Source organism: Mauremys reevesii, unplaced genomic scaffold, assembly GCF_016161935.1.
Source record: "Mauremys reevesii isolate NIE-2019 unplaced genomic scaffold, ASM1616193v1 Contig150, whole genome shotgun sequence".
Lineage (NCBI taxonomy): Eukaryota > Metazoa > Chordata > Testudines > Geoemydidae > Mauremys > Mauremys reevesii.
This window is the reverse complement of record NW_024100772.1, coordinates 37,004-109,092: the sequence shown is the minus strand read 5'-3', so window position 1 is coordinate 109,092 and position 72,089 is coordinate 37,004. Positions and strand designations below refer to the sequence as shown.

Sequence of the window (72,089 nt, the reverse complement as noted above, 5' to 3'; positions counted from 1 at the left end):
ACATTCATAATCTTTGAATACAAAAATGATACATGCATGTGCGAATAGGATTAATACATTCAGTAGATCATAACCTTTATGGAGATATGTTACATGGCATATGTATGGCAGAAAAAACACATTCTAAGCATAGTTCCATAAAACACATTCTAAGCATTATTTCCATAAAGCCTTATGGGAGGTACTGTCAAAAGCACGTATAGGAGGTACTGTCACAGCATCGTTAAGCTGTTGAAGGGAGATTTCTTCAGAAAACAAACAGTGTAAGAACCCAACGGTTGAGTCAAAGTGGTCTCATTGTCCACCTCGAGGTGGACAGGAGAACTTCACACTGAATGGGATGCCTAACAAAGTTTTGAGGTTGGATTCAACGTGTCCATCAACGGTTGAGTCAAAGGTCTCCTTGGAACTGTCATTGAGGTAGCGCTTTCTCCACACAAGTCTAAAGGTGCTCGGGTTAAAACAAAGTCCAAGTTCTGATGGAGGTGGTAAAGGAGTCCACGCTTCCTCTCAGTAGCCTTTCCACAATTTCTAAAACACGTGTCCTTGGTCAGAGATGGCCTCTCTGCCTGGAGCTGGGACTTATGGGGTAATGGTGCTGCTCTCTGATTGGCAGAGGGCGTGGGAGGAGTTCTTAGAGGGGGTCACGACCCACTTCCAACAGGTCACCCCACCCCAGAACTCACTCTGATTGGTCAAATCTCCTCTGAGGGAGGTCCTATCAGGGTGAACCCCATCCTGATTGGTAGAGGGAAGTAGGAGGAGTTCTTAGAGGGTCACATGACCCACATCCAGATGGGTCACCCACCCCAGAACTTGCCTTGATTGGTCAAATCTCCTCTCGTGGTCCCCAGCGGCTGAAACCCTTCCTGAGTGGTAGAGGATGGTCACGTGACACACCTTGCTTCCCGGTCAGTGGCATCTTGACCCTGGGATTAATACCCCGGAGCGGGACTTCTGGTGACAGGTGAGTGGGGTTGAAGGCAGGTGAGCTGCAGCGGGTTCGCACGTGGTTCAAGATTTAACCCGTTGTTAAATTTTAGCAGCCATTTTAGAACCGCTTGTTAAGGGCTGCTAAATTTAACAAAAGTTCCCGCCACTCCTCTCCTGCTCCGCCCCTTCTCCTCCCTCCCCTGCTTCCCGCGAATCAGATGTTCGCGGGAAGCCTGAACAAGCAGCATGGAGGCAGCCAGCAGGTAAGCTGGGGCGCGGAGGGGAGGAGGTGCGGCTGGCTCAGCAGCTCCCGGTCCCAGACCGCCCTCCAGCCCAGCGCCCGGCCCGAGTCGGGCCCCGTGGCTGCCGCCGAGCGGCCGGGCCCCGGTGCCGCCCGGGAGTGGGCCAGCGGCCGGGCCCAGTGCCGGCCCGGCCCGGGAGTCGGGCCGAGCGGCTCGGCGAGTCGGGCCCCGTGCCGCCCGGCCCGGGAGTCGGGCCGAGCGGCTCGGCGAAGTCGGGCCTCGGTGCCGCCCTGCCCAGGAGTCGGGCCGAGCAGCTCGGCGAGTCGGGCCTCGTGCCGCCCGCCCGGGAAGTCGGGCCGAGCGGCTCGGGTCGGGCCCCGTGCCGCCCGCCCGGGAGTCGGGCTGAGCGCCAGGCCCCAGCCCCGTGCCGCCCGGCCCGGGAGTCGGGCCGAGCGGCCCGGGAGTCGGTCGTGGTCCTGGCAGAGTGGACCCGGTCCCCAGGCAGTGTGGTAAGGGGCAGGGAGGGGGTGGGTTGTGGGGGTGGATAGGGGTCAGGGCAGTCAGAGGGCAGGGAACAGGGGATTGAATGGGGCAAGGGTCCCGGGGAGCAGTCAGGAAAGAGCAGGGTTGGATGAGGTGGTGGGGGCACTCAGGGACAGAGAGAAGGGGTAGTTGTATGGGGTAGGGGTTCTGGGGGGCCATTGAGAATGAGAGGAGGGGTTGGGTGGGGCGGCAAGGGGCAGTCAGGGGACAGGGAAGGGGGGGATGGGTCAGGGGTCTTGGAGTGTGTGTGTTAAGGAACATGAGGGGTTGGATGGGGCACGACCCCCCCCCCCCACGGAGGGGGGGGAAGGAGGGAACCCGTTGTTAAAAATTTGGCAGCTCATCACTGGTTCAAGGGGCAGAGTTTAAGGGGTCAAGGGGTGCGGTTAGGGTTTGTTTCATGGTATACTACTTATACTACTCAGGTTTACTGTACCATACAGTTTTTGTCTTGTTCATTTTGATCAGGTAGTATTTGTGTGCTCAAGGAACATCTGCCTTGGTGTGTGTTGAGATTCTCCATCAAGTTCTCAGCAACAGCTTGTGTGTTTTGCTTCTTCATGCAAAGAGGAGATCTTGAACTAGATTCCATGGGTTCAATAGCTGTTTCTGCTTGGCACTGCTGAGTATCATCTACCTGCAACACAAAGAAAAAAATTCTCATGCTTTAGTGGTATTGGAGAACCTTGTTAATTACCAGCAGGAAGTGAAAGACCCATTCCAAGCGACTGAATAATATGAATTAGCAGACACACGCTAAAAGCAAGAATCTTCAATGTTTATAGTTATCACTCTGAAAATACAACAGCGCTATGCAGAATGCTTTACAGCAACTACCTACTCCTCACCATGTTCAAGATAGAATGGGCATTATCATCCATGCTTTACAAATCACAAGTCACATAATTTAACAAGGTATAGGCAAAGCTAAGGAGTAGTACACAGGAGTTCCTTGTCTAGTCTCTTCTTGCTCAATCACTAATCTGCAGAACTGTATTTTGAGATATGTAATTTAAGTTTAATTACTGATATTTCATAATGAATTTGTAAATGTCCTATAGTTTATTCTGTAAATATGATAGCACTTGAAAAAGTTGTTTAGTCCTGAAGCATTTACATTGGCCTGCAGAGGATATCCTGTCCAGACGTATTATGAAATATTCAGGAGAATGTCATGTCATTCTAAATATTTAACATAACCTTCACAATATGTTTGTTGTGATGGTCAACACTAGCTTTGTAAAACTGTTGAAAAATTTCACAATGTGTACACCTTTGGGGTTCTCTCAAATTCCAGTCCCCACTGCTATTACAATCGTCCTTGTCTCTGCACTCCCTGCACTCCCCACCAAATTCTGACATGATTTTAGCATCAGTTAGCTAAAACTTCAGTAGTTATATATGTGTGCTTCATGACAATTGAAATCCTGAATGCCAAAGCTTCTGATAGTCTAGGTAATTGGCCCCAATTCTCATCCCATTTACACTGATGTGGGTCCTGTGTGAGAGGTGAGCATCAGGGCTTATCCTTCTAGTGCCAGCAAAACAGAATTGTTACCAACATATATTACTGGCAAAGCTAATAGGACCATTTATTATTAAGGGTACCTGACTCCTCCCATTACAAGAAGACCCTGTTTTCTGCTGCTTCTAACTTTACAAACTTTAATTGCTTGGGCTGAAATTTTCAGGGGTGGGGGACAGAGTGGAACCAACCTGATCTCCTTCTTTGAGATGGTAACAGATATTTTAGACAAAGGAAACGCAGTGGATCTAATTTACCTCGATTTCAGTAAGGCACTTGATACGGTTCCACCGGGGAAGTTATTCGTTAAATTGGAAAAGATGGGGATCAAGATGAAAATTGAAAGGTGGATAAGGAACTGGTTAAAGGGGAGACTACAACAGGTCATACTGAAAGGTGAACTGTCAGGCTGGAAGGAGGTTACTAGTGGAGTTCCTCAGGGATCGGTTTTGGGACCAATCTTATTTAATCTTTTTATTACTGACTTTGGAACAAAAGTGGGAATGTGCTAATAAAGCTGGGAGGTATTGCTAACACAGAGAAGGACCAGGATATCACACAGGAAGATCTGGATATCACACAGGAAGATCTGGATGACCCTGTAAACTGGAGTAATAGAAATAGGATGAAATTTAACCGTGAAAAGTGCAAGGTCATGCATTTAGGGATTAAGAACAAGAATTTTGGTTATAAATTGGGGACGCATCATTTGGAAGTAACAGAGGAGGAGAAGGACCTTGAAGTATTGGTTGATCACAAGATGACTATGAGCTGCCAATGTGATATGGCCATGAAAAAAGCTAATGCGGTTTTAGGATGCATCAGGTGAGATATTTCCAGTAAAGATAAGGAGGGTTAGTACCGTTATACAAGGCACTGGTGAGACCTCATCTGGAATATTTTGTGCAGTTCTGGTCTCCCATGTTTAAGAAGGATGAATTCAAACTAGAACAGGTACAGAGAAAGGCTACTAGGATGATCCAAGAAATGGAAAACCTGTCTTATGTAAGGAGACTCAAAGAGCTTGGCTTGTTTAGCCTAATCAAAAGAAGGCTGAGGGGAGATCTGATTGCTCTTTATAAATATATCAGAAGGATAAATATCAGGGAGGGAGAGGAATTATTTAAGCTTCGTACCAATGTGGACACAAGAACAAATGGATATAAACTGGACACTAGGACGTTTAGAGTTGAAATTAGACGAAGGTTTCTAACCATTAGAGGAGTGAAATTCTGGAACAGCCTTCCAAGGGGAGTAGCGGGGGCAAAAGACATATCTGGCTTCAAGACTAAGCTTGATAAGTTTATGGAGGGAACGGTATGATGGGATAGCCTAATTTTGGCAATTAATTTGGCAATTGATCTTTGATTATTAGCAGGTAAATATGCCCAGTGGTCTGTGATGTGATGTTAGATGGGGTGGGATTTGAGTTACTACAGAGAATTCTTTCCTGGGTGTCTGGCTGGTGAGTCTGGCCCACATGCTCAGGGTTTAACTGATTGCCATATTTGGGGTCGGGAAGGATTTTTCCTCCAGGGCAGATTGGCAGAGGCCCTGGAGGTTTTTCACCTTCCTCTGCAGCATGGGGCACGGGTCACTTGCTGGAGGATTCTCTCACCTGGAGGTCTTTAAACCACGATATGAGGACTTCAGTAACTCAGACACAGGTTAGGGGTTTGTTACAGGAGTGGGTGGGTGACATTCTGTGGTCTGCGTTGTGCAGGAGGTCAGGCTAGACGATCAGAATGGCCCCTTCTGACCTTAAAGTCTATGAGTCTAAGAGAACTGGGGCTGGCTGAGCAGGAGATTGGGCCAACAAGCCTTAATTCCACCATATACGAATTTTTGAGTGCTTTGCGTGTAATCCATATATGCATTCGCACACCCCCCCTGCTCTAGGCATCCAGGCCTTTCAAGAAATAATCAAATATTTGGGATGAGCATTAAAGTGGGAAGATTGACCTCATTCCCATTTACCAAGTTAATGAGCACTTGGCATGAGATCACAGATTTGATCATACCAACAATTTTAAGTTTACCATTATGCCCAGATCTTTGTTATGTGCCAAGCTTTATTCATTTTATTTACATTGATGACCTTGTCTTCACTATATTCATGGCAGATATAAAGGAGGCATGAATAACACGGCATATCTTCAAACTCACTTGGAGAGATAAATACATTATGTGGATTTCCCAGGCCCTGCACATTCAGATACATTTTGACGATCAGTTACCTTTGGTGATTTGCTGCCACCAGCTGTCGGTTTAGAGATCTTGGCAAAATTAGCTGACCTGCCTTTTTGTAAACGTTGGCCATATGGTGACAAATTTTGGCTTTGAGCAGCAAGATGGGGACTGGTCTTTAGGTTTAGCGCTGTTCTGCGCAAAACAGTGGGGTTGTTTTTCCCAGTAGGAATATCAGCAAAGCCTGAAAAATAAATAGCTGCCATTAACCACAGTTGATTAAATTACTTTATTGTTCCAATCAATCTGATCTTGCTCAATTCAAGATGGAGATGACAACTGGTAATAATTTAAGAAAGTAAAATGGCATTTACTCACTTTATAACAGAATGGGGGAATTATTAGGACTATCTTGTGTTCCTTGAATATAATATAATAAGGCAAGGGTGTGGATCTGTGCAACAGCAATTCTACTAAAATGACAAAAAGAGTTTTCCCCAAGCAAATGTTCTCTTTTTCCTTTAAAGGGACACCATTAACTGGAAAATCATTTCCATCTGAAAACGATGTCTCTTCTATTGTTCTACATAGAGCCGGCCAGAGGGAGACAATTTTGTTTTATGACCCTTTCAAGCTTTCAGAATTTGTTTTTATTCTAGATTGGAATGAAAACATAAGCCTTTCAAATTCTTTCATAAAATGAAATTGAATCAAAAACATCAGGCTTTCAATTTGGGGTCTCCTCCTGCTCAGCAAAAACTTTGTCCGAATCAATACATCTCCGTAATACATTTCGGTTTTGACAATGCAGCACATTTCAATGAAAAACATTTAGTTAAAAATGTTTAAGCAAAATTTCCTTCCTATCAACCAGAAGAAAAAGGTGTTTTATAATGGGAATGGCTGGGCCTAGAATCCTCTCTTGCAACCTATATGAGGGCTGGATTTGGCCAATGATGTCCAAGTGTTTACAATGCTTCCAAGTCACACCTATGACAACACGATTATTTAGATAAGCGCAGCGCGCACACACTCCCACAATGTGGACCATTCTCCTCTAAAGAAGTAACAATTACCTTTTCTGACCACCTCTGGGAGTCCGTCTGGCTCATACTCTGGCTCGTTGTCCTGGGTCAGTGAATGTAGGTAGATGGCAACCTCATCAGCACCTGACCAAGGGAAAGAGTCGTTACCTGTACAAATAACTTTAAGGAGACTCTGGAAAGATGTGTTTAGAATGCAATGATCTCAATCATTCATTTGTTAATTAAGTACATAAGACGTGTGCTTGTGCAACCACAGTCAACTATAGCAGAGCTTCAGAAACTATACTGATTTATGAGGATCTGGCCCCTCATCTGAATCAAATGTAATAATGGAGGTTTTGAAAACATGTGTTCTAAATAAATGCATTAAGGTTAGAAACAGGATCATGATTAAGGCTATGTTTTAGTCGTGGGTATTTTTAGTAAAAGTCATGGACAGGTCACGGGCAATAAACAAAAAGTCAGGGCCCCGTGACCCCTCCATGACTTTTACTAAAAATACCTGGGACTAAATCTTACCGCCTGGGAGAGGGGATGCTCCTGAAGACTGCTGGGGAGTGGAGAGAGAGCAGGGCAATGCTGGTGCTGGGGGGGAAGGGGTGGCTCAGGGCCCCACCACCACGAGTCCCAGACTGCTGCTCCAGGGACCGTGCCTGGGGCTGACTGAGCAACGGCCAGCGCGGCTGGCTCCTGGGCTTCCCCAGCTGCTGAGATCCTGGGATCAGCTGCACCAGCACTGCAAAATTCACAGAGGTCACAGAAACCGTGACTTCCAGGAATGATTTGCAGCCTTACAATCATTCTAGTATAGCATTTCCTTCTTCAACTACCCCATACTTGGCTTGTGCTCCTTTAATAGAGCATTATGGTCAGCAATTTGTTTCGGCAACATTTCTTTTTCCTTCCCCAGCTGCTTACAGGATTGCATCCATGTCTTCAGTTTACTGTCAGCGAATCCATTTTGCTTCTTCAGTTGAACTAAAGTCTTCAGATTGTCTAGCTATAAAATAAAAAAAAAATTTAGTTGCTAATAGGAAAATTCATTCTTCTGTCTAAGCATTATACTCTCACTAATGGCATCTCACCTGCCATTAAAAGTTCAGTGCAACTAAAAATCCAAACAAAAGTTATAATATGAATTTGTACAGTAGAGTTCACTTAGTAATTCTAGCAGCTTCTAATTCCAACAGAGAAACATTAAAGTCATGTTTATTGGAAAGTTACGTGTGTGTAGATTTCCTTGATAGAGAAATCATAATCTAAATATAATATTCAAAATAACCAAATGACAGAACCCGGCCGAAAAGCATGTGGTCCAGGCATGTTTGTCCACCTTATGTGCATTGGGGTGCCAAAATAAATGGATGGTAGATATCTGGCAGCCTTATAAAACGCACTTCAGGATAATGTAAATATCAAGCACAGTGCTCCATCAGCTGGGCATGGAGTGAGTACTGTAACTCAATGCCTGCTTGCCACAATACCGGCTCCACACTGTGCTACATGAGTGCTTTTTGATGTGTTTATTTCTGAAGCGAGAGCATAGAACTACAGTCCCTCATTCACCATAAATGGAAGTAGAAAAAGATTGCAGACTAGAAAATGCAGAGGGAATTGATAAGAAAAAATTCACCTAGATGGACAGGTTTAAAAACTTTTCCCCTTCTGCTTGGCAGTAAACACCCAACCTATGCGTGTTACAAATAAAACTTCATATAGTCATTACCAGAATTTCTCTTTGCAGTGGCACATGGAATTGTTCACATGCCTATCTAAATTATTAGCAAGAATAGTGCTGTCATAAGAAGAATCACTTCATTAATAATTTAAATGGAAATTCTGCATACATCAGAACTGATGTGCTCTCCCAAGTCGAGTGTGACATAATGAGGTAGTAGAAGCAGTTTAAAGATAATAGGGGCATGTCTGCCCTGGGAAGTTTCAGAAGATATTAATTAATGTGTTCATTAACACGATGTTACAACATGCAGTGTAGACACTGCCCTGTTATGTTTAATATCACATCAGTCAGTTACGGTCAACCTTAGGGGCAGAGTGAAAAGACATGTTTAAACACGGTCTCATTTTGAAGTAGAGACCCTGGCAAGTAAGGTATTGTTTCCTTTGCACCATAAGTGAAACTTTACCAGAACAATGAATGAAAGTTCCTGATTGAATTCTGCCTGGATACCAAAATGTATCAGTCAGGCTAAAAAAGTGTTTTTAATTTATAAGGAGGTGGGGGCGCACTTAGAGGCTTGCTATGTGAAAGGGGTCAACAGGACAAAAGTTTGAGAATCACTGGGCTAAAGGATAATCTCTGCTGAACTACACTTTCCTTTTTATATCCAGGCTGTCAAACTGTACGCAGCTCAGGTACAGAAGAAATAGGGGCCCATGCGTCAAGAGATCTGTTTTTTCTGCTGGTATAGTGGAGATTCCTTAGCTATCAATCAATCATGTCCAAAAATTCCCAGAACTTCTGGCTAGTGAAGAACTAGAAGGATGATTTCAGCTCTTTCCTCTTCCCTTTATGCGAATTGTCTTGTAAAGCAGCGGATTCTTCTCGACATCTGACATTATTTCCATGGCCTCTGAGAGAAGTTCTGACCTCTGGTTACTCACTTATGTTGAAAGGGATATAAACATTCATACTTCAGAGCACAAGCCAACCTCTAACAGGAGATAGGAAGAAATTTCCCTTGTGGGTTAGTTATTCCATAACTGCCCTCTACAGGTTTCTTGAAGCTTCCTCTGAAGCAACTGATACTGGCCACCGTCAGATGACATACAGGAGACTCAATGGACCACTAGTTTGAACCCATCTGTCCATTCCTATGTTTTTGTTCCAACACTACTGAATTCTGTAAAAGTAAACTAAAAGGAAGTGTACCCTGACATACTGAAAAACGGTACAGCACAAGGTGTGCGGTTCAGAAAGCTGGACGCTCTTTTTTCTGAGTGACCCACCATAACCCTGGGGGCATCTTGTCTTCCAGGTATGCTCTTCACCAAGTGAGGTGTGTTCCTGTAGCAATCATACAAGGGCCAAAGTGAAAACTGGGTTGGCTTAAAGTATGTTCCTTGTACTTACCTGCCCCAAAAGAGACATTTGGACAGGATCTGAGAATGACGTGTCCACAAATGGAATTTCTGGAGACACATTGAGAAATCCCACTCAGAGGACATTACCAATGCATGGCATCAGCAAACCTGGTCACTGGGGAAAACTAGCTCGGGGGTGACTGCTGCCAGGATACAACTGATGAGATGAAGTTTTGGGTCTTTGTAAATCTTTACCATAGTGGTAAATTTAGAGTCCAGGCCATGCCGATTTTAACCTGGTTGAACAATGTCCTGCACTGGATTCAGAATATTCTGATTTTGAACTCCAGGGGCGTTGGAATCCTTTCTAGCAGCTGGCAAGTTGGGAATGGATCTGTTTCGCTGGTCAGGGCACAAACCGTGATGTTGTCTGTAAATGGACAGGGTTGTGTAACTTGAGACCTCAGCCTTGCTGTGATACTACCAGCCATTTAAACCTCTCAACACAGAGGATAGGTCAAAACGAAGAGTCTTGTATAGGAATTGTAAACTCTTCACACACAAATGCTCATTTTGTCTTTGTGATGCTGAAGATTTAATTGTTTGGGAAGAAAAGATTTAGGTCATCTATGTGAGCTTCTGCTTCATACTCTCCTCTGCATGCTAAAATAAATTTGTTAGTCTTTAAGGTGACACAAGTACTCCTGTTCTATTTGCGGATACAGACTAACACGGCTGCTACTCTGAAACCATTCCCTTCATGAATACCTTTGGTGTTGGCAGTGACCAATGGATTACTATGCCGGCTTTGACAAGGAGGGTTCAGGCTTCTGTTGTCTCAGCTACTAATTTCACTGGTTCCCCAAATAGCCTTGCACTTATGAAAGTGGATGCACGGGGTATGGATGATTTTTTTCACGTTCATGAGTGTAAACAGTTTCCTTGTAGCCAGAGAGTAAGAATGCTTTGCTACAAATCACATCAAGATAGAGAAAAAATTGCCATGAAAGAATATCTTACACAACACCTCAAGGATTTGACAAGAATGTAACCCAGAGAACTCTCACACTCAAATTGAGGATCATACCCTAGAGACGATGGCCCACTTGCTTGCCACCAACTAGATTTTCCTTACTAAGTCTAAGAAATGGCCACAGTTGGAGTTTTGAAATTTGCTGTAGTGTCCTCACTCTTTTGGTCAATGGAATCTTTTGGAAGGAACTCCTTCTGGAGGCATGGCCATGTCTCTCTCTGGTAGGACTACTGCTGCACTTAGGTTCCCCAAACTTACACATTTTCCTTATCTTTTTATATAACATTTTAGTTTAACATCTAGATTTAACCGGAAATGAATGGAATTCTTATGTGCCTCTCTTCTGGGCACACACTGGCTAAAGTGCTCTTTAATCCTTCAATGCTGAGCAAGCCTATGGAGAGGGAGAGGAGACTCCAAACTCCTTTCCTTGGTAAAGCCTGAGTCCTTGACCTGATAGACAGGGACAATTCCCACTCCATTGTGACCTAAAATTTGGGTCCCCTTCCCTGCTTGAAAGAGGGTCCCAGGCTGAAAACAGAGATGAACAAACTACATTACCCTGCCACCTGAGAATGGGCTTCACAGAAGTAACACATCTCTCTGCACACCCAGATATACTCGGGGAGGGGGAGAGAAGGGAGGCAGTGAGTCTGATACAGAGCACTCCAGGAGACCCGTATATAGGAGAAAACCACAGCAAACACATCCTAAGGGTACGTCTAGACTACCCGCCTATCGGGCGTAGCGATCGATTTATCGGGATTGATATATCGCGTTCATCTAGACACGATATATCGATCCCTGAACGCGCTCCCCATCAATTACAGAAATCCACTGGAGAGAGCGGCGGTAGCGGAGTCGACGGGGGAGCCGTGGACATCGATCCCGTGCCGTGAGGACAGAAGGTAAATAGATCTAAGATACTTCGACTTCAGCTATGCTATTCACGTAGCTGAAGTTGCGTATCTTAGATCGACACTCTCCCCCACAGTGTAGACCAGCCCTAAGGGTGGGAAGGCAAGAGAAAAGATTTAAAGACTGATGTTTATACAACCTACTCATTAATTGTACGTATTACTTCCTTACAAAGGGGACAATTCCTTTTGCCTTTTTGGGACCCAGCGCATACGGAGTTTCCAAGTATTATTCCTGAGCAGACTATGTTGGGTTCTCATCTCCTTGAGAATCCTCATGCTCCTGATCAAGCCTTCTCACAATGGAGCCAGGGCTTCAAATGGGTGTGTTTATGGACACATGCATGGCACTAGTGCGCTGGTCCAACAAAGCCCCGTCCCCTCACAGAGCAAGGGTTGGTGGCTTGGAGCAGCAAGACATAGGTAACCCTCTAAGCCCCCTAAAAAGCTGCCCCCTGAACTACTTGGGCTTAGCTTGATCTTGCAGGGCTTTCCTAGCACTGCAATAGTGGTCAAAGGGAGTTACTGAGAGGTGCCGTGTTTGCGGATCCAGAGAACTTACTTGAGGAAAGGGAAAGAGGAGCAAGAAGTTGAAATGAAATCAATATGGCAGAAAAATGAACAATAATTAATTAGAAAACAAAGTTGTTGGGAGAAACTGAACCGCCAACTTGTTCTGCTGGTGGACACACTTTCTGGTGGCCTGAGGTGAAGGGTGGAGCTTAGTCCTGGGGCCTTCAGCAGCAACACTGGTCCACCTCCCAGTTCTACAGGGGAGAGGAATCACCTCTTTGTTACCAATGAGGAGAAAACCTGGGCCACAGAACAGACAAAACGTGCACATTTTATCATGTTTTCAGGTGTCCCGCTAAAGACCTCCTGTATCTTTGATAGCCAGAAGTTGATAAGATAACAGATTTAATCACATTTCCATGCTACTAATGGAGAAGTTATAGTAAATGTTATATTAGAATAGAGAATAGATATTAAAAAGGACAGAATTTAATATTTGGGCTCTTAAAAGCTAAATGCCTTATTAACTGTCAGCAAAGGATATTGATATTGCTCTTATCCGGCATTGATAACAGAGACTGAAAATAACATGGCTTTGTGAGTTTCCGTATTGTACCATTTCAACCAAGATATAGGACAAATCATTTTAAATAGTTTCCATTTTCCTGTCATGAACTAAGTAACGTGCTACTGATTCATTCTTTCTTTTTATTACCTTGCTCAGTTGCTCATTTTCTTGAAGCGAGTTGTTAAGTTGCTCTTGAAGTTTCTTTTGCTCTGCCTTGATGTTTACTATTTCCTTTTTTAAACAAGCCAACTCGGCTGCAGATAGATTTTGGAGATGAGCGATCTCAGCTTGTTTAAGTTGCAACTCTGACTGCACTTTCTCAAGTTCCTCAGTCAAATCTTGATTTTTCCCCTCTAAATCCCAAATCTCAGCTTCTTTCTTTTCTAATTGTATTTCCTGAGACAAACTCTTCTCTATAGTAATAAAAAAAATAAGTGCTTAATTTGTGAAAGCAAACTATGTCAAATATGCAATATTAGCTTTTATGGATAACACTAAAAATGGCAATATTGCCAATTTTCTATCCCTGAAGGTTGGAACAGCCCTGCAGAGGGCTGTGGCTGGGGAAAGCAGCAAGCCTGGGCTGATTGGGGAGGCAGCTACAGCTGGGCCAGTCCCCAATCAGGCCACAGCTGGCCCTTATAAAAGGGCTGTGAGCCAGGCACTCAGTCAGTCTCCCTCTAGCTCTGAAGGGAGAGGGACCTGGCTGCTGGGGTACTAGAGTGAAGCAGGGCTAGGGAAAGGCCTGGAGAGCTCCAGACTGGCAACTCCCCAGGCCGCAGGGCCTTGTCCAAGTCCCACAGAGGTACTGAATTGCAGGGAAAGGCAGCAGGTCCAAATCCCCCAGCCAATGATGAGTGGCCATTACAGACTGCAGTCAGCCTCAGTGAAAGGGGGCTAGATGGTACTGGCAGTAGCCACTGAGACAAGGTGGAGAATAGGGGGTGGGGATTCCCTGGGGTGGGGAGACCCAGATAGTGGATTTCTGCTGGGAGCAGGAGCCTGACGGGGAGGGCACCGGGGTCTGGGAGGGACATGGGGGCCAGTGAGGAGAGGGATAGTGACCAGCAGAGGATGCTCCAGCTAGAAATGAGCTCAGTCCCTGGATGACCAGAAGGAGGCACTGCAGGGGTGAGAGGATAGTCAGAGACTTGTTAGAGAGGAAGAACTGTCCGGGGGTTAAGGGTGACAGCCTAGGACTCTGAGCACCCACATTCAGTTATGTTTCAATTAAGACGAGGTATTGTTGGTTGCAGTGCACAGCTTCAGCACAAACATCTTCTGACTTATTTTTTGTTCATAATTATTCCCTTCAGAAAATGGAGATAATGCTACCATTTGACACCTTAAGAACCACAGCTAGAAGATAGCGAAAGCAAGAAAATGGACTTAGAAGGCGTTACATTTTATTAGCTAGCCGAAAGTGCTGCCACTTGCCAAGAATAAGATCAAAACACAAAGCACTTATTTGGATGGCCTCATGGATTGAGAGTGCAAAATACTGATTAAAATGGGAGCAGGACTGGGTCCATACATTTAATTTTGAAATCTCATTAAGTAAGGTTAGACTTCTACAGGGATAAGTGGGAGCAGTCTCCTTCTTTACAATGGCTATTTAGCAGAATTACCTGTTCTCTTAAACCTCAATCTGCAAATTGCATTTTCCCAACCAAATAGACAAATGTAGGGAAAAGTCAAATTAGGGCTCGGCAGGTAACATTTCACCACGTTTAAGCTTGATGGCGTCCATACACAAGCTAAAAGGATAATAGTTTGAGGTATATTTGTTTGTTTGGGATTTTAAAACACAGGAGCACATTGTAGTATTTAATATGCTGACCATATAGTTCTCTTTGGGACATATTTATTCCTCATTTTAAATTGCTTTAAAACCATATAATTTTATGAGTTAGTACTATATATTTGTATAAAGAAGTTCCATCTCAGTTTGGAAAGAGAATTGCGTGTATTAACTGAAAGTTAATTTAACTATATCACACAATGGGAACTTTTTTTTCTTGGGTATTCTTCAAATCACCATTGATAATGAGGTTTAAAGAACCTCCACACTGAAGTAATAGTTTATAACAGGATTTAAATAGGTAGAAATGTGTATCTCACTTTTCATCTCTTCCGCATAATTCTGGGTCTCCTTCAGAAACTGTTTAGCTGTTTTCAGTTCTTCTTGCAGCTGATGGATTTCTTGAGATTTTTGATCAGACTGGCAGCGAAGAAGGTTTTTTTCCTCCATTTCCTACAACAAAACATTAGTTACAAAACAGTTGATTAAGTCAATAAACTGAGAGTAGTGTGATGTGGAATACTACCCATCTGAGTCCCATGAAGACTCTGGAAACATATACATGAGTTAGGAACACAAACGGCACTCTTGGCAGTCCTCAGAGGGCAGACAATCCTTTTGGGACGTCTCCCAGCTGGCACAGATCACAGCAGTACTTAGGTGGCTCAGGATATGGAACCAGGGAGCTGCAACCAGTTCTCTGGTGCCTGCCTATAGCAGATCTTGACACAGGATAGAATTCAGCCCACAAAAACAGGGCGTCAGTGAAGTTAAGTGACTTGCCCAAAGCCACAGAGGGGAGTCAGTATCAGAACACAGGAGAACTTTCCAGTTCTAGCTCCTGTTCTCAGACCACCCATCTCTCAGTGTGGATGAGTCAAATATATGAAGTTGCTCTTGGGAGCAAGATAGCATTAGATGTAAAGTATTATTAGTCAGTAATACCTGGGGGCTCGGGATAGTACATTTTCTAAGCATCTTTTTTTCCAAATACGTTAAGAAAAGTTAAAATACCCCATACAACTATGTCCTACCTGGGAACTGAAATAAAAGTTATTTCTAAGAAACTAACTCCTTCCACCCATCTGTTCCTGCATTGCTGGGTAAAAGATGGCATGGCACTGGTGGGACTCTACTGGAAGCAAGCCATCATTTCTTCATCTACTTACTACGAGCAGATGGGCACCAGTGTGCAGAAGCCAAATTCAAGAAAAGGGAGGGTCTGGATGGAAAACAAATTAAAACCTTGCCGACACAGCAAGTCTCTATTTTCAGCTATTTAAACAAGTCACCCAAAGAACATAACTAAAACCGTTGATGCTTCTAGTTATTTTCCTTTTGTCTCACAACCTTCTAGTCCAAACTGTCCAACTGCTATACCGTAACAAACACACACACACACACACACACACACAAACACACACACTCTATCAATCATTCTAAAAGACACAGGTGTCAAGCGACAACATTTTCAGACAATGCTGATGTATGACAAATGTTTCAAAGCTGTATGAATTCTCAGCTTCCTGTGTTCAAAATATCAACAAAATTCAAGGGGTTTAAATGGCTGAAACGCCCAGTCCTCTTGCTGTGACTCAGCACAAGTGGCTCTGATTAAGAAGCATTCAACAAAAAGCTGGAACCAATAACCTAACATAGCTGCAAAAAAAAATCCCATGCTCTGATGCAGGACGTTCACAAAACTATTTACAAGAAATGCATTCTCCTACCTTAATCTGGTAAGGCTACATCCCATCATTTGTATTTACAATTTGGCCTCAATCGCATAGGCCATCATTAACTCTTGCTTGAATCATCGCAATCCAATGTATTTAGACTTGAATGCTTCTGCCCTGCAAAATCTGCAAGAGTTACAGAACACAGCAGCACACCTCCTCAGTAATACAGGTTCACTTGAGTACATCAGTCCTATGTTTCACTCACTCCGCTCATTCCCCAACAGAACACTGAATCAAATCTCGGTCTTTATTTTCAAAGCTGTAAAGGAAATGGGCCCAATATACCATTTTACTCTCTCAGACTTCAGTAGCTGTGTTCCTCAGGAACAACTGTCTACACATCAGAAGTAAAACTAGCAGATGCAGCAGACAGGGCTTTTTCAGGAGCTGGCCCAATACTATGAAATTCACTCCTGCAAAAACTTAGAATGACAACTAACATCACCATTTTTCGTATTTACACTCCCCGCGCCCGCTCCCACCCTCCACACTTTGCCCTCTGGGACAGTGGTTTTCAACCTCTTTTCCATTTGCAGACCCTAGAAAATTTCAAATGGAGGTGCAGACCTCTTTGGAAATCTTAGATATAGTCTGTGGACCCCCACAGGCCACGGCTTGAAAACCACTGTTCCGTTGTAATGACAACCTTCGAGAACCCCTTAGACAGTCTGCAAACTCCCAGAGGTCTGTGCACCACAGGTTGAAAACTGCTCTGGGGGATATGGGAGAAATAGAAACCTCAAATAACAGATGCTAGTCACTTAATTATTCTTAACTCTGGAAAGCACTCAGATACAACAGCAATTGGCACAATAGAAGAACTTAAAAAAACCTAGTCGCTGATGTTGCTTCTACGACTATTTTGAGTTCTCTTCCCTTTCATTTTCCTTCTAATGCCAAATTAAAGGAAAAATCTTTTAATCTACAATCAAGGTTTTTTAAAAATCAAAAGTTACAGCCAGATGCTTTTTGTGTAAATTGGAATAACTTTACTGATTTCAATGGAGCTATGCTGATATATGCCAGAGCAGGATCTGGCTTCATAGTTAGAATTTTGTTGATAATGCTAGTCTATAGTCCTTGAAAAAGTTATAATGTACAAATCATTTGGGGGATTTTCTCTTGCTTTAAATTGATTGTGTGACCAAAAAAGTACCCACTCCTCCATGAAATCTTAGAATTAGGCAAAACACACTTATACTTAGGAAGCAGCTACTGATTCTAGAAGTTCCAAATTAATTCAGATATTTAATATATTCTATTTTTTAGCACTAAACAAAGAGTCTCTTGAACCATACTACATAATTAGATTAAACAAATAATTCCATATGAACTGTAACCCTATCTGTAGTATGCTGGTGCAAAATCATTTTTTTAAACTCTGACCATACAACCAATTTTTGGCCTTGGGTCAGTCCACATGGAATCAATTGCAAAAACTGCAAGATCGGGGCCTTATCTTGTATCACAGCTATAGGTCTTGTGACAGGGTCGGGCCAGAGGGCTACAGGAGAGTGATCCTATTGGGATGCAGGAAGTGGGGAGCCCACTGCTAAAAGATCCCCCCAGCCTTAAAGGGGGGATCAACAAGACCTGGAAACCAAGTGGTTTCAGGGGACAACTAATGAAATAACAGGGACAGACATGCTGTCAAAGGCTCAAACGAAGGGAACCAGATGGGGACACCGAGCAGAGAACCCCGGACAGCGCCCACTGCTCCTCGAAGGCATGAAGGGAGTCAGTGGACGCCTCCCAGAGGATTTCTGCCCGGTTGCGTGAATGGATGGAGGACCGGAAAGAGGCCCCACAGTTACAGGAGACTCCATCGGCCAACCTCCTCTCCCTGGTTTTATGGATGGCCATTTTAGCCAGGGCCAGGAGGAGGTTGATCAGGAGGTCCCGTGACTTTGTGAGGCCACCGATAGGCAGTGCATAAATAAGGAAATGAGGGGGAAAGTGCAGCCAGAAATGCAACAGGATATCTGTGAGGAGCCAGAATAGAGGCTGCAGCTTGGCGTACTCCAGGTAAACGTGCACCAGAGTCTCCCTCACGCAGCAGAAAGGGCAGGTGTCCAGGATGGGGGTGAACTGCACCAATTACACGCTCGTGCTCAGACCCCTGTGAAGAAGCGACCAACTGACATCCCCGGCGGGCCTTGGGAGCAGGGTGGAGTATAGGCTGGCCCACCGGGGCTCCTCACCCTCTAGAGGTGGCAGGAGGTCCCTCCACTTTGTGTCAGGGTGGGATGCAAAGGTGAGGAAGTGCAGAGTGTGGAGCACGAGCGCGTATGGATGTTTCCTTGGCGTGGTCTGGAAATGAACCGGCTTTAAGTCGTGCAGATGGCTTATGCTGAAGGGGCACGGAGGCCGGTTGGGTCCATGGGGCAGGGGCCCGCTACAGGAGAATGAGAGAAGGCAAATATATTAGCCCCCGATTAAGCAGGTCCCTTTTCCCTGGGTAAGATAACAGGGGCAGTTCCAGAAAAATCAGGAATTTGCTGGAACCAATGAAGGCAGGCAGGCTAATTAGGACACCTGGTTTAAAAAGGACCTCACTTCAGTCAGTGAAGGGTGCGCAAAGTGCTGAGAGTGAGAGGGCCTGCGGCTGGAGAACTGAGGAGTACAAACGCTATCTGGCATCACGAGGAAGGTCCTGTAGTGAGGATAAAGAAGATGTTGGGAGGAGGCTATGGGGAAGTAGCCCAGGGAGTCGTAGCTGTCACACAGGTGTTACACGTAACACTGTAGACAGCTGCGATCCACAGGGCCCTGGGCTGAAACCCAGAGTAGAGGGAGGGCCTGGGTTCCCCTCATTCCCCTCCCTCCTAATGGATATAAGAGGAGTTGACTTGGACTGTGGGTCCCACCAGAGGCGAAGATCCCTGGCCTGTCTCCGTGGCCCACTAGGTGGGTCAGCAGAGACTGTGGGGATTGTTCTCCTTCCTTTTCCCCATGCTGGCAAGTGATGTGGTTAGCTGAGTGAATGGCAGGTTTGAGCCATAAAACTGGCCAAACTGAGGGCTGCCCTGAATATCTGAGGTGAGCAAATCCGCCAATAAGTGCAGGACCCACCAAGGCAGAGGAGGAACTTTGTCACAGTCTTTTAAGATGCTCCAAAAAAGGACAGCCAGAATAAGACAGTATCGAAACACAACTTCTGGTGGAAATACACTATTCTCCAACATAGAGCTTGCAGAGTTCCCCTGGGAGTAGGTAAGGCATAAATGGCACCAGTTCTTACTGATTTCCAGTTTAAATTATTAATTATTCCAGTTCCTTTGACTGGTTTGCTAGTAAAGCCTGTTCTGCTCTGCACAGCTTCTGTGTTAAGCTCACTGGTGTCCTTTTCCAAACAGTGTTTCACTGCTATTGCCTATGAGGAAAACACATCACATTTTATTTGTAGTTATTAAAAATTCCTGATGTCCCTTTAAATGATGAGCTCCAGAGATACCTTAGAAAACAAAGCCAAAAGAATAAGCTACGTTCTGCTTCCTCCTACAGAAAGAGAAGTTTGGAGTAACTGTTGACTTCTGTGTTGTATAACTAAGAGCAGAATTTGGCCCTAAACCTTGAAACTCAGCATGATGGCTTTAAAAAAGTGCAATTAAAAAAAGCCCAAATATCTGAAAAATCCATCCTCCTTTCACTGTCCAGTCCTGGGTTCTAGATTCTGTATCATACCAAAAACAGTACAGGTTAAGGTAACACAAATCTTTAACTCAAGACTGGGCAAGGTTATGAACAATATTTTCAGGCACATTTTCAAGTATATAGTTGTAATGTATAAATATATTCATAATTTAAGCAATAGTCATAGTACAGTCTGGTAATCATTGGGAATCCTAACCAGTGCTTTCTTTTAAGCTCAATCATAAGGGCAGCAGATTTAACACTTGCTCTCCATTTTTTTTAACATAACATATTTTGTCAAAGCGAGCACCTATTGGGCTTAGAAGATGCTTCCCCATTCCCACTCAGTCCTCAGCTGCTCATTTGAGAGGTAACATTTAGGTGTTGGACTGATGATCAGCTATCACCAAATATGCCATTGAACAGCCAACAAACAGAAAGGATCAATACCAAACTAGACTCAATTCGGTACAATCCAAATACCAAGAGATTGACAAATTACTCTACCTTTTCCACTTACTATATACTCAAGGAATAGGTTACATGTTGTGAAAAACCAGTATTTGTACATCTTAATTCCCCATATTTATGGACCAACAAAGACATTCAGCTTGCACCTCTGTCTCCATAACCACATTCTTCAGGGGCAAGGGAAATTAGTGTCGTGCTATCCTCTATCTTAAATTTATCACCTGACTTTATATCGCAAGGATAGGCAACTTATGGCGTGCGTGCCACAGACAGACGGCACACGAGCTGATTTTCAGTGGCACTCACACTGCCTGGGTCCTGGCCACTGGTCCAGAGGCCTCTGCGGTTTAATTTAATTTTAAATGAAGCTTCTTAAACATTTTAAAACCTTTTTACTTTACATACACCAATAGTTTAGTTATATATTATAGACTTATAGAAAGAGACCTTCTAAAAACATTAAATTGTATTACTGGCACGCGAAACCTTAAATTAGAGTGAATAAATGAAGACTCGGCACACCACTTCTGAAAGGTTGCCGAGCCCTGTTATGTCGCTATCTAAACCAGGAAGTTAACAAGATCATAACTGTACCACCACCAAATTCTAACTGGTTTTCAACCTTTTTAACCTGTTTTATATCAGTCATAATAGCTCCATAGTACTCCAAATTAAAAAGGAAGTAAAAAATGAGAATGAAATAACCTAGTTCCATTCTAGAAAGGAGTAGGCTTTTCTGGATAAAAACCTATAGATGTCCAAGTTTGAGTATGAATCGAGTGTTTCAAGAGTAAACCTGGAAAGAAGAGTATGTGTAGAGAAAATACTAACCACCTCTGTAGAAAAGGTTTGATTAATGTGCTCACACAGCTAGGATGACACATAGCTATGCCAGACAGCTATCGTGGACAAATTTAGAACCTCTGTATGAAGTCAGTGTAGACCATGTCTATCATAAATAAAAAAGCAGTTTTCTATTAGAGAGTGTGGATAGAAAAGAAGCAGTGCTCATATCAGAACAAGGCTAAAGGGAACGGTTGTAGGGCATTATCCCCAGATTGCCTTTGGGCCCATCTGCTACCTCAGTTTACCTTTAATCTTGCATCAAACCAGATATCACATGTGGTGATTTTACAGTAGTGCTCTCTTCCAGGTTGGTTTATTATCATAACACAAGACTCAAACATACCCTTAACCAGCCTCAATTATTCTTTTCCGCATATAATGCCTCAAGTTTTTCCAGGTCTTGATCAGAGCAGGCCCATCCTTGTAGTCCCACCCCTCTCCTAGCTGGGACTTCTGCATCCTGCAAGTCCATCAATGGAGGCTTATCCCTGCACAGTTTCCAGTTCCTTGTAATTCTCTTCCCCCAAAAGGCTTCTGCCTTGGAGTTCTGGAAAATTGTCACCTGTCCTCTTCACAGGCCCTCTGCCTGGGCACTAACGAGAGAGAGTCTCTCTCTGAACTTTTGGGGCAGGGGGGAGGGGTCTCTCTCTTGAATGACCACAGGCTGCCCTTTTACCTGCCAGCAGGCCCGGTTTAGATGCATGCTTCTGTCACATGACCCTTGTATTTATTCCCATCATACAGGGAGATGGGCTAAACCTGACAAAAGGTGCAGCTGTGCCCCAGTCTTTTAATGGACCAGCTCACCCTGTGACAGGAACATACTGCAGCTTGCTCTGACCTGTGATATGTTTAGTTGCACTTAAATATTAGTCATGTATAGATCTTCAAGCACAATAAAGAGGACAGTTTTACATAAAATAAAAACTCAGCATCACCACTTCCATTTGAATAGTTCAGATATTAAAAATCCTACTTTGTTGAGTTCTGCTCGTAGAGCATCGTTGGCTTGCTGCAAGTCCTGGTTTATCTGGTCGCACGGCAGATCCCCTGTCAGTAAGTCATGTAGCTGATGAAACACTTCTTAGAAATGTAGAAGACTGGGGGGGGGGAGGGGTAGGAGAGAGAAACACACTCTAGTTACATGTTTCTTGTCAAGTTACTATAACTATTAACACTGGAAAACGCGGGGGAGGGACTGTAAATTGCCTCTTTAAAAAGTTACTAATTACACTAAAGCGCTCTCTGACAGAAGCAAAAAGAGTTTAAAACCCATTTTTAAGTAAAGCATAAATTCTGTTATGGCCACTAATGGCCATGACTCACTTTGGCCAATCAGAGTAGCCTACTTCATCTGCTACACCAAGACAGGTGGATCAAAAAAATACTAGCAAATAATGGAATGAAGCTTATATATCGATTCAAAAGTAGATCTCCATAACAACATTGAGCATTACAACTAAGCAACCAGACTAATCCCCAATAATCATGATCCTTTGGGGTGCGGGGAATTCCCTTCTTTGCTATGATTACATGTTTAGCTTATTGCTGTCAAAATGTTTTTCATGAGGAAAATGCCTTAGTTATTTTCAATTTGACTTAACACATGACTGGGCAGCAACAGAAGTTTGGTAGAGGGGCATTGACTCCTCCCGCCTCAGGTCTGGGGGAGCAGAACTTCACTAATGCACACCTCCTAAGATCCTTAGGAATCTAGCCCATCTCCTGCAACCATTAGGAGATGCAAAGTAGATATCCATCTGGGTATAATTCGTTTTTGAGGCTTCTTCCAGGCCCCACGGTCCTTATGGTTGGGGCTCTACATGAATTTGAGAGGGATTTATATGAGGGAATAGGGCTATGAGGGGCACGGGACTTTTAGTCGGGGTGTTGGGGTTGGTAAGGAAAAGAGAGGGCTGAGTGGGGAGCAGAAAGCAGAGGAAGATAGGGAGGAAAGCACTAGTGGCGTCTCCTGGCAACAAACCTCTCTGCCAAACTTCTCTTGGCAGCAGCTGCAGGACTCCCCTCTAACAAATCATAGCAGGTTTGTCAGCTGGAGAAGGTAGTGAAGTGCTAGTGCTTCCCCTCAGCTTTCTCCTAAGCACCCTCCTATCCTCCAGCAAGACACCTGCTCCATCCCATGTCCTCAAGCTCCCCCACAGCCTGTTCCCACTCTCATTGCCAGCCAGAGACCCATCCTATGAAGTCCCCACCCTCTTGGATCCCAGTGATCCATTTCCCCAAATCTTTATGTCTCCCCCACCCCTTATTATACCCAGCCTCTCTGCCCTCAGACCCTTTCCAAAGGCCCACTCCTACCCTGGCTTGGCCTGCCAGGAGCAGAAGAATGCAGGCGGGGAGGGTCAAACTCAGGAAGAAGTGAGCAAATTATTAGCAAAATGTTCAAACTTTTTTCTGATTTTATTTTTTGTCATCGAACTATAAATTAGAGGTGAACACATTGGTAGCCTGCCTGCCCAGCCTACCTTGAAGAAAAACGGATTCACTTCCTCTTACCAAGTTATAACCACCAGACTACTATTATCACCAGCTAGGGAACATGGCTTTAGTCAACTTAATTCGTGGTAGGCCAGTAAATTGTTTCACTAACAAATACAGATCCATTCAAGGAACTGAGAGGGCGTGGGACCAGCAGGGCCCCATGTACCGGCACATAAGCACAGGGCTCCAGAGGTTGCCAAAGCTGGCCCTGGGGGTACCATTACGGGGAAAAAATTCTGACAGTGTGCATGTGGGCACGCACACATCAAATATGGAATCGTCAGCGTTTTTTCTTCTACATGGACAAATACTCAATGAACAACTTGTTCGCTCTGGTAATAGCAGTCTGGAGGCAACTTTAAACTTGTGAAAAAATGGGTCTCGTCTTACCTTTTCCTTTCCTTTTCTTTTCTGTTCTACGGACCGATGATTATTTTCGACAAATTGTCTCTGATGACTCAGTAGGTCGTCCATTTTTTGCTCCAACATTTCACGCTATACAAAGTTTAATCATAAATCACAGTGATGCAAGGGTAATATTTATTATTTGTACTACAATAGCAATCCCGCCCCCGCAATCAGGATTGAAATCCCACTTTAGTAGGCAGTGTTTAAAAAAAAAAACAACAAAAAACGACATACATACGAGGAAGTCATGGTCTCTGCCCCAAAACTGCTTACAGTGTTCCATGACTTAGTGAACACTCACACAGGTATCCCATACCAAACTGAGAACAGATTACACTTGGCTAGAAGACAAGTGTGTGCTAAAGTTTTAATAAGTGTTTAGGCACAGGAGATAAATTCAATGCAACTTTAAATTTACAGAGAATCGGCACATTGATTGATCAGAAAAAAATTACTGAACTATTTTGAACATATTTACTAATATAATCTGCAATTCAATCGGATTTCAAACTCATGTAAAGAAGCTAGACTATAATAAGAAAAGCTCTCAACAGTCACATCTAGAGGTTATGGTGACAGCTATGCCAGAAACTCAGGTAATTTACAAGTAGCATCACTGTGACATCAGAAGCAGCAACCAATCAATCTTTCCTCTGCACTTTGCTATCAGTCAGTGAAGTGGAGAGGGCCTATTCACAGGTCAAAAGTTCTCATTGTTAACTTACTTGAACATCTGTATACAAACATGGTAATAACCCTGGATTGACTCATTGTCCCTGGCCTCAACCTACTCGCAGCCAAGACCTTCTCTCAATGGGGTCCTCACAGAGGTAGCAAAGAACAGCCATTACCATACCTCTGCAGAGGCAAATTCTTAACCTCCATTCATATGATGGTATAATCTTCAGCATCCCGTATATAGGATGTAGGAAGCAGCAGAATTTTCTAACAAGCAGCAGCATTTTCTAACATTCTTAAGTAGGCAGCAGAATGTGCATGCATAGATAAAATCCCTGACAGCAAAGAGTAGGTGACAACCATCACACTTACAGAAGACATATGTGGTGGTGCCTTTCCCACGGCAACATAACTTCTTTAATCTAAGTGTGTATGGAGGGGCAGAAAGGGGATGGGAAAAGAGTTAAGCTAAAGAGAAATATGAAGAATCGTGGAATCCATGACTTGCATGAGCTACAATGTTCTACCCAATGCACACGGAAATTGTGGAGCTGCAACAATTGGCAGAGGCCAAAACATTCAGCTGGACTAACTTCCCCATGTTAAATAGGGTGAAAAGCCAATGATTTTCAAAGAAGGAGACAGTGGTGCTGTAAAAACGTCATTTTATGACACATTCAAATGGCTTTAGGATGTATAAAATATCTGTGTTTCTTAGATATTTGTTATCGTTATTCACTCTACCACAATAACAATACTGCATTGCTGGCTGCCTCATTAGAGAGCTGGCCTGCTATTTGTTCAGTCTATCAGAGCAACTTATCCATAAAGGAAAACTTTTCAAGGTGCAGATCTTCCCCACAGCACACACCCACGTAACTGGTATTAAAAAAAAATTTAAAAAAAATGAAAAGGTAGGGGAAAAAGGAACCAATCACTAATCCCAAAAGTCATAGAGCAGCAGATGATCCACTAGTTTCCATGGTTCTCCTGCTACGTTGTCCAGTATATCAATGCAGTGGCTGACCCACTAAACCAAACAACCACTTCATGCAGTGGCAAGGAAGCTCCTGCAGAGAAAGGAAGTGCTGTGCAGGCTGCTGAAATCTTGCCCACCCTATCCCATATAGCAAAGTGTAGGCCTCTTCATGGATATGGAAAGATGGGGCCAAATAAGGATTTGCCTCTTAATGAAAGGCTGGGTTTGACTGGCTTTATTTCTTTACTCTTATCAGTGTACACCTGTTTGGCATCTGTTTTAGCTAGCAAAAAAAAAATCCATTTTATATGATTAACACACGTTTGCTCCACTAATGCAAATTATTTCAACGTTTCAATTATATCAGAACTATAGCCACAGAAATTTCTTGGCTTCCTTGCACTGAATACAAGAGGGCCTTTTCCCCCTTGATTCTTCTGCAGCAAAACAGAGAGGTCTTGGAAGGACCCAAGATCTTGCATTCTGAGCACTTTAAAACTCTTCAGTAAGGTGTGTGAATTCTTTCCTGTCATGGAAGGGATCCAGAGGTACCACCAGAATTTAGAGGGTCCAAAGGATAGAGAAAAATCTGTCCTGGATCATGCAGGTCTGTGACTCTAAGTGGACAGCACTGTTCTCTTTTCTTGTTTATGTACCAGCCTCACAGACTGCAATACAGTTCTACTAATAGGCTTTATTAACTTCTGCCTGTGCTGGTGCTGCATAAGCAAAAGTATGAGATGTTTTAGCTCATATAAAGCTATTTAAATCTTTTAAGGGCATAGGGAAATGGTGGACTTAAATATACAGTAGAACCTCAGAGTTACCAACTCGGGAATGGACGTTGTTCGTAACTCTGAACAAAACATGATGGTTGTTCTTTCAAAAGTTTACAACTGAACATTGTCTTAACATAGCTTTCCAACTTAACTATGCAGAAGAAAAATTGCTGCTTTCCCTTCTTTTTTTAGTAATTTAACACAGTACAGTGCTGTATTTGCCTTTTTTAGCCGGGGGTGGGGTGGGGTAGAAGGGATGTGTCTCTGCTGCTGCCTAATTATGTTCTTCCGGTTCCAAACGAGATTTGTGTGGTTGACTGATCAGTTTGTATCTCTGGTGTTTGTAACTCTAAAGCTCAACTGTAAATTATGGAGCCACCATTAGCAAGCACATACATAGTTAAGCTTTGTTGGAGAACTGTGTAATGAATTGTGTTAGTGAAATGTGTACTAAGTAATGTTAGAGAAATTATTATATACAATTCTGGAAGAAAATAGGAATGTTTGCTTTTTGTATGTAGTTCTGCTGCTTGAGATTGTCAGATTTTGCTGAAACAGTCTGTAAATCAGAAAATTGGTTTTTGTGTCTCATCTATAAAGTTCTTGACCAAGCAGATAGCAGGGTAGAGAAGAGAGCTGTTAGCTTTCAGTAAGTCAGGTACAATCCCTCATCCCCCCACCCATCCATCCAATCAGCTAACAAGTTTTTTTTTAATCACAATATTAATAAAATTCACTGCTTGTTCTCTTACCTTATTCTTGGCTTTGATTATTTCAATGACAGAAGACCCCAAACTCTTCATATATTCCATAGTTACTAAAAAGCTCTCAACAGTCACATCTAGAGGTTATGGTGACAGAGCTATGCCAGTTACTCAGGTGATTTACAAATAGCATCATTGTGACATCAGAAGTACCAACCAATCAATCTTTCCTGTGCAATTTGCTCAGTAACTCAGGTGATTCATAAGTAGCATCATTGTGACATCAGAAGTGGCAACCAATCAATCTTTCCTCTGCACTTTGCTATCAGTCAGTGAAGTGGAGAGGGCCTATTCACAGGTCAAAAGTTCTCATTGTTAAATTACTTGAACATTTGTATACAAACATGGTAATAACCCTGGATTGACTCAATGTCCCTGGCCTCAACCTACTCGCAGCCAAGACCTTCTCTCAATGGGGTCCTCACAGAGGTACCAAACAACCGCCATTACCGTACCTCTGCAGAGGCAAATTCTTAACCCCCATTCACATGATGGTATAACCTTCAGCATCCTGTATATAGGATGTAGAAAGCAGCAGAATTTTCTAACAAGCAGCAAAATTGTACAAGTCAGGTACAATCCCTCATCCCCCACCTGCCTATTCAACCAGCTAACAAGTAAAAACTCAAGGCCACAGAAACAGATGAGTACGAAGAATAAAAATTGCAGTTGTAATATAAGTACAACTGCATGCAGCCAGGGAGCGTGACAGCAAGGAATAGCTGCGATGGGAGCTACACAGATATAAGTAAGTTTTAGCAGGATAAGCAAAAAATGTATTAATCTGGGTTAGTTATTGTGATTTATGCAGGCGAATCTTTTAATCAGGGCCTGCGGAAGCTCCACTGGAGCCGCGGGACCAGCGCACCCTCCGCAGGCACGTCCCCCGGAGCCGCGGGACCAGCGTCCGGCAGCGCGCCCCCTGCGGCATGCCGCCCTTCTTGGGGCGGCCGGATTACTAGAGCCGCCCCTGCTTTTAATTAGGGGGTTAGAGTACAATATATATGGATAAAGACACAGATGAGGTAGCTTCCTCTACTGAGTCTGCGCAAAGTTACAGAACAGAGGATTAAAAAATAGATGATTGACATAATAGTGGAGAAGAGACAGAGGAAAAATAGCCAAGCATAGCAGAGATTTGAGAAGAGTCACCCTGTCCCCAAGAAAGATAACTTGAGCACTTCCTTGTCTTGCCTTATCTTTTTTTGCATGTTTATGTAATTCATACGTGATAGTAGCATTGTCTAAAAACATATATAATAAAGGCTAAAATAAATTGTTTAAGCCTAAATTGAAGTGGATTTGGTTTTCACCCAACAGGTTGACGTTTGCATTTAAAGTGGAACTAAAAATCCCGGTTTCACAGTATAATAAATGAATCTACTTTCCAAGTTCAGCAGAGTTACACTTTAGATTACATTAATTTTTTGCATAAAATAGTTTCTTACTTTGCCAGAGACATTTTTTTTTAAAAAAAATCACAATATTAATAAAATTCACTGCTTGTTCTCTCACCTTATTCTTGGCTTTGATTATTTCAATGACAGAAGACCCCAAACTCTTCATGTATTCCCTAGTTACTAAAAAGCTCTCAACAGTCTCAACAGAGGTGATGGTGACAGAGCTATACCAGTAACTCAGGTGATTTACAAGTAGCATCATTGTGACATCAGAAGAACCAACCAATCAAACTTTCCTGTGCAATTTGCTCAGTAACTCAGGTGATTCATAAGTAGCATCATTGTGACATCAGAAGTAGCAACCAATCAATCTTTCCTCTGCACTTTGCTATCAGTCAGTGAAGTGGAGAGGGCCTATTCACAGGTCAAAAGTTCTCATTATTAACTTACTTGAACATCTGTATACAAACATGGTAATAACCCTGGATTGACTCATTGTCCCTGGCCTCAACCTACTCCCAGCCAAGACCTTCTCTCAATGGGGTCCTTACAGAGGCAGCAAAGAACAGCCATTACCGTACCTCTGCAGAGGCAAATTCTTAACCCCCATTCATATTGTTGGTGTCACTAGGCCTAAGTAAACCAAAGTTGTGACTACAGGCCTGAGTGAACCAGAGGTCTTCCATGCTGTGAACTTTAACCAGCCTAAGATGCTAACAGACAGCAAGCAAAATGGGTAACTGTCAGCTGTTTCAGCTTGCAGATGCAGGAGTTTGAAGGGGAGGAGGGGGAGAGGGGGGAGAAAAATCTGTATGCGTTTGTGCTGTGAAGGCCAGAGATAAACATGCGGATGAGAACTTTTCTAACACGCTGAAATGTAATGCCTAATGTAACTGCTGTTGGGAAGGGAGGGGTGAGGGGAAAAACCGAACAAAAGGCTTACACAAACAAGGGGGGTATAAATGCTGGGATCCCGCCTGCGCGCATGTGTGCAGGATTTGAGAATGGTTTTTCTCCCTGGCACCTTATTTGGGCTCAAATAAACCTGGTTTTTGCTTCTCCACCCTGGTGTGATAATTAGTGCTACGCACACCGGGCAACGAACCTGCTGTTGCTCCGCCTCGGGCTCTTTGAGCCGGCAACAGTTTTGGCGTCCCTGGGTGGGCTTGAGGCAAAATTGTGCCTTGCCCGGACTCCTCCAATGGCCGGTGGACGATGGTCACAGCCGACGCCCAGCGCGCACCGGTGCCTTTACCGGGGGCCTCGGCAGAGACGCGTCAGACTGACCTTGGAGGACACAACGGTGCAACGCACTCAGATAGTGGAGAAGCTGTTGCAGGCGACGGTGAGGAACCAGTCCTGTGGATAAGGTAGGAACAGTCCAGTGCTGTGAACCTTTTTTTTCCTGTTAAGACCTGGGGACGCCCAGTGTCTCCCTAGAGTATGGGGCAGGGACAGAGTACAGGCAGGGCATGGTGTACACCCTTAGAATGCATTCTGGTGAATTGGAAAGTGTTTGAATCAGATCCATTGACTAAAAGTAAACTGAAAAGATTTTATACAGTAGACTGGCCTCAGTATCAGTTAGAGAGCCAGGAAAGGTGGCCACCAGAAGGATCACTTAATTACAACATGATCCTTCAATTACTTCTGTTTTGTCAGCGAATGGGTAGCTTCTGAAGCTGTTTGTATAGAGAGCTCTTGTAAAAATCCCTCATTATATGCCCCAGAGCTGCACTGGGAGGAGGACTGTCCGTGGGAATGTCTGTCTCTGTTGGGCTCATGCCATCTGAATTTATTGACTGTGCAGCAAGATAAGATGTATCGTGGTAATAGGAAACAATGGCCTTGGTGCAGTGATGAGCTGCCAAAATCTTAACAACGGGTTCCCTATAAAAAGTTCTGATTTAACAACGGGTTCCCTATAAAAAGTTCTGATTTAAGGGATGTGCGACAGCATGTATTTTTTGTACCAATAGGGTTACCATACGTCCATATTTTCCCAGGAGGTGATTAAGAACCGAAAAGCCTGACATGTCCAGGAAAATACAGATGTATTTTAACCCTACCTAAAGTTCTTTTTTAAAAAGATGGGGCTGAACTAGAAGTGAGCTCCGTTTCACATGTGTGGGTGGTGATCAGGGACAGTCTCAATTTTTGGGTCTTTTTCTTATATAGGCTCCTATTACCCCTCACCCCCGTCCCGATTTTTCACACTTGCTGTCTGGTCACTCTAGGGTGTGCACATGTGTGGGTCCCAGCTGCTCCCTGCCCCCCCCTCATTGAAGCAGGTGTGCAGGGTTACTGCCCTGGGAACTGCAGGGCACCAGTGGATGTGGGGCTGGCTGCAGATAGGGGCGTGGGGCAGGGCTAGCTGGAGGCAGGGAGTGACACGGGCTGGCTGCGGGCAGGTGATGCAGACGGGCGGGCTGCGGGTGGCTGTGGGCAGGGGGTGGCTGCAGGCAGGGGGTGGCTGTGGCAGGGGCTGCGGGCAAGGGCTGGCTGCGGGCAGAGGGCGGCTGTGGGCAGGGGCTGGCTGCGGGTGGCTGTGGGCAGGGGGTGGGGCAGAGGGCAGCTGTGGGCAGGGGCTGGCTGCGGGTGGCTGTGGGCAGGGGCTGGCTGGGCGCAGGGGCTGGCTGGGGGTGGCTGTGGGCAGGGGTGGGGCAGGGGCGGCTGTGGGCAGGGGGCGGCTGTGGGCTGGGGGTGGCTGGGGGCAGGGGCTGGCTGCGGGTGGCTGTGGGCAGGGGGTGGGGCAGGGGCTGGCTGGGGGCAGGGGGGTGGCGGTGGGCAGGGGGCTGGCTGCGGGTGGCTGTGGGCCGGGGGTGGGGCCGGGGCGGGCTGGGGGCGGGGCTGGCTGGGGCTGGCTGGGGGCAGGGGCTGGCTGGGGGCAGGGGGTGGCTGGGGCTGGCTGGGGGCAGGGGCTGGTTGGGGGCGGCTGGGGGCAGGGGCTGGCTGGGGCTGGCTGGGGGCAGGGGCAGGGGCTGGCTGGGGGTGGCTGGGGGCAGGGGTGGGGCAGGGGTGGCTGGGGGCAGGGGCTGGCTGTGGCAGGGAAGGCGGGGCAGGGGCACAGATACTCACACGGGGCAGGGGTGGGGCAGGGGTGGCTGGGGTGGGGCAGGGGTGGCTGGGGGCAGGGGTGGGGCAGGGGTGGGGCAGGGGTGGCTGGGGGCAGGGGCAGGGGGTGGCTGTGGCAGGGAAGGCGGGGGAGGGGCGCAGACACTCACACGGGGGGGGGGCTGGGAGCAGCAGGACGCAGCCGGGGACTCACCAGGCAGCAGCAGGAGCCCCAGGGCCAGAGGTCCAAAGAGCAGGAGCAGCAACAGGGCCAGGAGGCAGCTCACATGGCTCTCGCAGCACAGCGCAGCGCCCCCCGGCGGCCGGGAGGAGGAATTACAGGCTTCCCAGGCAGAGCCCATCAAAGCTTCCCTCGCAGGGAAGCTAGTTAACAAGCGGTTCTAAAACCGCTTCTAAATTTAACAACGGGTTCGTGCGAACCGGTGCGAACCGGCTCCAGCTCACCCCTGCCTTGGTGTGTGTGTGTGTGTGTGTGTGTGTGTATACCAGTGTGAGTGTCCGTTACTGGAAGACGCCCAGACTACCCTGTGAAGCGATTGCTAATGATCAGGAGTAGTCTAACGCAAGCCCGGTAACTAGTGGATCTTTAGGAGATCCGACCCACGGTGGGCTGACTCGGCCTGGCATCGTCCGGCGAGGAAGCTGCCTGGGTCTAGGAATGTGTGAACCCATCTTCCCTCCCCCCCCTTCCTTTCCGTGTGGGCTACTGACAGTCTGATCATCTCACTGGATGCAATCAGAGTACGCGGCGCCGTGTCTCCCAGAGACTAGCCGACGCTCTTTGCTGAAGGGAGGTGTAGGAGAGTCATGGTCATCCCCGTTAATCTCTCCTGTGTGAGTGCCCTGTAGGGAGAGATCCTTAGTTTATCAGCCGCTAGAGCGGACACGGCACCCTCTCTGTGTGTGTAAGTGGAAAATGGGTAAGGGAGAGTCTAAAAATTCTACCTCACCCCCTAAGGGTACCCCAGTATAGTACATGTACGTACATTATGGTCCTAAAACCTGCAGGTATTTAGAGAATTGGAATCTTCACATGCGTGAAAATCCATCTAAACAGTGCCCATTAGAAGGTATCTTCAATCTAGATAAGATCATATATCTCAGAGGAGCTTTTAATCACAAAGAAAAGCCTCTGACACAGTGTGAGCAATTTGTCTAGGAACGGGTTAATTTGAAATTCAGCGTGTCCCAGAGATGAAGGGAAAAGTTATGTGTTCAAGGTCAAGAATCAGCACAGACTATGTTAAGTACAAAAAAAACCTGCTTTCAGCCCCAGCTGGTTGTGGAAAATAGAGACAGAGGCAAACCAAAGGCAATACAAGTTACAGAACTGAGATTGCATTTGCAAAGCTTAACAGTTCAGTGAGATCCAACAGTTTTTGCAACCCTGAAGCCGGACAGGCAGCTGACCTGAACTGGAATCTCTGAAAGAGACGCCGCAGGAGAGTCCAGGGTGTAAAAGAACAGCCATTCCAAGAGCAGAAACATGTTGGAAATTCTGGACAAGCTGTATACAGGATAATCTCCCGTCCACCTATTCCCCCTTCTCTGACCATTATACACAGACGTGGCCAGTCTGGATATGTGTAAGTATTAAAGTGGCTTAAGGCTTGGCGCATTCATATTTTTCCTGAGTGATGTGGGAGTGTTCCCAACACTCTCCATTGTTGTTTTATTATTTTTAATGAAGCTTTAAAATTTGGTTATATGGTCTGTTTTCTTCCCAACCTCCTGCAATGTCAGTCTGATCACCTGACATGAGGAATAAATTGGTAACAGAAATTTGTCACAGTTTGGTGAGCAATTAAGAATGGGGGAGCCCTGTAGAATTTACACCATCTATCTGTTTTACCCTTGTTATTTTATGTTTGCTTTGTTTGGTATTGTTGGTGTTATATGATAAGGATTGTATGGTTAAAGGTGAGCCCTAATAGAATAAGGAAACACTATTTAGTTTTGGTGCACTATCTGGTTTTGGTTCTGTTCTGTTTAACCGGTTACTGTTGTTTTTCTGCTCTGTTCATTTGGGCGTTAGGTGTGTGGGCGGAACTGAACTTCTCGTTCGTAATTCCTCAGGGTGGAAGCCATGTGTGCGATGAAGCTCTGAGGTTGTATTGAGATCCTACTGTCCCGCCCCCCTGTAACGGACAATGTAATAGAAGTAGGAAAAATCTGGCTCAGACTGTAATTTTCTCTGCTCTCTGTGTAATTTTCTTTTCTGTTTAAGTGTCAGCAGACAAATGGGTGGGTCTCTGGGTAGACCCCCTAAAGGGGTTTGGATTATGTGTTAAGTAAATGGCCTTTACCCAATGGCCATGTATTTTTGCCAGGTGGCAAGCCTTACTAGGGAGGACTCTGGTAGTCTTGTGAGTAGAAATGTTTTAGGGAAAAGACCAGAAGGGTGGGGGCAAGTTGAGAAGCCCAGCCTCCTAGCTAAACTGGTAGTGGATGGAAGACCAGGAAAGGGACGGTTCAGCGAGAAAAGCAGGATTGGGCCCAGGCGGGCAGGCAACAGACAGAGAGATTGGAAAACAGGTTGGAAACTTTTGAGGGTGTAGTGGAAAGAAGTGAATATAAGCATGAGGATTTCAAATACTCAGAAGGATATTTGGAATGGTGATTTGAATTGGTAAGTGGCTGTTGAAAGGCAAGCAAGTGATTTAAGGGAAAAGCAAGTGATTTTTAAGGGAAAGTGAAAAGTTAACTCTGTAGTTGCTAGGGGGAACAGCAGTTGAAATTTGTAAAATACTAAAGAGAAAAGTTTTTGGTGTCTTTGAAATGTTTGTAAATAAATTCAGGCAAAGAAAATATGGGGTAATTCTCCTGTTTTGCCTAAAATTAACAAGAGTATTTGTATATTTTAAGTAATGATTGACTGCCCAGAAGGGATAGATCTCTGTTTTTGTCTTTCAGATAATCAAAGAAAACTAATGCCAGCTGAACAGCATTCAACATACCATACCATGCATTTACTAACAGAGTAAAAATTATGTTTTGTGTTCTATGTTCTGTCTTGTGGTGTTTGTCTCGTGGCCAGAATTGTTGTGTTTAATATTTTTATGGGATGGTCTGATTTAAAATCAAGTGGCAGTGTTAAATTGAAATGCAGATACTTGTTTTGTTCCACTTAGAATACAAAGTGTTTGGATATATCAGAAAAATGTGATATACTAAAGTCTAATACATTTTCTTAAGTAAGAGAAAGAAATTTCATTGGCCAAATCTTTTAAGTGAAAATTGTTATTAAAATTTGCATACCAACAGTCTTTAAAAGCAAGGGCTGGGGATTGTGGGAAACTATTGGACTAGAGGTTATATTAAGTAAACTTCTCAAAGTGGGTGTGCTTGTCCTGGTTTGTTTTAAACCTCTGTAATAAGGTTATTTTAGTGAAAGGGTATATGTGGCATACATTGATTAATAAGACTAATGTACTGTATAACAGCAATGTTTGTGTGTTCATGGTATGGAAAAAGATGTATGAGTGAAGAGTGAAAGTTTCCTTTGTAGGTTAAAAGGCCAAGAAGGAAAAAGAAGAAATCGAGTTAACTGAGAAGGACACTGCTCACAGCTAAGACTTGGCTGACTACCAAGGAAAGGGGGGGATGGTTGCTGCAGTTAAACGAGATTGGTGTGCACCGGGCAGCCCACCCCCTCCTTGGGGACCTTTTGTAAATATTCAGATTGATTTTATTCAAATGTCTAAATGTTGTGGTTATGAATATGTATTAGTTTTAGTTAATGTATTTACCAATTGGGTTGAAGCTTTTCCTGCAGGAAAGCAGATCCCAGGACTGTTGTGAAATTTTGCTTAAAGATTTTGTACCACGTTTTGGCATCCCTGTGAGTATCAACAGTGATCGTGGAACTGATTTTACTGGACAGATGGTAAAGGAGTTATGTGCAGCTTTGCAGATCCAACACAACCTTCACTGCCCTCACTTGGGACAGTGGAACGCCAGAACGGGACTTTAAAAAATAAACTGGCCAAGATTTGTGCTGAGACAAACTTAAAGTGGCCAGATGCCCTTCCTTTGGCACTGATGAGTATAAGAGCCATTCCCAATCGAAAGACTGGACTCAGCCCTCATGACATTTTGACAGGATGCCCAATGCGACTACCAGCTGTACCCCCACTAACCCTGGCTCAGATGGACATTCATTTGATGGATAACATAATGCTTAAGTATTGTCAGGCACTAATGAAATGTGTTAAGTCTTTTTATACACAGGTGAAGGAAGCACTACCGAAGGATCCTGTGCAACCCTGCCACTCCTTGGAACCAGGAGACTGGGTCTACATAAAGATCCATCAACGAAAGACTGCCTTGGCTCCACGCTGGAAAGGCCCTTTCCAAGTCCTGTTGACTACCAACACCTCTGTGAAGTGCCAAAGACTGACTGCCTGGACCCAGGATTCTCACTGCAAAAAGACCCCTCCACATCGGAAAAATTTTCCTATTGATGATTAGCCTATTCTTTCTTCTAGTTCTACTGTGCTTCTGGACAGCAGGGAAAAAGGACAAGGTGACGTGCTTGTAACCTCTCTCTTGTCCAATGACAGACCAACTGTGCCTTTAGACTTTTCTAGAAAAAGCAAAGCCATTACAGGGTGATATGTGCTGGCAACCTCTCCCCTGTAGGATGCTAAACCACAATTGTTTTGGACAAGAAGAAGAAACACTCACTCCACTGACATTGCCAAAGTCCAGGAATTCCTGACTAAAAGGACATTAAGAACTGACCCTGGTGAAGAAACAAAGAATTGTACACTGGCAAGAAGAAATTTATGGGACCCATGCTTGGGAATGTGGTATTAATTGGATTTTGGGGTTTAATCTACAGGCTGCACCCTGTGTTTTGGATAAATCCTTCAGTATGTAATAACATTGTCCTTATCAGGTTTTCAAATCACTTCTACATACCCAGATTGCTCACAAGGGGCTGCCATTAGATTAGCACAACAGAGGGCCTGGGTTAAGAGAATTGAGCAGATCCCTGTGGGCTAGGGCCAATATCTCAAAAGCCAAGAACATGATAAGAAATTGAGCCAACTAGAAAAGGCTACTAGCCTTATTCTTGAAACTCAACTATCTTAAGTACAGGCTGGAGTTGGTGAGTTACATGTCATTTCCACCCTTAGTTCTATGACCCAGAAGTTACTGACAGAGATGGTATTGAATATCACTGAGGCTGGGAAGGCATTGCAGTGGGATCTAGTATGTTTAGAAATTCAGGATTTCAAGTGATCTTGAGCACCAGACTTGGCCCACTGCCCTTACAGACACATCAGGAGTACCATCTGATCTGTGGTCATGGAGACATACTTGGACACTTTCTGGATGGAAGTGTGGACATTCACAGTGCTCCTTCCAAGCATATGGACCGGTTAGGGTGGGTGTGGGCTCCCACATACCGAATCCTGCTGGGTCCATGGGGAGCATGCATATGGGACTAAATTATTCGCCAAGACATCTGGGAAATTAAACCACTTGGTATACCTACCTGATTTATAGTCAGTGCCCCAATCCCTTAGTTGTTAAATGAACATTCCACTCTTTTGTCCATGCGTTCATTCTTGGGTTGGGGGTGACTAAGCTCAAAAGAACAGTTGTAACTATTTTTGCAGAGCTTGCTTCATTGCTTTTTGTCTTTAAAGTTTGAGAAGACTCGCCAAAAGTTTGTTGAGTATTCTCAAAGGGGGGAATTGTTGGTGTCACTAGGCCTAAGTAAACCAAAGTTGTGACTACAGGCCTGAGTGAACCAGAGGTCTTCCATGCTGTGAACTTTAACCAGCCTAAGATGCTAACAGACAGCAAGCAAAATGGGTAACTGTCAGCTGTTTCAGCTTGCAGATGCAGGAGTTTGAAATAGCAGAAGCGGCGGGGAGGAGGGGGAGAGGGGGGAGAAAAATCTGTATGTGTTTGTGCTGTGAAGGCCAGAGATAAACATGCGGATGAGAACTTTTCTAACACGCTGAAATGTAATGCCTAATGTAACTGCTGTTGGGAAGGGAGGGGTGAGGGGAAAAACCGAACAAAAGGCTTACACAAACAAGGGGGTATAAATGCTGGGATCCCGCCTGCGCGCGGGTGTGCAGGATTTGAGAATGGTTTTTCTCCCTGGCACCTTATTTGGGCTCAAATAAACCTGGTTTTTGCTTCTCCACCCTGGTGTGATAATTAGTGCTACGCACACCGGGCAACGAACCTGCTGTTGCTCCGCCTCGGGCTCTTTGAGCCGGCAACAATATGATGGTATAATCTTCAGCATCCTGTATATAGGATGTAGGAAGCAGCAGAATTTTCTAACAAGCAGCAGCATTTTCTAATATTCTTAAGTAGGCAGCAGAATCTGCATGCATAGATAAAATCCCTGACTGCAAAGAGTAGGTGACAACCATCACACTTACAGAAGATATATGTGGTGGTGCCTTTCCCACAGCAACATAACTTCTTTAATCTAAGTGTGTATGGAGGGGCAGAAAGGGGATGGGAAAAGAGTTAAGCTAAACAGAAATATGAAGAATCGTGGAATCCATGACTTGCATGAGTTATAATGTTCTACCCAATACACACGGAAACTGTGGAGCTGCAGCAATTGGCAGAGGCCAAAACATTCAGCTGGACTAACTTCCCCATGTTCTCAGGCATTCCTGCACCCCTCAGAATTTCTCCACTAATCTCAACTCAGAGTGCCTGCAAAGTTCAGTAGCTCCACCAGAACCTCCAGTTCTCCTGGTAACCACAGAACCTGAGGGACCCCTATCATACTTCTAAGTACTACAATGTTCCCTGTTTCTTAGCTCCCCCATTGTTCTCTGCATAACACCGGAAGCTCTCTGCCAGCTTTCTTTCTTTGCATGGGAAAGATTTCAAAATGTCTTAAAGAAATTATCAAGAAAATCCCCAGGCAGAAACCAAACAAAACAAATAATTAAACTCTGTGAGTAAAGTTGACAGTACATGTAAGTTTGTTTTTTTTTAAAATTCGTAATGCTGCAGTTATGAAAAACAAACAAAATGAAGCATTAGAAACCAAGGTAATTCAGAGTTAAGATCAAAATAAAAGACAGCCTAACATTTGAAAAGTAGGCAAGATCAGGGCCGGCTCCAGGCACCAGTGTAGCAAGCAGGTGCCTGGGCAGCCAATGAAGAGAGGGTGGCACGTGCAGCAGTTCGGCAATTCGGCAGTGGGGCCATCACTCCCTCTTGGAGCGAAGGACCTGCTGCCGAATTGCCGCCATAGAAGAAGCGGTGGTAGAGCTGCCACCAATCGCGAATGCGGCTTCTTTTTATTATTATTTTTTGCTGCTTGGGGCGGCAAAAATGCTAGAGCCGGCCTTGGTTCAGATGCAAGTCTGTGACAACTGTCAGTAGGAACACAGCATGTGTCCAAAAGACACTTTGTCCGGACATAAGATAAGCATAAGCCGGGTCTGCAAAAAAGCTTGGAGTTCTCCATCCTTCTCTTTGAGGAGATCTTAGTCTGGAATCATCTCTGGACTCTTCCGTGCCCTGTACCTTTTTCACAGAAAGCTTCTTGTCCGACATGCCAGATTTTGAAAGAGGATGTGCTGATGAGGCCCAGGAAGCGAGGGACCCAGTACTAGCACTCTAAGGAGCAGAGAAGGCATTTACTGGATGGTTATCTGACCCAGGGCCTGAAGCTACTCTCATTGCTTTACCCATTAAGTACATCTGGAGCAGGGCTTCTCTAGATTTGCAGGTCCTGCAAGTGAAGGACTTGCAAATATGTATTTTGTCTGGGGGAATGTTCCTGGAAAATGCCAAACATTACAGGCTATAGTGCCCGTGTTTGATGGGCAGTATGTAAATCCAGGGGACTTAAAAGAAGCCATCCTGACACCAGAAAGAAATAGCTATTCTGGTTAAAAAACCAAAATGCCAATGAGCAACCACCAGCTATCTCTATCTACACGCTGCACAGATTTAAAAAGAGCCAGGTATTTTGTTAGCACTGCTCACTGCCCATGTTCATCTCAAAGCCAGGAGGCATGAGAGGAACTGAGTGGTGGCTGGCCTGCTCCACCCTTTTATGCCCTCGGTGCAGGATATGAGGATGCTCAAGGTGCATGAGACTCTGAACATGGGTGAGTGGGGTGCATTGCACACCGTCAGCAAACTGTGGAAATGGATAACCACTCGAAGGGAAAAAAGTTGCAAAGGGACAGCAGTGGTCTGTTCATTAAACCAATAATACACTGGCTTTTACAAATTGTCCTGGAGCCAGTACAAAAAGCCCTTGATCAAAACACCAGTTCAGTATGGAGATCTTATCTCGCAAACTCTTATGTGAAGGACTTGAAAACGGCACATTTTCCAGGAAGAAAGATTAGAGGCTAGAGTCACTGAAAAGGCAGAGTTGAGGTTGTTTGAGAGCCTGAATTATACATTTCCAAATTGATAAATGTTGGGTTGCAATTTACGTTTAACTTAACTTTGAATTTCCCGTATTTTTAATACTTGTTATTTTTAATTACTACAAATTTATTGTAAGGCACTCTCATCCTTGACTCGAGTTTACCCAAGTATTGAGCCTGCGATAGTTTAGAATCCAAGTAACTTTCCCCTGAATTTATGGCAGTTTAGGCTGAAAATATTAAACTATATGACAGTGTCCCTTTAAGGTCACAATTGGCCACCAGGTGTCAATCTTCCTCTATGGAATATTATTGGTAGGGGCCTACGGTCCATTTTGGTCAATTTTACGGTCATAGGCTTTTAAAAACCATAAATGTCATGATTTCAGCTATTTAAATCTGAAATGCCACAGTGTTGTAATTGTAGGGGTCCTGATCCAAAAAGGTATTGTGTGTGTGTGTGTGGGCGGGGTCACAAAGTTACTGTGGAGGGGTGGGGTGTGGTGCTGCTACCCTTACCACTGTGCTGCTGGTGTTGACGGCGCCGCCTTTACGCTGGGAGGCCCGAGAGTGGCAGCTGCTAGCTGGAAGCCCAGCTCTGAAGGCAGCACAGAAGTAAGGACCCTCAATTTGAGAAACACTGGTCTCCCCCATGAAATCTGTATAGAATAGGATAAAAGTACACAAAAGACCAGATTTCATGGTCCGTTTGGACAGAAGCCGTGGCCCCGCGCCTGCTGGGGATAGAGAACTCCAGGGCTGTGGGCGCCGGTGCTCTCTGTCCCCGGTAGGCACGGGGCCGCGGCTTCTCTCCCCTGCTCAGGCACTAGGCACTAGGCAGAGCACATCAATGAACCGCATTGGGGACCACAGACTTAAACTGACCAGCTTGAAACCCCGCTATAGCGCGACCCTGCATTTATCGCCATGGAATTTTTTGGACCCCAAACATCGCGTTATAACGGGGTTTCACTGTACTTACAGTATTAGTACTTTAAAGCAGCCTACACATTCTAATTAGACACTTGATAAGATGCAAATTAGAAAAAAACTATTTAAAAACTGCTTATCGGGTTAAATATGTAGCAATATAAAAACATTTTAAAAATCTATCATCAAATTGGAAAAATTGAAAGGCCTTTAAAAGTCTGGTTGGCACAATTTATATTTATTTTTTGAACTTGGATAGTGTCTGTAGATCAGTTTCACTTTGTTTTTTACTAGCTTCATTTTCTGATTCTTATGAAGTGGCACAACACTTCAGTGTTTAGGCCACAAATTTTGCAGAGGTTCTTTGTCAGGGTTCTCAAACTGGGGTTGCAACCCCTTAGGGGTCGTGAGGCTATGATGTGGGGAGTCTCAAGCTGTCAGCCTTCACATAAACCCTGCTTTGCCTCCAGCATTTATAATGGTGTTAAATATATTTTAAAGTGTTTTTAATTTATATGGGGTGGGGACTTGCTATGTGAAAGGGGTCACCAGTACCAAAGCTTGAGAATCACTGCTCTTTGTTTATAAGAACTACCTCCACTGGAATTTTCTAAAACATTATTAAAACATTTCTATTTGGTCTTAAGTTTTGAAAAAGCTGCTTCTGAAAAAAAGCTATTAGAAACCTATATTTGGGGCCAAATTTAACCCAATAGTGTTCATTTAACTTATTCAATGCATGTCTCCCTTTTTGGAAGGGGCCTTTTGTAAATATCATATAGGGTCTTTTTTTTCACATCACTAAAACCACTTATCTAAAAATCAAAACTGTTTTTTTCATGATACACGTGTGTGTGTTTGGGGAGGCTCAGAATCTATAGTTTCTTTTCCACAGACTTCAATGGAATTTTGCACATGAAGAACAGTAGTCATCAATTTCAGATTATTAGCATGTGAAATGAATGATCTGATCATTCTTTTATGAGGACCTATTCCACTGGTACTCTATCTGCGAACAAACAGATGGCAGCCAATGGCAGTTGAGAATTTTCCTTTTTTCGGTCACTGACCCTTCTCCCTGCCCCATCCCCTTCCTCCCCCCCTCCCCAACACCCTCCAAAAAAACCCAGACAAACAAACAAACAAACAAACAAACAAACCAACCAACCAACCCTTCAGGCTTCCAAAGCTGAAACTTCATCTTAGGTTTGCAATTAACTTTACAATGTGACCGTGCACATAAACTAAGCCTTGAATGAAAACTCTTCCCATTTAAACTAACAGTAAGCAAAGGGTGAGTGTTTGAATTGAGATAACTGTCCTGCAGAACAGCATTACCATTTAAAAAATGATCTTTTTCAAAGACCACTTGCCAATGATTTTGGCTTAATTGGATTAAAGCAGAAATCTAAGAAAGGAGACCCATCCATTCACTGAAAAAAAAATGGAGGATACAGACACTGTCCCAAACACTTCCAACAAGGTAACAAAATTTATTGACAGAAAATCTGAAGACCAAAGACAGAATGGCAGAGCAGAAGACATGAAATGGCCTTAAGTCACCTGTCACCTTATCTGCTGAAGATAAGGTTCTTCCTATAGTGTTTATTAAATGTTTACAAAGACTTCCAAGTGGGTATCCTGCACAGCTGCACTGACACTAGGGCTACACTACAGCTTAAGTCGACATAAGGTTTGTTGCTCAGTTGTGTGAAATTAGTCACCCACCTGAGCGACATAACTTACACAGAGTTAAGCGTCGGTGTGGACAGCACTGTGTCGACAGGAGACATAGCTGCCACCGCTTGCGGGGCCCGGAGGAATTAAGCCAACGGGAGACCTCTAGACCTCTATCCCATCGGCTTAGAGTGGCTACACTAGAGAGCTTAAGCTCAGAAGACTTCTCAGTTGAAGAAGCTCCAGATGCTCATTCTACTATGGTTCTAGTTTAAGCAGGCAAGGATCTCCCTGAAAAATGACTTCTTGATAGAACAGATTACTCTACAGAACCTGCCAAAGAATTAAATTCAAAAACACAATAAAACAAGTCAGTTTCTGAGCTCAGTTAATTTTTTCATACTGGAAAAACTTTATAAACCAAGAAAATAATTAATAAACATGTATATAGGGTTTTTTACCCAGAGATCTCCAAAAGTCTTACACGTTGAGTAGGTATTTTACTCCCCTTTTATATATAAAACAGTCTTCAATGAAGTCCTTAAACACAGAGGGTTTAATTCTCTTTAAAAAAATAAGATGTTCTTATTTACAAAGTAGATTTAAAGTCATAACTACACTTGCAAGATACCTTGGTTCTGTGTTTTTAACTGCTCGATGACGGAAGAATTACCACCATTGTTCAGGGAAATCTGTCTTCTTTGATCTTAAGGCACTGTGACTAGGAATTGCCTCCTATCCCCATGGAAAATGGGATGAAGTAAAAACCTCTCTTTAAAGGGTTTCTTGACTGCTGGATGAAGGACAGCTGTGTGTCTTTTCTTGTTGCCACGAGAACACTGATGAAGAAGCCTGATGCCGAGCAATCTTTCTGTGACTCTTAGTACTTTGAGGATGAGAATGATTTATTTTCTATTTAAAAAGAGTGGGGGAAAGCATATCTACCTTTACATAGCTGACAATTCATAAGAGAATTAATTCACTTCTGTATGGTGGAAATAAGATAGGGCAATTGGTCAAGCTGTCAGTTGCAATTTTGGATAACAGAGTCTGCGACACAGATCGTCCATCAGCACAAAGTACTATATGATTTACACCAGTCTGCTTTTATACCCCCAGCAGTCAACTGACTGGAATACTTTGCTGATTAACATCACAGGCAGCTGAAGAGGGTTGGGGGAGTACTATCTGCAGTTCAGATATATCTAAGCTGGCCAGCATCTCAATGGCAAGAAGTTTGACCTGTGGTTCCTTATATTTAGTATATCAAGTTTTTTGTTTTCTTTTTTAAGAGAGGCATCCTATCAGTTAACATTGAGGTACCTTCCCTGCACATTCCTCACGATCAGATCAGTTTTGTCAAGCTAGCTGTTGACAGGCATAATATTCATTTTTGTATTTCGTTCTAGACTTACTGTGCATTAGAACGGATCCTCATTTGTGTTCTGTGGACAAATATAGCTACATTTTAGACTGTGGGCTCTAGTCATCTCCAAATGTGTGGTGATCCCATTAGCAAGAATTCTACATGTAAATCATTCCACACACAAGAGAGAGACACTCATTTATTTGCACTTACTTTTACAAAATCCCTGGACTCAAAAAACATGCTTTGGCTCTAATATCAGATATTTTTCTTTCCCTAAACCTCTGACTGCCAGAAGCCGGGACTGGATGACAGGGGAGGGATCACTCAATAAATTGCCCTGTTCTGTTCATTCCCTCTGAAGCATCTGCCACCATCCAGAAGCCAGGATAATGGGCTAGATGGACCATTGGCCCTACTGGATCAGACCATTCTGTTCTAAAAATACAAAAAAGCTGCTGTTGGTACTTACTGAACTTGGTTTTCCAATATGTCTAACATTTGAATGGGGTTTTTGACTAAAGCACTAAGGGCAACAATACTGCTCCCATAAATTCACAAGAATGTAATCCCTGACATCAGTAGTGGAGCAGCTTCCCCCCTCCAGTAAAGCAGGGCTTCAAAACAGCCAAGCGAAGCTGATTGAGGAAGCAGCCACAGCTGTGGCCAACCCAATCAGGGCCCAGCTGGCCCTGATAAGAGGCCTGTGAGCCAGCACCTGAAGGACTCTCTCTTCAGCCCTGGAGGGAGGGTGAGCTGTCTGCAAGCAAGGTACCCGAAGCAGAGCAGAGCTGGGGAAAGGGCAAGGGAGCTGGGGAGCTCTAGCCTTGCAACTCCCCAGGCTGCGGGTCTTGATGGAGGTCTATGGAGGTACTGGTGCTGCAGAGGGCAGCCCAGGAATAGGCAGAGGCAGCTGGTCCTAACCCCTGGCCAATGATGAGTGGCCATTACAGACCGCGGTCTGCCCCAGTGAGTGGGGGCAAGAGGATGACTGGCAGTAGCCACTGAGGCAAGGTGGTTTTAGAGGGTTGGGAGCTCCCCTGGGAGGGGAGACCCACAGAGAGTGGGGGTATTGCTGGGGCAGAACCCTGAGGAAAAGGGCACCGGGGTCTGGGAGGGACATGGGGCCTGAGGCTGGCGAGACATCCGCCGGCAGAGAGCGCTCCAAAGGCTGGAAAGAGACGAACAGCAGGAGGTGCCACAGCGGTGAGTCTTCGCCTCGCTACAGAGCGCTATCAGTCTTTAAAAGTGCTACAAAGGAAGCACCTACTGAAAAACAGTAATGGGAATATTCCTGGATATTTACACTGAGTTTATCATGTAAATCAACTTCTAAATTTACTAGAAAGTGATTGTACACGTATTTCATTAATTTTGTTTGTAGGTTTTCAGTACACGTTTCCTAAAAAAAGGATGTAAGCATGTTGAAGTAGTATAAATATTCTTAAGGTGGTAAAACAACTGTGCCCAAGTTGAGTAGGTTAGGGTTTTTGTTTGTTTTGCTTTTAAAACAGAAAACATAAGAGATCATTTTCAGATTTTAAATGCAAAAACATATACATTCCATATAAATTCTATCCCTCATGATAACTAAGTATTGAGAAATTCTCAGTCGTGTGATTATTTACATGAAAACAATATGTTTAAAAAGTCCTTTTTGTGTATTCTAATTAGTACTAACTTTTCAAAAATGCTGTCAGGAAATTAACCATACCCCCTGCTTACTCTTCTTAAATCTACACTTTAATCTCAATGGTATGAACAATGAGCACATTTAATGTTACCACTTTCCCTGAAAAATCATATGGCTAATTTTGAAGAACTGCACCTTTCTCCATGTCACACATTAAATGAGATTCTAATGCTGAGATACCCTAGCCCCATACTTTAATCTGGATATTTCTCAGCTTTTTTCTTTCTTCAACTTCTTTATTGTATTGTTCTTGGAGTTCTTGAAACTTAAAACCTACAAATTGACAGTGAATATTTGCTAATAATCTGCCTCATTTCATACATAATCTTTCCCTTTCCATTTCTTATGCCTAATATTAGACAAGGGTGATAAAAGCAACAGCCCTCATTAATCTCTAGTGATATATTAAGACAACAACTCAACGGGAGTTCTTCTAAAACCGAACCGTTCAGAGACTGAAAACTGAGATCTGGAACTCAGTGCCACAATGAAATTGCAACCACTAGACTGAGGGACCAATACCAGGGGTACAAATGTATATTGTACATTGTAATCCCTCCCCAGCTACCACCCTGCAGTCCCCACTCCTGCACCATGCTGGGCAAGGGGCAGCCCCATCCCCAGTGGCAGCAGGAGAGGCCACACGTGATGGCAACCTCCCCCCTCGGTACCCACCATAGGGGAGGCGAGTGGGCTTTCTGGACCTGAGAGGGACCTAGGAGCATGTGCAGCGAACTGCGGGGGAGAGGAGGGGTCCCTCCCCTGGAGCTTGCTGCTGCCAGGGTGGGTGGAGGGGAGTCCTCTTTGGCCCTAGCCCTGGGGCAGCCTGTCTGCACCCCAAGTTCCTTATCCCCAGCCCTGCCCCAGAGTCCTCACCTGACGGGAAAAACACGCAACTTAAATTTGGTGGTCAGTTTAGAGTATCATAGAATATCAGGGTTGGAAGGGGCCTCAGGAGGTCATCTAGTCCAACCTCATGCTCAAAGCAGGACCAATTCCCAACTAAATCATCCCAGCCACGGCTTTGTCAAGCCGGGCCTTAAAAACCTCTAAGGAAGGAGATTCCACCACCTCCTAGGTAACCCATTCCAGTGTTTCACCACCCTCCTAGTGAAAAAGTTTTTCTTAATATCCAACCTAAACCTCCCCCACTGCAACTTGAGACCATTACTCCTTGTTCTGTCCTCTGCTACCACTGAGAACAGTCTAGATCCATCCTCTTTGTAACCCCCTATCAGGTAGTTGAAAGCAGCTATCAAATCCTCCCTCAGTCTTCTCTGCTGCAGACTAAACCATCCCAGTTCCTCAGCCTCTCCTCAGAAGTCATGTGCTCCAGCCCCCTAATCATTTTTGTTGCCCTCCACTGGATTTTCCAATTTTTCCACATCCTTCTTGCAATGTGGGGCCCAAAACTGCACGTAGTACTCTAGATGAGGCCTCAACAATGTTGAATAGAGGAGAATGATCATGTCCCTCGATCTGCTGGCAATGCCCCTACTTATACAGCCCAAAATGCTGTTAGCCTTCTTGACAAAGGCCAGAGGAGGGAGTGTTAGTGCCTTTGCGGACTTCTGGGAAGTGCATGGGGTGGAAGGGGATGCTGGGATGCTCTGGAACCACTCCTTCAAAGCCAGTCAGGACTCTGGGGGAGCCTCCTCTCTGAGCAGACTGTCTCCAGGGCAAGAAGCTTACACCTTCCTGGGTCTGACCTCAGAGCATTCAGCATGCCCTTCCACACCATGCACTTTCCGCAGTGAGTCCGCCCAGGCGGGGTCCTGGGGCAGCCAGAGGTCCCTGCACCCCAATTCCACAGTCAGATGTGACTCTCAGCCAGACAGTAAAACAGAAGGTTATTAGATGACCGGAACACAGTTTAAACAGAGCTTGTTGGTACAGAAAACAGAACCCCTCTGTCAGGTCCATCTTGCGGGGTGGGGAGCCCAGAACCAAGTTCTGAGTCTCTCCCCATTTCCCCAGCCAGCTCCAAACTGACACTCCCTCCTCTGGCCTCTGTGTCTCTTCCGGACAAGGAGGCCACCTGATCTCTTTGTCCCCAACACCTTCAGTTGGCATCTTGCAGGGGAAACTGAGGCACCCACACAGTATTCAGAGAAAATATTAAGAACATTCCCACTTCATCACAACAGGTGCAACTGTATATTGAAGTAGGCAAGTGCTGCTTCTGACTTTCCACTTTTAATTGACCCTTGTAATCTTGTGGCGCTGACGCGTTGTAGCTTCATTTTATATCGGCTTACAGGGCGGGAGCGGGGGGGCACCACCATTTTGGGCCCCACCAAAAATTATACAAACCTGCCGCCTATGCACCTTGTCAGTCGTCCGTAAAAGACACTCTGGTTTGGGTTCTTACATTCTCAACCCTCCCAAATTGATCTGCCCCTCAGCTAGTTTCTATCAGGCGCTGGACCCAAATCCAGATCCAGTGCCCACATTATAATCAGTGTACTAAAAACTTCTCTTGAAAACATGATTTTACTGCATCAATAGCAGAGGCTGAGAACAGAAGCAAGTAAACACACGTCAGTTGGTGCTCCATCCGTTAGTATCTTGCAGTATTTTGAGGTACAGACAGAGCAGCCTGTTAATTTTTACACACAAAGCTTTCTGGTTTGTGGGCACAATTTCACAGAACTTATTTTCAGTGAGTAGTATGTAAGACTTGCCCAAACATTATGTTGAAGATACGCTTTGCTCAGCCCAGTGTGATATGGCACATCCCCATGCCCCTTTGCCAGGACCTCTGAGGGGGATTCTTGCAGAAAGCAGCATGGCTGCATACTGCCATGGCCAGACTAAGGCCTCTTAAACAGCTCTTTCTTTGCCACTTTGGGATCATCAAGGAGCATGACTTCCTGAAACAAGTGCAGTTGTCTTTATGAAATACTATCCTTTTCTATATCAGAAAGAAGCCCACCTCCTCCCCAAGGCATTGGGTTAAGAAACCCTGATCTACTCTCCATGTAAGGTCTAGCACTCGTTATGGTATAGTAATTTGGAGGCAATCCACATAGTTATGCTGTACAGGGTGGGAAAATCTGAGTAGCTGCAACAGTTATGTCAGGGAAGGCTGCCTCCCTTCCTCTCCACCTAACAGTTCTGTGTTTATCACTAACTTTGAGAGTGGGGCTCTCCTCAAGATTCTCCGTAACACCTGCACAACTGTCTGGTCACTGTCAGAGCCAAGAGGACGCACACAGAGAAGGACATGCTCTGTGAGATTCTGCAGGTCTAAAAGTGAAATGCAAGGGCAATAAGGCAGCGGTGTGAACAGCTGCTGAAGGAGTAGAGGGAGGACAAAGATGCAAAAAGAAATGCTGCTGCTGCTGCTGATCCAGCTGCTCAAATGAATTGTTGATCAATTATTGATTAAGAATCTCACTGCATTAGTTCACCCACTCCAAAGCATGGATAAATATGGGGTGTTGGCAGGGATCATAGACACCTCATCCCCTTGTGCCAGTTCCCGCTGTACTCTACTCTCATGGACAACATGTCAGGGAATGAAGAACTTTGATTACATGTACAGTCATCTGTGATGCGCTGACATCCAGTCTGCATGTTGTACTTGTACCTAGTCAAGTTATATAGCTAGTAAAGTCAATTATCAGTTATCTTTTTTTTTTTTTGGTATGTCTAGCATGCCGTGGTGGTAATAAAGTACATACTTGAAAGTTGGTGCAACTTTATTGTGACTTTTTGGTATTGCAGTGCTAGAAAGTAATATAACCAGAAAGGCATCTATACCTCTAAACAAAGTCAATGCATGTATATTACAGAAGTGCTAGCCTTTATTGAGTCTAGAAATACACCACCTGTACTGTGACAGCGTTTCTATGACCATCAGTTATCTTCCACACTTCAACAACAAATGCCTGAAAAGTCATGAATGTCACAAATTCCACACCTGTTCTATTAATAGCTTCATAGAAACAGGGTTAGGCTATTACCTACTGTTGAAGTAAGCTTTTAAAACTTCCTTTACCTGAACCGCGTTAGCAATGCAACTGTTAGCTAGCCTATTTTAGATCCAGCCTGTCCACCTCACTCATCCACCCTGGCAAGAGGGTCTCTCAGAGAGTGCTGCACGCTGTGCAGTGCATAAGAACTGAGCATGTTTTACTTGTTGATATGGAGCTTTGGCATGAGACCCCCTCCACCTATCCTGTCGTCTTCCACCTCTGCCCACTTCACATTCCTTCTTCAGCTGCACAGATAAGAGTCAGATCTTTCCTTGTTTCTGTCTAGCTTGATAGTATGTGGTTTCTTAAGCCAGAGAATTAAGGGTGGGCAGTTTCCATAAATTATGATTGGCACAGAAATGTCATTAATTCCAGTTGGATGGAGTGGGGTGTCTGCTTTCAATATGTCAAAAGCACAGTGTTTCTAAAGCCGTGGTTGTCCTGAATTTCTCTGAACCAGCCAGTGTTTGTCAGTAGCGTGTCCCTTATGATCTACCAAGGCCTGCATACATTTTGAAGGTACCTTTTTTTAATATGCTCAGAACCTGGGAAGGGTGGGCACAGAATGGGGATATTCCCCACCTATTACCCCAGCACATTTAGAGAAACCCAGCTTATTGAATCCACTTTTTTTTTTTTGCACAACGATCTAGCCTAACTACCCCGTACAGCAGGGTGTGCTTTATTGTGTTGCATACCTCAGTGATAACTGTCCTTACCATTGATTTTTTTTGTAACACCAAATTGATTACCCCACTAATTGGTAGCAAACTGGTGGTGTAAGATTCCATAGGGCAATCACCACTTGTTTCCCCACTGTAAGGGCAGCTCTCACCTTGCTGTTCCTGTGCTGGGGGAGTGGGCCGAGCTGACCATGCAACTCTAGGAATGAACTTCTGCATCTAAAAAGTTCTAGAACCACTGATTGTCCCACCACCCACTAGACAGGCTCAAAACTGCCACTCCATCAAATGTGGTTGTTCCATGAATAGCCTCTGCATTTATTTTCCAGTTATCCTCAGTTGACTCTTTGAATGCTGAGTCTTTGGGAATATAGCACTAGAATGTCTTGCCAGAGTGCAGCACATTTTTGCCAATACAACTCAACGCTATGCAGACGACATGCCAGCAGAAGTGGCAGAGTGTAAAATGCACTTGACCAAAATAGTTTTGGCAGTGTCACCATGACAACAGAATTTTTACCACTGCCACTTTCTCGTGCAACTTTTTAGAGAGACAGGCTTGAAAGTCTTCACCTAACACTCTATATTATATTAATGAGCGTGATAAAGTGAAAGAGTTTGGAGGTTATATGACTCTTTGGGGGATTGTTGTACATATAGCAGTAGCTTCATAAAATGGAATATTAATAAAACAATTTAATTATGAACATTTGGAGAATCTGCCTATGTACAGTTTACAAATGGTTTGATATCGGGGACCCTGTGTCAGATTGCAAACTCTATTTTGAATGTGGGTCTTTTAGCTTCTGTTTTTTTACCTCCATCTTGGACTAAAATTCCAAGTGGTGAGGGCCTGGGGCTATCAATGATAGGCTGTGAAACTTTGATGATCATTTAAATGGAGCACCCTGGGACAAAGCAAGGGCTACTATCCAGGCTAAACTAGCTTTTCACCATCTAAATTCTAGGAAAAGCAGCAAAGAGTCTTGTGGCACCTTATAGACTAACAGACGTTTTGGAGCATGAGCTTTCCTGGGTGAATATCCACTTCGTCGGAGGCCCCCACTAAAGCTCATGCTCCAAAACGTCTGTAGGTCTATAAGGTGCCACAAGACTCTTTGCTGCTTTTATAGATCCAGATAACACGGCTACCCCTCTGATACTTAAATTCTAGGAGTGATGGTAACTAAGCAACAGAATCTGTGGTCAGGTACTTTCATTAGCTGATGAGGCTGATTGGGAGTCACCTGACAAAGAAGGGGGAGATAAGAAAAGAGGGTTTCTGACGAATCCTGGGGAGGAGGAAAGGACAGAAAAGACTGCAGATACTCCATGATTCAGGGGAGAAACCATGTGCATGAGGGCAGAGAGAGGAAGAATCCTGAACTAGAGGACTCTGACCTAAGACCAAAGAATGCTCTAAGAGTGGTGACGAAATTGAGGCAGGGAATTGTGTAGAGGGTTTTATTATTTTTTTGTTCAGATCTGTATACTTCTTGTGCTTGCTAACAGAGTGTTTTTTGGGAACCCTTGTAAAGTCTGTGTGTCTGTGTTCAACTACTACCTATCACTGAAGAGGTGAACTGTGTACCTGGAGCGCTCACAATGTAGAAGCTCTGGGAAAGGGTGTGTTTAAGTCTGCAGGGTCAGTGCTGGCCTAGGGGCTTAAGACAATTAGGTTGTGTGGTCCTGTAACTGGGAAGTGGAACTAGGAGCCTGGGCCCTGGAAGTGTACCAGCAAATCCAAGGGAAAAGGCAGTTGCTGCAGCCTATTCAGGCCAAGGGAAGCTTAAGAGCACAAATCAAGCATATTGGGACCCAAAGGCAGCAGTCTTGTGAATGTCCAGCAGAGGGAGCCTTATCAGAGCTGTGACTGATTTTAAGAGGGGATAATGGTTGTAATTGCTCTTCATCTCTGTGTCCTTTGTGTATAATTCTTTAAGTTATGAGTTTTCTGAAATATTAAACCTTGAGTGTATATATAAAATATAAGCTAATTGTCTCTTTGATAGAAGAAAGAATTTAAACAACAACCCAATATCACTAGAAGTGAAAGTACAGATTCCAATATTTATTTGAAGGTGTGGTATTGTCATCTAGAATCACATTTTTAGTGATATATCTTTATTATGCCTAATTTTATATTCCTTGAGCAACCAAAATTGCCATTCGATGTGCACTGGGGGCTCTTAAAAATGTCGGATTGGGCCCTATTTGTTTCTGTAACTAATTCCTTGTACTTCTAATTCTCTTTTAAGCAGGAACAAATCTGAACTTGAGAGAAGTCAGCAAACATTGATTACAGGAGACTTATCACTCAGGAGGACCCCACAGAAGAATTTTTCTGCTCTTTTAACACCAAATCAAAATCACAATGATCACTCCCCCTCCCCCCTAGTATGCAATTGAATAAAATGTAAATTCTTGTGAAAGTACAGGTCATTCCTGAAAGCATAAAAGAAAACAAAAGGTGAATGAAGAAAACAGCTGACCATGTGTTTGGCTTATAATCTGTTAATGTCTATAATTTTGCAGTATTTGAAAATTAATTCCCATGAGTGACTATGTAGGAATTGAAGTGAGCATACTTTGTGAGTCCAAGACTATGCTTTGTCTTGATTCAGGGGAGGTACAAATGCAGATACTAATATGGACGTAACACACGCATAGGCGGCAGGTTCGTATAATTTTGGTGGAGCCCAAAATGGTGGTCCCCCCCCCACCCTGTAAGCTGATATAAACTGCAGCTACAATGAGTCAGCACAACAAGATTACAAGGGTCAATTAAAAGTGGAAAGACAGCAGCAGCACTTTCCTGCTTCAATATCCGGTATTATATTTTGTTGCACCTGTTGTGACGAAGTGGGAATGTTCTTAATGTTTTCTCTGAATACTGTGTGGGTGCCTCAGTTTCCCCTGCAAAGTGCCAACTGACGGTGTTGGGGACAAAGAGATCAGGTAGCCTCCTTGTCCGGAAGAGACACAGAGGCCAGATGAGGGAGTGTCAGTTTGGAGCTGGCTGGGGAAATCGGGAGAGGCCCAGAACTTGGGTCTGGGCTCCCCACCCCCCAAGATGGACCTGACTGAGGGGTCCTGTTTTCTGGACCTACAAGCTCTGTTTTAGACTGTATCCCTGTCATCTAATAAACCTTCTGTTTTACTGTCTGGCTGAGAGTCACATCTGACTGCGGAGTTGGGGTGCAGGGACCTCTGGTTGCCCCAGGACCTGCCTGGGCAGACTCGCTGCGGAAAGTGCATGGTGTGGAAGGGCATGCTGAATGCTCTGAGGTCAGACCCAGGAAGGTGTAAGCTTCTTGCCCTGGAGACAGTATGCTAAGAGAGGAGGCTCCCCCAGAGTCCTGACTGGCTTTGTATGGAGTTGTTCCAAAGCATCCCAGCATCCCCTTCCACACCATGCGCTTCCCGGAAGTCTGCACAGGCACTGACACTCCCTCCTCTGGCCTTTATCTCTTTTGCAGGCATTAGGAGGCCACCTGATCTCTTTGTTCTCCAACACCTTCAGTTGGCACCTTGCAGGAGAGTGGCCCAGGCCATCAGTTGCCTGGAGGCAGGGTTGCAGCCATTCTCTGTGAAGACGGCATCACACTGGCCCTCTAGGGCTTTACAACAATCACACCCCCTTATCCCACCATCTAGAGCCTTAAGAAATGCATTGGGGAAACTGAGGCACACAGACAGTATTCAGAGAAAACACCTGTATATGACCAGTTACATACTTTGAAGGGTGTAAAATAATCAAATATTGTGCTAAATACAATGATACTCCAAACTGACCACCAAATTTAAGTTGCATGTTTTTCCCCTCAGGTGAGGGTTCTGGGGTGGGGCTGGGGATGAGGGGTTCACAGTGCAGGAGCGTGCTCGGTGCTGGGGGTGCAGGCTTTGGGGTGAGGCAGGGCTGAGGATGAGGAACTTGGGGTGCAGACAGGCTGCCCCAGGGCTAGGGCCAGAGAGGACTCCCCATCACCACCACTGGCAGCAGCAAGCTCCAGGGGAGGGACCCCTCCTGCCCCCCACGGCACACACACTCTGCACATGCTCCTAGGGCCCCTCTCAGGTCCAGAAAGCTCACTCCCCTCCCCTATGATGGGTACTGGGCGTGGGGGGGGCATAGGTGGCCTTCCATGTTGCTGCCCCTCACCATAACTTCACTATGGATGGGGCTGCCCCTTGCCCAGCATGGGGCAGAAGTGGGGTAGGCAGGGTGGTGGCTGGCTATGGGACGGGGGAGCAGGGTGTCATAAAATTCACCTAAGCCCTAGCTGCTCAGGTCTAGGAAGCCTCCGTCTCCCATCCCTCCTGTGGCGGGTGGGTTGGTGGGTGCTGGGGGAGGGGGCATTGCCTTCACATGTGGCTTCCTGCCTCCCCTGTGCAGCCTGCTGTGCCTCAGGGGGGGTTGGTGTTGGGGGTGGGACGGGGGCTGGGGCTGGGGGGGAATCATAGGGTCAAACACTCAAACATAATAAAAAATCATAGGGTCAAACACTCACGGAAGCCCCAACAGCTGCTAAGGTGAGTGATGTGTGTCTCCTGGCCCGTTTGTGTCTCCTCCAGGTAGGGGCAGGAGAGGAGAGGAGAGGGGAGGGGAGGGGAGGCCCCCTCACCTCCCCTCCCCCTCCTGAGTGCTTCAGCAGCAGTTAGCATTCCTCTTATGCTAATGCTGCAGCCCTTAAACTACGGCAGCAGCAGCAAAGGAGAGAGAGCGCTGTGCGCTCTCTTTACATTCAGGCAGGAAGCTACGGGGAGGGGGAAAAAATCTAGCTCCAAATATTGGTGGAGCAGAGCCCCTGATTATGAATATTCCTGGGGCTTTAGCTCCAAGAGCCCATATAAGTTGGCGCCCATGAACACACATACATCCTAACTAATTATGTTCTATAACAAAATATTCAGGTAAAATTTTCATTCAAAATAATTGAAATTCAGTTTTGCCGGCTGGTGAATCGGGGGCTTGAGGGATTTAGTAGTAAGTGCTCAGAGTTGGAAATGCTTACCAGTGTTGGGGACTCTGGTACCCCAAACGGCAAAGTTCGTTGTCTGACCGCGAGAGACAGGCAACACCAGCAAAGTTCAAATATAATGCTCTTTATTGAAGAGTGCACACGACAATAGAGAGCGAGCTCATCTCCAAAGAGAACCAGCTAACCTCTTTACAAAATAACCTAGGTTTATATAGACAGTTCCGTCGCATCATCATAATTGCAATTACCTAGTTAAGTAGTCACTCCCCTTCTTTTGAAACTAGAAACTGTTACCATACATTCATTTTTATGTTCTACAAGATTAAATGTTTTACATGATTTATGATACTTTAACAATCACCAATCAATCTAAAATGTAATTGTTAGGAATAGACATAGAACAGAAACAGGGAGTACTGCACAGGGAGTTTGGAAGTTTGGAAACTTGGCTTCTTATGAGTTCTTTAAACGAATTGTTTCTACCTCAGTACGTTTGGTACCATGCTAGGAATACAGTCCCTTTCTTATCTCATGGTTGCTTAACTTTGTGAGAGACAGACCTGTAACTCCTGGGACTTTCCACTTCTGAATTACCCATAAACCTCTGTTAGGGTGTTATCCATACTTTGGTCAGGTTGACACAACTGGCGTTTGGTTACATTTTATTTAGGCCTAATACCAGTGACAAGGTACCATCACACAATTTGCTTGAGTTTAGGGTTGTGAAATTCAGACTCTACAATATAAAACAAAAACACTCAGATTTCATGGACACCAAAAGAAGGTACTGCCAAAAACTTGCATTTGGCTACCTAGCTGGAGTTGGAGATCCCCAGTCCTTGTTCTCATTTGAAAGCTGAGATTTCAGATGCTTTTGGAAGAGGCAAAGCACTCTGGCTATGGTGTTCCTTGAGAAAGTGGCTGCTACAGTTATGTAGGAGTTAAAGTGGAGAGAAGCAAGATGTGACTTTAGGCTGAGATTTTCAAATGTGTGGTGAGTCCCATTAGCAAGAAGTTAGGTGTCCAACTCCCACTGATTTTTCTTTTGAAGCTCCTTTGAACCTTAATGCCTGATTTTTAATTCATGCTACAAATGAATGTTAATGCCAGGGGAGCGACGGGAAAAAATTCTTCATTCAGGAGATATTACAATATACATTTGTACCCCTGGTATTGGTCCCTCAGTCTAGTGGTTGCAATTTCATTGTGGCACTGAGTTCCAGATCTCAGTTTTCAGTCTCTGAACAGTTCGGTTTTAGAAGAACTCCTGTTGAGTTGTTGTCTTAATATATCACTAGAGATTAATGAGGGCTGTTGCTTTTATCACCCTTGTCTAATATTAGGCATAAGAAATGGAAAGGAAAGATTATGTATGAAATGAGGCAGATTATTAGCAAATATTCACTGTCAATTTGTAGGTTTTAAGTTTGAAGAACTCCAAGAACAATACAATAAAGAAGTTGAAGAAAGAAAAAAGCTGAGAAATATCCAGATTAAAGTATGGGGCTAGAGTATCTCAGCATTAGAATCTCATTTAATGTGTGACATGGAGAAAGGTGCAGTTCTTCAAAATTAGCCATATGATTTTTCAGGGAAAGTGGTAACATTAAATGTGCTCATTGTTCATACCATTGAGATTAAAGTGTAGATTTAAGAAGAGTAAGCAGGGGGTATGGTTAATTTCCTGACAGCATTTTTGAAAAGTTAGTACTAATTAGAATACACAAAAAGGACTTTTTAAACATATTGTTTTCATGTAAATAATCACACGACTGAGAATTTCTCAATACTTAGTTATCACGAGGGATAGAATTTATATGGAATGTATATGTTTTTGCATTTAAAATCTGAAAATGATCTCTTATGTTTTCTGTTTTAAAAGCAAAACAAACAAAAACCCGAACCTACTCAACTTGGGCACAGTTGTTTTACCACCTTAAGAATATTTATACTACTTCAACATGCTTACATCCTTTTTTTAGGAAACGTGTACTGAAAACCTACAAACAAAATTAATGAAATACGTGTACAATCACTTTCTAGTAAATTTAGAAGTTGATTTACACGATAAACTCAGTGTAAATATCCAGGAATATTCCCATTACTGTTTTTCAGTAGGTGCTTCCTTTGTAGCACTTTTAAAGACTGATAGCGCTCTGTAGCGAGGCGAAGACTCACCGCTGTGGCACCTCCTGCTGTTCGTCTCTTTCCAGCCTTTGGGCGCTCTCTGCCGGCGGATGTCTCGCCAGCCTCAGGCCCCATGTCCCTCCCAGACCCGGTGCCCTTTTCCTCAGGGTTCTGCCCCAGCAATACCCCACTCTCTCTGGGTCTCCCCTCCCAGGGGAGCTCCCAACCCTCTAAAACCACCTTGCCTCAGTGGCTACTGCCAGTCATCCTCTTGCCCCCACTCACTGGGGCAGACCGCGGTCTGTAATGGCCACTCATCATTGGCCAGGGGTTAGGACCAGCTGCCTCTGCCTATTCCTGGGCTGCCCTCTGCAGCACCAGTACCTCCATAGACCTCCATCAAGACCCGCAGCCTGGGGAGTTGCAAGGCTAGAGCTCCCCAGCTCCCCTTGCCCTTTCCCCCAGCTCTGCTCTGCTTCGGGTACCTTGCTTGCAGACAGCTCACCCCTCTCCCTCCAGGGCTGAAGAGAGAGTCCTTCAGGTGCTGGCTCACAGGCCTCTTATCAGGGCCAGCTGGGCCCTGATTGGGTTGACCACAGCTGTGGCTGCTTCCTCAATCAGCTTCGCTTGGCTGTTTTGAAGCCCTGCTTTACTGGAGGGGGGAAGCTGCTCCACTACTGATGTCAGGGATTACATTCTTGTGAATTTTGGGGAGCAGTATTGGGGCCCTTAGTGCTTTAGTCAAAAACCCCATTCAAATGTTAGACATATTGGAAAACCAAGTTCAGTAAGTACCAATAGCAGCTTTTTTGTATTTTTAGAACAGAATGGTCTGATCCAGTAGGGCCAATGGTCCATCTAGCCCATTATCCTGGCTTCTGGATGGTGGCAGATGCTTCAGAGGGAATGAACAGAACAGGGCAATTTATTGAGTGATCCCTCCCCTGTCATCCAGTCCCGGCTTCTGGCAGTCAGAGGTTTAGGGAAAGAAAAATATCTGATATTAGAGCCAAAGCATGTTTTTTGAGTCCAGGGATTTTGTAAAAGTAAGTGCAAATAAATGAGTGTCTCTCTCTTGTGTGTGGAATGATTTACATGTAGAATTCTTGCTAATGGGATCACCACACATTTGGAGATGACTAGAGCCCACAGTCTAAAATGTAGCTATATTTGTCCACAGAACACAAATGAGGATCCGTTCTAATGCACAGTAAGTCTAGAACGAAATACAAAAATGAATATTATGCCTGTCAACAGCTAGCTTGACAAAACCGATCTGATCGTGAGGAATGTGCAGGGAAGGTACCTCAATGTTAACTGATAGGATGCCTCTCTTAAAAAACAAAACAAAAAGCTTGATATACTAAATATAAGGAACCACAGGTCAAACTTCTTGCCATTGAGATGCTGGCCAGCTTAGATATATCTGAACTGCAGATAGTACTCCCCCAACCCTCTTCAGCTGCCTGTGATGTTAATCAGCAAAGTATTCCAGTCAGTTGACTGCTGGGGGTATAAAAGCAGACTGGTGTAAATCATATAGTACTTTGTGCTGATGGACGATCTGTGTCGCGGACTCTGTTATCCAAAATTGCAACTGACAGCTTGACCAATTGCGCTATCTTATTTCCATCATACAGAAGTGAATTAATTCTCTTATGAATTGTCAGCTATGTAAAGGTAGATATGCTTTCCCCCACTCTTTTTAAATAGAAAATAAATCATTCTCATCCTCAAAGTACTAAGAGTCACAGAAAGATTGCTCGGCATCAGGCTTCTTCATCAGTGTTCTCGTGGCAACAAGAAAAGACACACAGCTGTCCTTCATCCAGCAGTCAAGAAACCCTTTAAAGAGAGGTTTTTACTTCATCCCATTTTCCATGGGGATAGGAGGCAATTCCTAGTCACAGTGGCTTAAGATCAAAGAAGACAGATTTCAACAACAAGTTCCCTGAAAATGGTGGTAATTCTTCCGTCATCGAGCAGTTAAAAACACAGAACCAAGGTATCTTGCAAGTGTAGTTATGACTTTAAATCTACTTTGTAAATAAGAACATCTTATTTTTTTTAAAGAGAATTAAAACCCTCTGTGTTTAAGGACTTCATTGAAGACTGTTTTATATATAAAGGGAGTAAAATACCTACTCAACGTGTAAGACTTTTGGAGATCTCTGGGTAAAACCCTATATACATGTTTATTAATTATTTTCTTGGTTTATAAAGTTTTCCAGTATGAAAAAATTAACTGAGCTCAGAAACTGACTTGTTTTATTGTGTTTTGAATTTAATTCTTTGGCAGGTTCTGTAGAGTAATCTGTTCTATCAAGAAGTCATTTTTCAGGAGATCCTTGCCTGCTTAAACTAGAACCATAGTAGAATGAGCATCTGGAGCTTCTTCAACTGAGAAGTCTTCTGAGCTTAAGCTCTCTAGTGTAGCCACTCTAAGCCGATGGGATAGAGGTCTAGAGGTCTCCCGTTGGCTTAATTCATCCGGGCCCATAGCGGTGGCAGCTATGTCTCCTGTTGACACAGTGCTGTCACACCGGCGCTTAACTCTGTGTAAGTTATGTCGCTCAGGTGGGTGACTAATTTCACACAACTGAGCAACAAACCTTATGTCGACTTAAGCTGTAATGTAGCCCTAGTGTCAGTGCAGCTGTGCAGGATACCCACTTGGAAGTCTTTGTAAACATTTAATAAACACTATAGGAAGAACCTTATCTTCAGCAGATAAGGTGACAGGTGACTTAAGGCCATTTCATGTCTTCTGCTCTGCCATTCTGTCTTTGGTCTTCAGATTTTCTGTCAGTAAATTTTGTTACCTTGTTGGAAGTGTTTGGGACAGTGTCTGTATCCTCCATTTTTTTTTCAGTGAATGGATGGGTCTCCTTTCTTAGATTTCTGCTTTAATCCAATTAAGCCAAAATCATTGGCAAGTGGTCTTTGAAAAGATCATTTTTAAATGGTAATGCTGTTCTGCAGGACAGTTATCTCAATTCAAACACTCACCCTTTGCTTACTGTTAGTTTAAAGGGAAGAGTTTTCATTCAAGGCTTAGTTTATGTGCACGGTCACATTGTAAAGTTAATTGCAAACCTAAGATGAAGTTTCAGCTTTGGAAGCCTGAAGGGTTGGTTGGTTGGTTGGTTTGTTTGTTTGTTTGTTTGTCTGGGTTTTTTTGGAGGGTGTTGGGGAGGAAGGGGAGGGGGCAGGGAGAAGGGTCAGTGACCGAAAAAAGGAAAATTCTCAACTGCCATTGGCTGCCATCTGTTTGTTCGCAGATAGAGTACCAGTGGAATAGGTCCTCATAAAAGAATGATCAGATCATTCATTTCACATGCTAATAATCTGAAATTGATGACTACTGTTCTTCATGTGCAAAATTCCATTGAAGTCTGTGGAAAAGAAACTATAGATTCTGAGCCTCCCCAAACACACACACGTGTATCATGAAAAAAACAGTTTTGATTTTTAGATAAGTGGTTTTAGTGATGTGAAAAAAGACCCTATATGATATTTACAAAGGCCCCTTCCAAAAGGGAGACATGCATTGAATAAGTTAAATGAACACTATTGGGTTAAATTTGGCCCCAAATATAGGTTTCTAATAGCTTTTCTTCAGAAGCAGCTTTTTCAAAACTTAAGACCAAATAGAAATGTTTTAATAATGTTTTAGAAAATTCCAGTGGAGGTAGTTCTTATAAACAAAGAGCAGTGATTCTCAAGCTTTGGTACTGGTGACCCCTTTCACATAGCAAGTCCCCCACCCCCATATAAATTAAAAACACTTTAAAATATATTTAACACCATTATAAATGCTGGAGGCAAAGCAGGGTTTGCGGTGAAGGCTGACAGCTTGAGACTCCCCCACATCATAGCCTCACGACCCCCTAAGGGGTTGCAACCCCCAGTTTGAGAACCCCTGACAAAGAACCTCTGCAAAATTTGTGGCCTAAACACTGCAGTGTTGTGCCAATGCATAAGAATCAGAAAATGAAGCTAGTAAAAAACAAAGTGAAACTGATCTACAGCCACTATCCAAGTTCAAAAAATAAATATAAATTGTGCCAACCAGACTTTTAAAGGCCTTTCAATTTTTCCAATTTGATGATAGATTTTTAAAATGTTTTTATATTGCTACATATTTAACCTGATAAGCAGTTTTTAAATAGTTTTTTTTCTAATTTGCATCTTATCAAGTGTCTAATTAGAATGTGTAGGCTGCTTTAAAGTACTAATACTGTAAGTACAGTGAACCCCGTTATAACGCGATGTTTGGGGTCCAAAAAATTCCATGGCGATAAATGCAGGGTCGCGCTATAGCGGGGTTTCAAGCTGGTCAGTTTAAGTCAGTGGTCCCCAATGCGGTTCATTGATGTGCTCTGCCTAGTGCCTAGTGCCCCTAGTGCCTAGTGCCTGAGCAGGGGAGAGAAGCCGCGGCCCCGTGCCTACCGGGGACAGAGAGCACCGGCGCCCACAGCCCTGGAGTTCTCTATCCCCAGCAGGCGCGGGGCCACGGCTTCTGTCCAAACGGACCATGAAATCTGGTCTTTTGTGTACTTTTATCCTATTCTATACAGATTTCATGGGGGAGACCAGTGTTTCTCAAATTGAGGTCCTTACTTCTGTGCTGCCTTCAGAGCTGGGCTTCCAGCTAGCAGCTGCCACTCTCCGGCCTCCCAGCTTAAAGGCGGCGCCGTCAACACCAGCAGCACAGTGGTAAGGGTAGCAGCACCACAACCCCCCACCCCTCCACAGTAACTTTGTGACACCCCCCCGCCCACACACACAATACCTTTTTGGATCAGGACCCTACAATTACAACACTGTGGCATTTCAGATTTAAATAGCTGAAATCATGACATTTATAGTTTTAAAGCCTATGACCGTAAAATTGACCAAAATGGACCGTAGGCCCCTACCAATAATATTCCATAGAGGAAGATTGACACCTGGTGGCCAATTGTGACCTTAAAGGGACACTGTCATATAGTTTAATATTTTCAGCCTAAACTGCCATAAATTCAGGGGAAAGTTACTTGGATTCTAAACTATCATGAGCTCAATACTTGGGTAAACTCGAGTCAAGGATGAGAGTGCCTTACAATAAATTTGTAGTAATTAAAAATAACAAGTATTAAAAATACGGGAAATTCAAAGTTAAGTTAAACGTAAATTGCAACCCAACATTTATCAATTTGGAAATGTATAATTCAGGCTCTCAAACAACCTCAACTCTGCCTTTTCAGTGACTCTAGCCTCTAATCTTTCTTCCTGGAAAATGTGCCGTTTTCAAGTCCTTCACATAAGAGTTTGCGAGATAAGATCTCCATACTGAACTGGTGTTTTGATCAAGGGCTTTTAGTACTGGCTCCAGGACAATTTGTAAAAGCCAGTGTATTATTGGTTTAATGAACAGACCACTGTTGTCCCTTTGCAACTTTTTTCCCTTCAGTGGTTATCCATTTCCACAGTTTGCTGACGGTGTGCAATGCACCCCACTCACCCATGTTCAGAGTCTCATGCACCTTGAGCATCCTCATATCCTGCACCGAGGGCATAAAAGGGTGGAGCAGGCCAGCCACCACTCAGTTCCTCTCATGCCTCCTGGCTTTGAGATGAACATGGGCAGTGAGCAGTGCTAACAAAATACCTGGCTCTTTTTAAATCTGTGCAGCGTGTAGATAGAGATAGCTAGTGGTTGCTCATTGGCATTTTGGTTTTTTAACCAGAATAGCTATTTCTTTCTGGTGTCAGGATGGCTTCTTTTAAGTCCCTGGATTTACATACTGCCCATCAAACACGGGCACTATAGCCTGTAATGTTTGGCATTTTCAGGAACATTCCCCCAGACAAAATACATATTTGCAAGTCCTTCACTTGCAGGACCTGCAAATCTAGAGAAGCCCTGCTCCAGATGTACTTAATGGGTAAAGCAATGAGAGTAGCTTCAGGGCCTGGGTCAGATAACCATCCTGTAAATGCCTTCTCTGCTCCTTAGAGTGCTAGTACAGGGTCCCTCGCTTCCTGGGCCTCATCAGCAACATCCTCTTTCAAAATCTGGCATGTCGGACAAGAAGCTTTCTGTGAAAAGGTACAGGGCACGGAAGAGTCCAGAGATGATTCCAGACTAAGATCTCCTCAAAGAGAAGGATGGAGAACTCCAAGCTTTTTGCAGACCCGGCTTATGCTTATCTTATGTCGGACAAAGTGTCTTTTGGACACATGCTGTGTTCCTACTGACAGTTGTCACAGACTTGCATCTGAACCAAGGCCGGCTCTAGCATTTTTGCCGCCCCAAGCAGCAAAAATAATAATAAAAGAAGCCGCATTCGCGATTGGTGGCAGCTCTACCGCCGCTTCTTCTATGGCGGCAATTCGGCAGCAGGTCCTTCGCTCCAAGAGGAGTAGCGGCCCCACTGCCCAGTGCCGCCAGGCTCTACGTGCCACCCCTCTCTTCATTGGCTGCCCAGGCACCTGCTTGCTACACTGGTGCCTGGGCCGGCCCTGATCTTGCCTACTTTTCAAATGTTAGGCTGTCTTTTATTTTGATCTTAACTCTGAATTACCTTGGTTTCTAATGCTTCATTTTGTTTGTTTTTCATAACTGCAGCATTACGAATTTTAAAAAAACAAACTTACATGTACTGTCAACTTTACTCACAGAGTTTAATGATTTGTTTTGTTTGGTTTCTGCCTGGGGATTTTCTTGATAATTTCTTTAAGACATTTTGAAATCTTTCCCATGCAAAGAAAGAAAGCTGGCAGAGAGCTCGGTGTTATGCAGAGAACAATGGGGAGCTAAGAAGCAGGAACATTGTAGTACTTAGAAGTATGATAGGGGTCCCTCAGGTTCTGTGGTTACCAGGAGAACTGGAGGTTCTGGTGGAGCTACTGAACTTTGCAGGCACTCTGAGTTGAGATTAGTGGAGAAACTCTGAGGGGTGCAGGAATGCCTGAGAATATGGGAAGTTAGTCCAGCTGAATGTTTTGGCCTCTGCCAATTGCTGCAGCTCCACAGTTTCCGTGTGTATTGGGTAGAACATTATAACTCATGCAAGTCATGGATTCCACGATTCTTCATATTTCTCTTTAGCTTAACTCTTTTCCCATCCCCTTTCTGCCCCTCCATACACACTTAGATTAAAGAAGTTATGTTGCTGTGGGAAAGGCACCACCACATATGTCTTCTGTAAGTGTGATGGTTGTCACCTACTCTTTGCAGTCAGGGATTTTATCTATGCATGCAGATTCTGCTGCCTACTTAAGAATATTAGAAAATGCTGCTGCTTGTTAGAAAATTCTGCTGCTTCCTACATCCTATATACAGGATGCTGAAGATTATACCATCATATTGTTGCCGGCTCAAAGAGCCCGGCGAACAACAGCAGGTTCGTTGCCCGGTGTGCGTAGCACTAATTATCACACCAGGGTGGAGAAGCAAAAACCAGGTTTATTTGAGCCCAAATAAGGTGCCAGGAGAAAAACCATTCTCAAATCCTGCACACCTGCGGCAGGCGGGATCCCAGCATTTATACCCCCCTTGTTTGTGTAAGCCTTTTGTTCGGTTTTTCCCCTCACCCCTCCCTTCCCAACAGCAGTTACATTAGGCATTACATTTCAGCGTGTTAGAAAAGTTCTCATCCGCATGTTTATCTCTGGCCTTCACAGCACAAGCGCATACAGATTTTCTCCCCCTCTCCCCTCCTCCCCTTCAAACTCCTGCATCTGCAAGCTGAAACAGCTGACAGTTACCCATTTGCTTGCTGTCTGTTAGCATCTTAGGCTGGTTAAAGTTCACAGCATGGAAGACCTCTGGTTCACTCAGGCCTGTAGTCACAACTTTGGTTTACTTAGGCCTAGTGACACCAACAATATGAATGGGGGTTAAGAATTTGCCTCTGCAGAGGTACGGTAATGGCTGTTCTTTGCTGCCTCTGTAAGGACCCCATTGAGAGAAGGTCTTGGCTGGGAGTAGGTTGAGGCCAGGGACAATGAGTCAATCCAGGGTTATTACCATGTTTGTATACAGATGTTCAAGTAAGTTAACAATGAGAACTTTTGACCTGTGAATAGGCCCTCTCCACTTCACTGACTGATAGCAAAGTGCAGAGGAAAGATTGATTGGTTGCTACTTCTGATGTCACAATGATGCTACTTATGAATCACCTGAGTTACTGAGCAAATTGCACAGGAAAGTTTGATTGGTTGGTTCTTCTGATGTCACAATGATGCTACTTGTAAATCACCTGAGTTACTGGTATAGCTCTGTCACCATCACCTCTGTTGAGACTGTTGAGAGCTTTTTAGTAACTAGGGAATACATGAAGAGTTTGGGGTCTTCTGTCATTGAAATAATCAAAGCCAAGAATAAGGTGAGAGAACAAGCAGTGAATTTTATTAATATTGTGATTTTTTAAAAAAAAATGTCTCTGGCAAAGTAAGAAACTATTTTATGGAAAAAAATAATGTAATCTAAAGTGTAACTCTGCTGAACTTGGAAAGTAGATTCATTTATTATACTGTGAAACCAGGATTTTTAGTTCCACTTTAAATGCAAACGTCAACCTGTTGGGTGAAAACCAAATCCACTTCAATTTAGGCTTAAACAATTTATTTTAGCCTTTATTATATATGTTTTTAGACAATGCTACTATCACGTATGAATTACATAAACATGCAAAAAAAGATAAGGCAAGACAAGAAAGTGCTCAAGTTATCTTTCTTGGGGACAGGGTGACTCTTCTCAAATCTCTGCTATGCTTGGCTATTTTTCCTCTGTCTCTTCTCCACTATTATGTCAATCATCTATTTTTTAATCCTCTGTTCTGTATCTTTGCGCAGACTCAGTAGAGGAAGCTACCTCATCTGTGTCTTTATGCATATATATTCTACTCTAACCCCCAATTAAAGGCAGGGGCGGCTCTAGTAATCCGGCCGCCCCAAGCAGGCGGCATGCCGCAGGCGCGCTGCGGGCGCTGGTCCCGCGGCTCCGGGGGCGTGCCTGCGGAGGAGTGCGCTGGTCCCGCGGCTCCAGTGGAGCTTCCGCAGGCATGCCTGCGGGAAGTCCACCCGAGCCGCGGGACCAGGGAACCGTCCGCAGTCATGCCTGCGGGAGGTCTACCCGAGCCTTGGGACCAGCAGACCCTCCGCAGTCATGCCTGCGGGCGGGCCCCCTGAGCCGCGGGACGAGCGCCCCCGCCGCAGTCATGCCTGCGGGAGGTCTGCGGGCCTGGCGGCTCCGGGGGACCGCCCGCAGGCATGACTGCGGAAGGTCCGCCGGACCCGCCTGCCGCCCTCCTGGGAAAATGCCGCCCGACGCGCGTGCGTGGCGTGCTGGGGTTTTGAGCCGGCCCTGATTAAAAGATTCGCCTGCATAAATCACAATAACTAACCCAGATTAATACATTTTTTGCTTATCCTGCTAAAACTTACTTATATCTGTGTAGTTCCCATCGCAGCTATTCCTTGCTGTCACACTCCCTGGCTGCATGCAGTTGTACTTATATTACAACTGCAATTTTTATTCTTCGTACTCATCTGTTTCTGTGGCCTTGAGTTTTTACTTGTTAGCTGGTTGAATAGGCAGGTGGGGGATGAGGGATTGTACCTGACTTGTACAATTTTGCTGCTTGTTAGAAAATTCTGCTGCTTTCTACATCCTATATACAGGATGCTGAAGGTTATACCATCATGTCAATGGGGGTTAAGAATTTGCCTCTGCAGAGAATGCAGTAATGGCGGTTGTTTGCTACCTCTGTGAGGACCCCATTGAGAGAAGGTCTTGGCTGGGAGTAGGTTGAGGCCAGGGACATTGAGTCAATCCAGGGTTATTACCATGTTTGTATACAAATGTTCAAGTAATTTAACAATGAGAACTTTTGACCTGTGAATAGGCCCTCTCCACTTCACTGACTGATAGCAAAGTGCAGAGGAAAGATTGATTGGTTGCCACTTCTGATGTCACAATGATGCTACTTATGAATCACCTGAGTTACTGAGCAAATTGCACAGGAAAGATTGATTGGTTGGTACTTCTGATGTCACAATGATGCTATTTGTAAATCACCTGAGTAACTGGCATAGCTCTGTCACCATAACCTCTAGATGTGACTGTTGAGAGCTTTTTAGTAACTATGGAATATATGAAGAGTTTGGGGTCTTCTGTCATTGAAATAATCAAAGCCAAGAATAAGGTGAGAGAACAAGCAGTGAATTTTATTAATATTGTGATTAAAAAAAAACTTGTTAGCTGATTGAATGGATGGGTGGGGGGATGAAGGATTGTACCTGACTTACTGAAAGCTAACAGCTCTCTTCTCTACCCTGCTATCTGCTTGGTCAAGAACTTTATAGATGAGACACAAAAACCAATTTTCTGATTTACAGACTGTTTCAGCAAAATCTGACAATCTCAAGCAGCAGAACTACATACAAAAAGCAAACATTCCTATTTTCTTCCAGAATTGTATATAATAATTTCTCTAACATTACTTAGTACACATTTCACTAACACAATTCATTACACAGTTCTCCAACAAAGCTTAACTATGTATGTGCTTGCTAATGGTGGCTCCATAATTTACAGTTGAGCTTTAGAGTTACAAACACCAGAGATACAAACTGATCAGTCAACCACACAAATCTCGTTTGGAACCGGAAGAACATAATTAGGCAGCAGCAGAGACACATCCCTTCTACCCCACCCCGGCTAAAAAAGGCAAATACAGCACTGTACTGTGTTAAATTACTAAAAAATGAAGGGAAAGCAGCATTTTTTCTTCTGCATAGTTAAGTTGGAAAGCTATGTTAAGACAATGTTCAGTTGTAAACTTTTGAAAGAACAACCATCATGTTTTGTTCAGAGTTACGAACAACGTCCATTCCCGAGTTGGTAACTCTGAGGTTCTACTGTATATTTAAGTCCACCATTTCCCTATGCCCTTAAAAGATTTAAATAGCTTTATATGAGCTAAAACATCTCATACTTTTGCTTATGCAGCACCAGCACAGGCAGAAGTTAATAAAGCCTATTAGTAGAACTGTATTGCAGTCTGTGAGGCTGGTACATAAACAAGAAAAGAGAACAGTGCTGTCCACTTAGAGTCACAGACCTGCATGATCCAGGACAGATATTTCTCTATCCTTTGGACCCTCTAAATTCTGGTGGTACCTCTGGATCCCTTCCATGACAGGAAAGAATTCACACACCTTACTGAAGAGTTTTAAAGTGCTCAGAATGCAAGATCTTGGGTCCTTCCAAGACCTCTCTGTTTTGCTGCAGAAGAATCAAGGGGGAAAAGGCCCTCTTGTATTCAGTGCAAGGAAGCCAAGAAATTTCTGTGGCTATAGTTCTGATATAATTGAAACGTTGAAATAATTTGCATTAGTGGAGCAAACGTGTGTTAATCATATAAAATGGATTTTTTTGCTAGCTAAAACAGATGCCAAACAGGTGTACACTGATAAGAGTAAAGAAATAAAGCCAGTCAAACCCAGCCTTTCATTAAGAGGCAAATCCTTATTTGGCCCCATCTTTCCATATCCATGAAGAGGCCTACACTTTGCTATATGGGATAGGGTGGGCAAGATTTCAGCAGCCTGCACAGCACTTCCTTTCTCTGCAGGAGCTTCCTTGCCACTGCATGAAGTGGTTGTTTGGTTTAGTGGGTCAGCCACTGCATTGATATACTGGACAACGTAGCAGGAGAACCATGGAAACTAGTGGATCATCTGCTGCTCTATGACTTTTGGGATTAGTGATTGGTTCCTTTTTCCCCTACCTTTTCATTTTTTTTAAATTTTTTTTTAATACCAGTTACGTGGGTGTGTGCTGTGGGGAAGATCTGCACCTTGAAAAGTTTTCCTTTATGGATAAGTTGCTCTGATAGACTGAACAAATAGCAGGCCAGCTCTCTAATGAGGCAGCCAGCAATGCAGTATTGTTATTGTGGTAGAGTGAATAACGATAACAAATATCTAAGAAACACAGATATTTTATATATCCTAAAGCCATTTGAAAGTGTCATAAAAAGACGTTTTAACAGCACCACTGTCTCCTTCTTTGAAAATCATTGGCTTTTCACCCTATTTAACATGGGGAAGTTAGTCCAGCTGAATGTTTTGGCCTCTGCCAATTGTTGCAGCTCCACAATTTCCGTGTGCATTGGGTAGAACATTGTAGCTCATGCAAGTCATGGATTCCACGATTCTTCATATTTCTCTTTAGCTTAACTCTTTTCCCATCCCCTTTCTGCCCCTCCATACACACTTAGATTAAAGAAGTTATGTTGCCGTGGGAAAGGCACCACCACATATGTCTTCTGTAAGTGTGATGGTTGTCACCTACTCTTTGCTGTCAGGGATTTTATCTATGCATGCACATTCTGCTGCCTACTTAAGAATGTTAGAAAATGCTGCTGCTTGTTAGAAAATTCTGCTGCTTCCTACATCCTATATACGGGATGCTGAAGATTATACCATCATATGAATGGAGGTTAAGAATTTGCCTCTGCAGAGAATGCGGTAATGGCTGTTCTTTGCTACCTCTGTGAGGACCCCATTGAGAGAAGGTCTTGGCTGCGAGTAGGTTGAGGCCAGGGACAATGAGTCAATCCAGGGTTATTACCATGTTTGTATACAGATGTTCAAGTAAGTTAACGATGAGAACTTTTGACCTGTGAATAGGCCCTCTCCACTTCACTGACTGATAGCAAAGTGCAGAGGAAAGATTGATTGGTTGCTGCTTCTGATGTCACAGTGATGCTACTTGTAAATTACCTGAGTTACTGGCATAGCTGTCACCATAACCTCTAGATGTGACTGTTGAGAGCTTTTCTTATTATAGTCTAGCTTCTTTACATGAGTTTGAAATCCGATTGAATTGCAGATTATATTAGTAAATATGTTCAAAATAGTTCAGTAATTTTTTTCTGATCAATCAATGTGCCGATTCTCTGTAAATTTAAAGTTGCATTGAATTTATCTCCTGTGCCTAAACACTTATTAAAACTTTAGCACACACTTGTCTTCTAGCCAAGTGTAATCTGTTCTCAGTTTGGTATGGGATACCTGTTTGAGTGTTCACTAAGTCATGGAACACTGTAAGCAATTTTGGGGCAGAGACCATGACTTCCTTGTATGTATGTCGGTGTATTTTGTTGTTTTTTTTTTTAAACACTGCCTACTAAAGTGGGATTTCAATCCTGATTACGGGGGCGGGATTGCTATTGTAGTACAAATAATAAATATTACCCTTGCATCACTGTGATTTATGATTAAACTTTGTATAGCGTGAAATGTTGGAGCAAAAAATGGACGACCTACTGAGTCATCAGAGACAATTTGTCGAAAATAATCGTCGGTCCGTAGAACAGAAAAGAAAAGAAAAGGAAAAGGTAAGACAAGACCCATTTTTTCACAAGTTTAAAGTTGCCTCCAGACTGCTATTACCAGAGCGAACAAGTTGTTCATTGAGTATTTGTCCATGTAGAAGAAAAAACGCTGACGATTCCATATTTGATGTGTGCGCGCCCACATGCACACTGTCAAAAATTTTTCCCCGTAATGGTACCCCCAGGGCCAGCTTTGGCAACCTCTGGAGCCCTGTGCTTATGCGCCGGTACATGGGGCCCTGCTGGTCCCACACCCTCTCAGTTCCTTGAATGGATCTGTATTTGTTAGTGAAACAATTTACTGGCCTACCACGAATTAAGTTGACTAAAGCCATGTTCCCTAGCTGGTGATAATAGTAGTCTGGTGGTTATAACTTGGTAAGAGGAAGTGAATCCGTATTTCTTCAAGGTAGGCTGGGCAGGCAGGCTACCAATGTGTTCACCTCTAATTTATAGTTCGATGACAAAAAATAAAATCAGAAAAAAGTTTGAACATTTTGCTAATAATTTGCTCACTTCTTCCTGAGTTTGACCCTCCCCGCCTGCATTCTTTTGCTCCTGGCAGGCCAAGCCAGGGTAGGAGTGGGCCTTTGGAAAGGGTCTGAGGGCAGAGAGGCTGGGTATAATAAGGGGGTGGGGAGACATAAAGATTTGGGGAAATGGATCACTGGGATCCAAGAGGGTGGGGACTTCATAGGATGGGTCTCTGGCTGGCAATGAGAGTGGGAACAGGCTGTGGGGGAGCTTGAGGACATGGGATGGAGCAGGTGTCTTGCTGGAGGATAGGAGGGTGCTTAGGAGAAAGCTGAGGAAGCACTAGCACTTCACTACCTTCTCCAGCTGACAAACCTGCTATGATTTGTTAGAGGGGAGTCCTGCAGCTGCTGCCAAGAGAAGTTTGGCAGAGAGGTTTGTTGCCAGGAGACGCCACTAGTGCTTTCCCTCCCTATCTTCCTCTGCTTTCTGCTCCCCCACTCAGCCCTCTCTTTTCCTTACCAACCCCAACACCCCCGACTAAAAGTCCCGTGCCCCTCATAGCCCTATTCCCTCATATAAATCCCCTCTCAAATTCATGTAGAGCCCCAACCATAAGGACCGTGGGGCCTGGAAGAAGCCTCAAAAATGAATTATACCCAGATGGATATCTACTTTGCATCTCCTAATGGTTGCAGGAGATGGGCTAGATTCCTAAGGATCTTAGGAGGTGTGCATTAGTGAAGTTCTGCTCTTCCAGACCTGAGGCGGGAGG

General features: G+C 44.2%; 1 long non-coding RNA gene across 4 annotated transcripts; it reads right to left on the bottom strand.

The window, feature by feature from the left end:
- Window positions 1-14,745: 14,745 nt before the first annotated feature.
- On the bottom strand, window positions 14,746-43,288 carry LOC120393144. 4 transcript variants are annotated; one of them, XR_005591927.1, is made up of 4 exons: window positions 43,247-43,288; window positions 23,935-24,039; window positions 22,019-22,142; window positions 14,746-14,806 (listed from the first exon to the last, which is right to left on the bottom strand). It is a non-coding gene; the product is annotated as an uncharacterized LOC120393144 (long non-coding RNA). The 4 variants fall into 4 exon arrangements; XR_005591926.1 differs by lacking the exons at window positions 23,935-24,039; window positions 43,247-43,288 and adding an exon at window positions 28,668-28,717; XR_005591928.1 differs by lacking the exons at window positions 23,935-24,039; window positions 43,247-43,288 and adding an exon at window positions 27,141-27,183.
- Window positions 43,289-72,089: the final 28,801 nt, after the last annotated feature.